The following is a 63,288-nucleotide window of genomic DNA, read 5'->3' on the forward strand; positions in this document are numbered from 1 at the left end:
ATCACCTTTCCAGGGATGGAGGTGAGGCTGACCGGTCTATAGTTACCTGGGTCCTCCTTCTTGCAGAATGGAGTGACATTTGATCTCCTCCAGTCCTCAGGCACCTCTCCTGTTGCCCACAACTTACCAAAGATGATGGAGAATGGCCTAGTAATGACGTCTACCAGTTCCCTCAGCACCCGCGGGTGTTTTCCATGCATACCCATCAATTTATGGATGTCCAGATTGCTTAACTGAACCCTAACCCAATCCTCATCTGCCAAAGCAAACTCCTCCTTCATCCTGACTTCTTCTGGGCCTTTAGGGATCTGGGGCTCCTGGGGAGAGTCTGCAGCAGTAAAGACAGAGGCAAAGAAGGCATTCAGTACCTCTGCCTTCTTTATATCTTCTGTCACCAGGGCAGCCACCCCACTCAGCAGGGGGCCTATATTGCCTCTAGTGTTAGTTCTATCTGCAATGTATTTGAAGAAGCCCTTTCTATTGTCTTTGACCTCACTAGCAAGGTTTAGTTCCAAGGAGGCCTTAATAGCCTCCCTACATTCTCTGACAACAGTCCTATATTCCTCCCAAGTGGCCAGCCCATCCTTCCATGATCCATATTCTCTTTTTCCACTTGATTTTGCCCAGCAGTTCCTTGTTTACCTATGGGGGTCTCCTGGCTCCCTTACTTTATTTCCTACCCATTGGGATGCTCTGATCCTGAGCTTGCAAGAAGTGGTCCTTGAATGTTGACCAACTATCTTGAGCCCCTTTACCATCTAGTACCCTGTCCCAAGGGACTTCTCTTAACAATTGATTGAAGAGGACAAAGTTGGCCCTGTGGAAGTCCAGGGTTCTGGTCCTGCTAGGCATTCTGTTCCTCCCACACAGCATCCTGCACTCCACCATCTGGTGGAAAAAAAAGAAAGGAATATCCCAGCAGGGAAAATCTCCTCCTTGATTATAGCTGTGGTTTTCAGCCCACCACCAGGGAATCCCTGGAGGTCATGGATGCAGACTTAGGTGCTTGTAAGGAATGATTAAGGCAAGCAGCACAGATTTCCCATCCCAGCTTCTGCACATCTGCTGGAGAAGATTCTGCAAACTGAGGAAGACTGAAGGACACTGTTTTCCTATGTTTTACAGCAGCCTCTTTAGGCCTGGAAACCTGAATCTCAGTGTAACACGCTCAGCCTGCCAACATCCTCAACTCAACCTCCCCTTCCCCACTCTCCTTCCAGCCTAGACATGGATGGGAAAGACCACTTGGAAAGGCTCCTGTTCCTGAAGGACATCCCTACAGTTGGTACAGAGCACATGGGAGAACCTCCTGCCCAGGAAGGTCCTTTTGCAGTCAGATGTCCCTGCTGAAGAAACCTCAGAAGTAAATGCATCACTAGCAGCAGCACACAACACTGTTCCCAGGCTTCACAGGTTCCCAGCAGCTGGTTAACACCATTCCAAACAGAAACCTGTTTCTCTAGCTCGGAATGTCAGCTCCAAGACTGATGGTTACACGTGGCAATTGCAGGTGTCTGGAATGAGTCCAGTTAACTCATTTCAGAGTTAGGTCCTATTTTTCCCCTACGTCAATTTTCAAGAGGGCTTTGCAACCATGAAGTCACTACAGCTCTTATCTCCTGACACATGAAAGCTGTAGGCTGAATAACTTAATAGCACCCTCAATAATGAAAAACACTTCAATATTTAGGACTAATGCAGATTTCCTACTGAAAGAAAAAATAATAATCTGTAAACAGCATCTGCAGCCGTGTGCTCAAGGTAATAATTAAGGAGAATTATCTTTGCTGTGTGTATTAAAACAACATAATTGAAGATAAGAAATTATATGTCCATATTAAAGAGAAGCAGATAAGTTTTTGCTTAGGAAATTAACATCAAGTGGAGTAACTGTTCCATACCTAGAATAATCTCAGGCTGAATAAGAAAAATGAGAACAAGATGCCCAAATATTACATACCAGTTTCTCTGCTCCACCCTGAGAGCCCAGCATGGAGCAGCCACCATCCTTGGGCAGGTGGTTTTCTTTCTCCCCTGAAGGCACATGGTGGAGACTGAGTGCAGTGAAGGTCTCAGGTTTCACTGATTTATGGAAAAGATCCTTTTCCCTAAAGCACAGGGAAGCAGGCTGAGCATGGTCTGGGGAGCAAGAAGTAGAAGGTGGTTCTTTTAGTGATTGCCAAGGTGTTTAAAGTGTTGGGTATTTTCTTTAGAAATCCATGCTGTTTTATCATAGAATGGTTTGGGTTGGATGGGACCTTAAAGATCACATAGATCTAAACCCCCTGCATGGGCAGGGACACCTCCCACTAAACCACATTAGTCAGAGCCCCATCTAACCTGCCCTTGAATACTTCCCCAGATGGGGCTTCCACAACTTGCCTGGGGCAACCTGTGCCAGTGTGTCATCACACAGGATTTTAATTAAACCTCTAATTAAACCAAGAAATATTATTAATGCCTAATTTTTGTTCCTTACAAAGGGTATTCACCCTCTGAAGTACATGAAATGCTACCAGGCAAACCCTTTGAGACAGAGAACTTCCAAGACAATGCATTCTTCCTCTCTAAGTGCCTGATCTCATACTGCATCTCCTCTTGAAAAGATCCTCTATCCCTTTCCCAGATGAAAGTGAGTACAAAAGATACCAGGTGAGTTTTCTTCTCCTTGCTGTGAGATAGAGAGGAAAACCTATCTCCAGGCAATCAAGATCTATCACCAAGCTTGCCAGGTCTTTCAGCAGCTCAGTGATGACAAGCAAATGGTTTCTATGAGAGACTAACTGCTATTCCCAGATTCTGGCTGACTTCATTACTTGGTGTGGGTCATTCCCTCCTGGAAAAGGAAGAAAACTGAAATGCAAACCTAGTTCTGGACCTAGATTCCATCTTCTTTTCATCCCCCACGTGCTGAAAAGAGCTGGACTACCTTGTCCCAAGAAGAGATGAGTGCAGCTACATGCAAATAGGAAAACACCAATGGCTTCCATGTGAAATCAAGCATGGATACAACTTTGGAAGGCACGTGGCAGCCACAGGTGAGATCTGACATTTGAGAGGGGAGGTGTCTCACTGGATAAGGCAGAAGTTTTCACCGTATCTTGAAGAAGCAGGGTGAGGAAGTGTCTCCAGTAAGACTCAACATAAGCAATGTTATTCCTGCAGGTTCCACAGGCTCCCCTTGCAGCTTGCCATAGGGCTGGGATTAGAATATTTTTTCCTCTGAGATCTCTCCCTCATCATCTTTGCTACATATTAGCTGATTTCTTTTAGAAAAAAATCCCACAAAGCTCAGCACCTCTTCCCATGTTGAGAGATTTAGATTTTTTTAATGCATCACATTTTCTTGTCATAATAAGGACCCATCCCATAAACTGTTCATTTCAAGGCAGTTCTTAGCGCACTCCAGGCTTGAGCAACCAACCAAGCCTGCTGGCTCTATCAGGGCACTGCCAGGCTCCTGGTACAGCTGCAGGACAAGACCCCCAGACTGAGACCAACACACATCACATGATCAAGAAGAAAACTCCACTCTTCTTGAACAGCTGGGGACAGCTGAAAAGCGGCAGCACTGGGGGATCCAGGGCATCCATGGTGTCTTTGTGCTGCAAGACCAGCAGGCAGGCACTTGGCCAAAATGTCCCAGAGAAGCCCTGGCAAGGGGCTCAGTGCTGCAGGAGAAGGGAAAAAAACAACCCAGGGACCAGTGCCAATCTGTCCAGGGGGGAATGGGGGAGAGATTCCTTCCCAGAGCTGGTGATCAGCTGTTCCCTGAGTGCATGAACAAGACCTGACCTGAACCCCATGGAGTGGTCACACCTACCAGGGATGCCACCACTGCCCAACCCCTTCCCTTCCACAACCCAGAGCCATCTCGGGGGCTCCCAGGAGTGGCAAAAAGCCCCTGACTGGATCAAATTTGTTGGTGAGAATCCCTCCCATGCCCAGCAGGACACTGTGGGTGCTACAGAGCACTGGTGGAAGGGTTTGACACTGATAATCCAGCACATTCCTTAGTGGTGCTGGCTCTGCAGGGGATGAGGACAGGGAGGTCTGCAATGGCCAGCTCTGGTGACCAGCGATAAGACATGAGGAAATGGAATGAAGCTACATCAGGGGAAGTTCAGACTGGACATCAGGAAAAGATTCTTCACTGAGAAGGTGGTCTGTCATGGGAACAGGATCCCCAGGGAAGTGATCACAGCACCAAGCCTGTAAGGGTTCAAGGAAGGTCTGGACAATGCTCTCAGTCATATTGTTTAGTTTTAGGTAGTTCTGAGAGGAGCAGGGAGTTGGACTCAATGATCCTTACAGTTCTCTTTCAACTTGAGATATTCTATGACTCTATCATTCAATCTTTGGCCACTCTCCAGTGACGGATGTGGCTCCTGCAATATTGTGCCTAAAATGACACAAGGCAGTACACCATTCCCACATCAAACATAATAATCTCATTTTTTCCATCCCTCTCTCCTGGAATGACATGTACATTCTTCCTCCCCCAACAGCTTATATCACCTTCCATTCAATGGTCTCTACTGTAACTTCTCCACTCCCACTGCACTGCAGCTCTGCCAGCTCATTCCCCATTTTGTACCTGAACGTCTGATTTCTTCTTCTAACTACAACACTTTGCACTCACCTTTATCAAATTTCTTCTCATTATTTCAGGTCATTTTCCCTGCATATTATGGCCATTTGAAATTCTGATACAGCCCTGGAAAGTGCCTGCCTGTACTCAAGTCACTGACAACTGCAGATTTTTAGATGAGCTATTTATTTCACTGTTCTAAGTCATTAACAAAGTTTTGGAAAAAATACAGGTCCTGCAATAAAATATGTAATGGTTTCACTTAAAATACCCTCTCTGGCTACACACCAATAGCTATTACAAGTGCAATTTTTCCACTACATTGTGATAATTTAGTTCATTTCCTCCTTTTGCTTGTAAAAAGGATATAGTGAGGCAAGGAAAACATTAAATGCATCCGTTTTCTTTGAATCACGTGTTGGTTTTTTCTCCGTTCCCTCATCTTTTCACACTTAAATCATGTGCCTTTCCTTCCAATTTCTGCAGTTTCATTTTGATTGACCCTTACAAATCCTCACTAAACCATGTTTCCTTCACATCAGGAGATGCTGCTGGGCCATTAAAAAAAAATAAAAATCTCTCCTTAGTTATCCCATCCATCATCTCCTAAACAGTCCAGGCATCAATACCCACACTTAGAAAAACTGTCTTTGAGGTCCTTATTCTGCTCCTCTCATCTCCCTTCTTTCTCAAGAGCACCAAATGCCAACTCCACAGCCCCTTCCACCTGAATCACCTCTGAATTTAACTACTTCTAATAAGCCTGACTGTAATCCAGAACAGTCAACTCTAGAATAACCTGCTGTACCTTCTGAAATACAAATTCTGTCCTCTGGGGGGGGGGGGGGGAAAAACCCGGTGTCCTCCTCAAAAAAAAATGTTTTGCCCGGGGGGGGGGGGGGGGGAGGAAATAATTTCAAAATCCATTAACTTGTGTTTTCAAGTCTTCCCATGTTACTTTCCTAACTGATACCCAAGTAGGAAACACCTTCCATTTCCACCAGACTTGGTAATTTTGGGATTCTGGTTCATTCTCTCTCCTGCCTCTTAGAGTCCCAGCTCCTATGAATAACCGATTTCACAGAATGGTTTGGGTTGGAAGGGACCTTAAAGATCATCTAGTGCCAACCCCCCTGCATGGGCAGGGACACCTACCACCAGACCAGGTTGCTCCAAGCCCCATCCAACCTGCCCTTCAACACTGCCAGGGATGGGGCAGCCACAGCTTCCCTGGGCAACCTGTGCCAGTGTCTCACGACCCTCACAGTGAAGAACTTCTTCACTGTAATTTACATCAATGAAGTGCAACAGCCTTGTCAGGACAAAAGCTTAATGGCAGAAGCTAAGACAGAAACCAAAATTCCAAGCCTTTCCACTATCTAGATTTGAGACCTAGAAATAACAAGTATTGTTTGTTTTCTTTCTCTTGGCTAGAAATGCTGTTTAGGAGTCACAAAGCTCTCCTGAAAGTTTATGTGCAACTAGCACACTTCCACATAGAAACGTTCTGGGAAGTGAGAATTTTTGACCAACCAATCTTTTCCTACAACTTGCCAAAACACATGGTTAGAAGAAGTCTGCTGCCATTTAGAGGACCTTAGAGCAGTCAAGATATTGTGTGTACCAAGGGAATACCTCGCTACAGTAAACTGCACACAGATATACAGCAGGTCCCCTTACCCTGCCAAGAAATCCACCCTACTCTTACTGCACTGCTAATATCTTTATTCTTATAAAAACCTATAATCATACATTACTGCTTAAGGACTCCACACGTTTGAGAAAGCTTCAGGTCTGCACAAAATACCCTAGTTATAGCAACAAGTCTTATTTTAATTCTATATAATCTCAGGATGTCCAGAAGTTGGAGACTTTCTCTTTACGGAGGTTATCAAATACAAACAGAAATAAAGTCATTGCTAATTGAACATTCAAGCAAACTTTTAAGATATTTTGAGCCTCCAAATATCAGTATTAGCAAGTATCCATCACAAATCAAAAACACTCTGGTGTTTCTGTATTTCACTTTAAGCCCCACGTTCTCTTAGCGAAAGAGATGTATTTTAGTTCATATTATTTCTTGAAGTGATAGACTTGCTATCCAAGCATGACCTTAACTGGATGCTCTTGGCCTCTAAGGATGAAATTGATTTACCAGCTGCCAAGATGAATTGCCTGTGTATACTCACTGACAGATACCCCGTGGTCTTCTCCAGCTATTTGACACTTCAGATTTGGACAGTGTGTGAAAGCTAAACTCGCTCAGTCACGCACAAAGGTACCAGAAGAATTTTTACACAGGTTTGTGCCACACTGTTACCCATCTCCACGCTACCACTTATCTGTTTTGGAATCCTTTCATCTGCCAATGCTCTCCTGAAAGCCTGAAACCATGACAGTTTAGTCTAGTGGTCTATATTGCTTAAATAGGCATCTGAACTGCATCTCACTGGGTCCTTTTTCCTGGCCAGTGCTGCATCCTGAACATCAGCAGCAGCTGAGTGTGTACAAATGAGATACATGGAATTTCTATGCAGTTGGGATTTTTACAAGCCATACACTGTAACCAGAATCCAAGTGGCATTCATTTTACTGAGACTCAGACCTGGCTGTTATTCTCCTACTTCTAGGCTGTCTTGGTTTTTTGTCAGACTCAAAACCATCTCTCATGAAAAAGAGGAAAGTGGACAGAGGTTTTAAAATTCAGATCAGTATTATCCATGCTGCTGCTTATTATAATCTTAACATTCACCTAAATATTAAATTGGTGAGTCAGGAAACAAGAGGACAACACTGGAAAAAGAAGAGTCAAAGGAGTACAAACAGAATGCACAGTCTGCAGCCCAGAAGTACAGAATTTTTCTAAATCCTGAACTAAGCCACTCCATGTTAATAACTACTACTTACAGGGTTACAGGAATCCTAATCCTCACTATCCATCTGGGAGATTAAATATCACAAGGATTAGCTTTGAAATAATGCATACTTTTCCTTGGCACTCCTGGTAGAGCTGCAGTCCAAAATCAGTCTCCCTGCACTTGAGCCATTAGATACAACCAGGCCTCTGAGGAGTTTGGCAAGCATAGGAACTGTATGGGAGCACTGCATGCTGCCTCCCTCAAAACTTGTCACCTTTGTCATCTAGGTGAGATTACAAGTATCTTTAAATAATGTTTTAGGCATATAACTAGAAATATATAACATATACTTCCTGAGCGAATGGTGATCATATCTCATCGAGCCACCTGAACAAATACCTGAACAACTGGAATTTTTAATTTTGATATTTCTGTATGATGAGTAGAGGCAGAAACTGATTTTATGATTACCTGAAGTAGCACTAGAAGTGCCATACAGTATTAAGTTTAAAATGATCCAACATATTTTTAATGCATGCTTAGCTTCCTCACCTCCCCAAGAGAAATACCTTTGTTAATTATCCTCACAGATCAAAAGGTCATATGGGATGATAATTCTTTTAGGAGAGGAATCTTTAATCTAGCAGACAAAAAAAACCAAACCCAAACATTAACATCCAGTTATCTGAAGTTGGAGAAAGAAGCAAAGTAAATATAAAGTATGTATTTAAAGGATATTATGTAGAACAGATTTTGCTAGTGAGGATTCTTTCTGCATCAGGATCTGAACATGGGACCAGTGTTTTTTTTCTGCTATCTTTTATGGTGCTTCTTTATTACTAAGCCCAGACAGAGGAAGTGGCCTAAGTTCCTGCAACTCTGAAATAGTTACTTATCAGTATTTCATAGCTTGGCTGAACATTCCATTAATTCATATTTGTTATCTGTTAGCAAATCATAGGGGAGAAAAATAAACTCTGAATTCACTTATCACATGACCATGAAGAGAAGTCTTTGAATATGTTAAGCAGCTGTTGAGACTGATGAGGGATGGAGAGTTCAGCTCTGCCAGAGGGCACTGGGGAGGAGAGAGGGGAAGCACAGCATGTTACTATGGTGGTTCTTTAACTAGAGGACCAGCACAGGCTCTCAACAAGCAAAGCCCCTCAGGGAGCCAGGTGCTGGGGCAGTGTTCAATGTTCCATCAATGCACCTTGTAGAACTGGATTCTTAATCTGCATCATCTTTACGTAGAGTAAGTATCCATTCAAAATTGAAGCTAAATAAAGACTAATAATTTAACATCTAAGAACAGATTGTAACGGAGTACCATATCAATTTGACAGCAAAAGCAAGGCAAAGAAACATGAACAGCTTTATATACACAAAGTATCACATAACTGGTTTGAAATAAGAACCAGTTTCCAGGGGCTATAAGCACCTCCAAACGTCCTTATGTTTCAACACAAATTGTGCAGTGTTAAACTACTGATGCCATGCAGACATCAATACCCAAGTTAGCTGGTTCTTTATCTAAAACTGTCCTCCCCCCACCTCCCAAATAACAGCAAACAAGAGCTCGTTTCCCCAAATTTAGCCAAGCTTCCTTTTATACAAAAAAAACATGAAATACAACCAAACAAATACAGAATTTTAAGAGCTGAAAGAGTAATCACTTTCATAAGAAACTCATAGATGTGATAGAAAAGAAACAAGACTGAGTAGGCATATAAAATTACAGGTTGGTGTCTTGTTTAACTATTTATATTAAAGCCACAGATGATATCTAGTATGCAATCATGTTAAAATAAGTTTCAAGACAGCTTTACTAGGAAAATTAAATGAAATTTGTTAACTTCACCAAATTTCACAGCTTTAGCCAATGTGAAAATATTACTTGAAATGCATTCTGAATTGCAAATTCCCAAAATCCTAAATTTTCCAACCTTAAGTAGTCTACTAGAGCTGTGGTTGTTCCCTGAAACAAAGTATTAACCCTCATAACAAAGGGAAAAAAAAAAAATCTTATTTACTTTTTTCTTGTCTTTTTCTACATAAAGAATAAGAAGTGCTCCCAAAACAAAGTCAATTTACAGTTTTAAAAGGTTACTACAGAAATAAACACACATTCCTCTCTTTCCTTGTGACTATCCTGTATTTTAAGCAAGACTGTGCCTAAATTCAGCAAATACTTGATGTTCTAACTGCACACACATTTAATGTTGTCATATTTATCACTGAGCAGTCCAATGGCATCAATCTTCACGTTATGAGGTGGAAAGCAGTCATTCAGTTGCACTTAGATTGTTGCTTGCTTGCACCATGGTATAACTGCATTTAACCTGGAATCCAGTGAGAACTCACTCTGACCTTTCATATTTCCCTGAAAACCTTTTCTACACTTTTATATAAACCAGCAGACACACAAGATGAACAGCTCTTCAGATCTTTCATTGACTATAGAAGCAGGTTTTCTTTAAACAATAGCTTAATAGTGTTGCTATATATAGCTTTTGTCACATTTCTTGCTTGTAATTCAGTGTAATGCTTCTTGATCAGTCATCATCCTGCTGATTTCTTTTCTGCCAATAGAACATGACAGTTTATGATATTAGGACACAGTTATCTGAAATAAGAGCACTAATATATCATGACAAGTGTTGCCAGATACAATGGATATTAGAAAACAACTGCATTTTGAAGCCATTTATTGTATGGTAAGATATAATATTTCCAGTAAATGGAACAGAGCAATATCAACCCTCCCCCCCATTTCAAACTATAGGATCTTATTTCCAGTAAAGAAAAAGTTTTGGCTTATATGGGAACCAACAGAATACAAAAGGACCAGAAACCATAATGGTAGTGGCAGAAGTCAGTGGTCAAGATGAAGGCAACCTGCCCTCCCTTCCCTAGCTTATGAAGATGTCATGTTTTCATGTCACTGTGTAGAGGAACAAAGAAATTGTCCTGAGAAAGGAACAAGTGGTTGTTTTTTTTTCCTAATATACTTATCTTGTAACTTGTGAAGAAGTTCTGAAACACATTAGCTTTAGTCATTAATAAAATATAACCTCAATTTATACTACATTTGCATTTACATTTAAACAAGAAAACAGCTAGGTCCTTCAGTAAGATTTGTCAAACTACATTCATTGCTTCCCATAAAGATTAAATTAATTAACTAAAGCGATATCAGTAATAAAGCTTGCTCTGCATCACTTAAAAATAATAAAATCCAACCCAACAATACCATTTATGACAGCTGAATACAGCACTTCAGTAACTGTGTAACCTATGTTCATTACAAAAACACAATACAAGGCACTTTCATGTTGCCATTTCACAAAGATGGAAGGTCAGAAAGATTTTTGTCCACTACTTCTTACCAGTTTAAGAAAGTCAATTAACTTGTGAACATCCTCTCCTGTAGAAAGATCCACAAAATCTTTTGGCAGCCTGTAGCTCAGGTAGGGACTCGGCTGGACAGTAACTTTACTATTCGTACAACGGAAAACTGGATAATCCTTTGGGAAAGATATTGGATAGGACAAAAACAGTGTATGTGAATAAAGCCAGCAAAGTCTCTTGAACTCCTCCATGAGATTAAGTCACTGCCACCAAGTTTATATAGCATTCAATTAAATCTGCACTTTCTAAAAACTGTAGTTTTCTTCTTAAAAACTCTGCCCATTTAAATGTAAAAATGTTAGTAACTGTCAAATCAAGGCATCCATTCCTTCACTTTGAAGTTTCTACCATCTATCAATTATTAATGCATTTAAGATATGCTTATAACTGCTGTAATAATGGAGCTATAAAGAACTCTGAGCAGCAGTATCTACATAAATATGTGGATAAAGAAAATCTTTACCATAGAACCCCTGAAGTCTTCACAGGTTTCTTGTTCCATGTTCACAAACACAACCTTGCTGAAATTATAATCTAAGCTTTCAAACCAATCTACTCACTGAAGGGAAAGGTATCTCTATAAAATTAAAAATAAAAATAAAAATCTCTGAACAGTCAATTGTAGCAACAGGGTTTGGGTAAGGATGTAATTTTCAGTTCAACACCCCCTGACATGCAACATAACTGCCCACTGGATGGCAATAAGCAGCTTCACTGTAAGTTCAGTAACTTCAGACCAGATCCTGCGATGGGTTTTAAGCTGAAGCATGAAGACAAGTCTTACTTTTCATCCATGCTTACACCAGAGAAAACTGTGTCAATTGTCTGGCACTGAGAAAAATAAATCTTCAACCCAAAATGTAGTTGCCCCATGGACATCTCAAGAATTGGGAGTGTGTTTTAACAAAGGACACACAGCTTTTAGCAGGAAGATTCACTGAATGGGTTTTCAAACAGCAACAGCCACATGGTGAAACCAAGAGAACATGGCACACAGAGTGGTGTGTTTCCCTTTCAATATACTACGAAAATGGTGACAGAACTAAAGCAAAGCTCAAATGTTTACAATCAGCTCAATAAAATAAGTAATTTCAGTTATATCTAATGCAGTTTAACAGCTAGAAAATAAAGGAAAGCCCATATTATCTGACTACCTATCTCTTCTCAGACAACTACCAAGTGCTTCCCAAGATCAAGTAACCTGCTACTCTGTATCTTCTACTCAGCTGTCCAAGGACTCATTAAGATGTGAGGACTCTGTCTTAGGCATGCAGCGAGAAAAAAAAGCTTGAACACAAATAAATGAAGACTATTCCTCCCTCTATTAGTGGAAAGTTATTTGTTTTTATGGAGACAATGCAGCTTGGAAGAAAGACAGAAAAGAGATACTGCTCAGTAAAGCCCAGGAAGTTCAACCAGAGGACAAGGCGTCCCTGAAGGTTTTCGATACGACGAAGAGACAAAAGTTAAGCTTCTTTTTGGTTGCCCCCAGACATAAATCTGGATTTCTTGAAGATTGTCTGACAGGCACCAGGAACAAAGCAGAACTTTAAGTAACTAAATAGAAAAGTAACAGAATTTAAGAGAAATTGAAAGGAATGCATAAAAACTGCATAAAAGCAAGTTTCAGAGCATCTTCTTCACATTGTAGTCAAAGCTGCAATTTGGGCTTGTACTGTTTGAACAAAAAAGTCCCTTGAATGCATATAAAACTAGCATGCAATGCTTATTGAGATTACTGTCCACCAGGGTGGATTTTACATACAAAGAGTTTACATTTCATCAGCTAACAACATCCATTTACTTCAATGGAGTTTGCATCATGATTTGATTATAACAGAGAAAGCAGAAAAGGCCATAACACCCGTTGGATTTGTTGTCCAGCCTCCCTCATCACAGGGATGTACCTGTTCTGCTGCTTCCCCTTCACTCTGGTCTCCTTTCAAGTTTTTCCCAGAGGTCAGTTCTTCCCATGTGAACAGCAGAGAGTCTGTTACTTCACCAAATGGGTTAAAATCTATTAACCAAATCTTACCCTGCAATGGAACAACCAAAGAATTAAAACAAGACACAGAATTTAGAAAAAAAAATAAAAACAATCAGAAAACACATATTATATTACAGTAGTATGCTTGGCCTTTAGATAAAAAGATGTCAAAACTGGTCACCTGGCTTTAAATACTTTAAATATTCTAACATCCTTTATATTAGACAGTTTTAAAATACAGCAAGCTATGGCTTACTAATTTATTATATATTTTTTAAAAAAACAAAACAAACAGAAAATCAGAGCTCAAATAAACTGAATTCAGTTCTATGTAAGCTACTTTCAGGTGAGACCACAGAATTTCTGTCTAATCCCCATGGTCCTCTCCAAGATCCTCAGACAGCATGAACAAGAAATGGGGGGAAAAAAACCCAACAAAACACCAACAAAACAAACCACCCCACCCAAACAGAGATTTTGCTTTCCATCAAAAGCTGCTTCAGCACTGCTGTATGTTCAGCAGTCTCCAAGAATTGCTGTTGGTCTTAGGACTCTATAAATACAGAGGAGGGTCTGCAAAATGTTAGTGGAGATCATGAAAGCTAAAAGGTGCACAGATGTAGAGAAAAAGAATAACTTAAAGGCATTTTTCATATAACCATTACTAGTAGTCCAGGCTAGTTCCTCCTGCCTCACCTTTACTGTATTTGTGATTCCAGCAGTTCTGGCAGTATGCACAACAGAATACCTGTTTTACAGGTGAAAAATGAAAGCAAAGAGACTAATATGACCTATTAAAGATAACAGAGACGTCTGCAGAGGAGCAAGAAATAGCTTTTGTTCCTTGAGTCATTTCAAGATACAACACCCAGCACAGGGCTATCTTTTCTTACCCAAAAAAGTGTTGTATATTCTAATAACACAGATAATAATAATAAACTATAATGAAGTATGAATGCAACTGGTAGTAAGAACTTGGCAAACAAGTATTAAATCTGGAAGCAAAGAGACCTATCAAATATGGAAATATAAATTCTGCTGTAACATAAGCAGGACTTTTATTGTGTTTATTAAAGATCTACTGGAATTGGAAACCAAACCTGATGACTGTTTAGCTACTAAAAACTTATTTCACTTTTTCTTTCCCTCATTCTTGAAGGATCTTTTTTCTTTAAAGGATCCTTCCTGCTTTGATACAAACAACAAGCATCTTCAATGATGCCACCTGGTTTCTAACTTACAAAGATGCTTTTCAAGCCTTCAGTCAGACTAACATGGAGGCTTCCTCTCCCACCCCCACTGGCTGGTCTGTTATCATCCATAGCAAGTTGCTCATGCAGGTGAGGGGAGTCCCAACACAGATAAAACCAGGGACTGAGCCACCCTGACTGCTGAGCATGTGGTTGCACACAAGACTTTCACAGATATCTCTCTCTCAGAGCAGATGTGGGGGATCAAAGCAGATTTTAAGAGGCCAACGTACTGAAACCAGATGGCAACAAAAGAAACTGCTAATTGCAGGGACCCAGACCTGAGTGGTTTCTCACTTTTTTTGGAAGGGTGAAAAAGCATAAATCTGCATGGCCAAGTTGCAACACCTCTGCACCAGTCCTGACAGCATTGGTGCAGGGAGCAACCAGGGGCGAGCTCTGCTATCATTCTCCATCTCTGCTCTTCTTCACAAACTCTCATTATGTTTTACTTTTGCTAATGGGGACATCTTGTTAGCTCCCAGGCAGGAGGAGAAGGAATCTGTAATTTTAGATTCATTCTATCACACTAGAAAAACAAGCTAATGAACCAATTTAATCACAGAGAGAGGCAGTGGCTGGCAAAGTTCATTCAGCACTTCAGAGAATCTTTCCCTGCATCAGAGATGTTTATACTTAATAAACAATGTCCCTGTTGAAAGGCTTTTATGGACACTCCTCCTCACCCTAAATACACGAAATGCAGCTTTTTCATAGGAACACAACATGATTTCTTTAGAGAAGATATGTATCCTGGAAAACTGAAAATTTGTTTTGAGACTGCTAAAAGCAACACCTGGCTTTTGTGAGCACCCAGCAGTATTTTTCCCTCCCTGCAGACAGCAGCACACCACCTACACCACCAACTCTTTCCCCAAAATGTTCTTAAATCAGTATTGAGCTTTGGTAGCTGTAAATCGATGAGAAATGGCAAAAAACCCTAAACCCTAAAAACAGTGAACTCTTTTCAGGGTTCACTAAAGGGTGTGTATATAACTCTTGGTTAGTAACCATATCACTTCAGCTTCACACTTTGTTTTACTAAAGCATTAAGCAACATGCTACTGAAAGGAAGTGCCTGTGACAAAGACAGCTTAAAGGAAGTTAAATGATAGATAAAATGCAAACTGAACTGTTATATCTCCCTAACTCCAGCTGCACCTTCATGCACAGTGACAATGCTCACAAGGAAGAGACGAAGGCACTAGTTTGCATGTTATTAAAAGCAGCTGAGGGCCAACGTTGGTCTGGAGCCACTCAACTGCATTTCTTAATCTTACCACAGTGACCTGTCTTGGACATGGTTACAAGCTGTTAACACCTGGGAGATACACTAGGAGAAACAGCAGAGGTGATCCTCAGGCTTGAGAAAAAAGAAAGAAAAAAAAGTGGATCGAAATGAAAACAGGCTACCAGCTCTGCAGCATAACCTCTTTGGGGCCAGGAGTCCAGATCATCCAACTTGGAAGATATTTCTTCCTTAAAAAATTACTTATCTACAGGTCAGGTACTAACTCAGATGAGCTTGGTAAAGAGAACGTAAAAGGAAAGGCAGACACACAAAAGCTTGTTCTCAACCAGGCCCCTGCTGTTCCTATGCCACCCTCCAACTGAAGGAGCAGGATCTGTGGCAGCCTCCTCCATAGTCTCTCAAGTAACTAAAGCAAGCACGGAGAAGGGGCTGCCCTCATTCATAACTGTATTAAAGTGAGAGCTTCTCCAAGCTGAAAGTTGAAAGACTTTAAAATAAGCAGACACTGGACATTTCTCTCATTCTGTAGGTGAGGTTGCTGTGCAACAAGCCTGATGAGGAGCACAGGCTCTAGAAATTAATCACACTCAGCAACACTCAATATTCTTTTGCTGCCTATAACTCACATATAAAGGGAGAGATGAATAGTACAACTGCAAACCACAAAAGTATGTGTGAAAGAAGAAGAATCTGACACACAAAGGGCTATCTGGCAGTCTGCAAGACCTGAGGGTAGAATGCACTGAGAGATATCTATCAGCAGATAAATTTTATCTTGGCAGATGAAGAAATGCTGCTCATTTGAGATCATACAGGCTGAAACCCTTTACATATATAATCTGTCTTCATGTCTCAGCTGTGAGGCAAAGTACCCAATGGCAGAACCTGGTTCAGTGCTGAAGTGTTGCTCCTCATTTTCCCTGACAGCATCCTTTACTCTGGCCATCTGAGTCTGGGATGGTCTGCACATGTTCTTACGTGATCTGGTCTAGATGTTCCTTCTGTGGCAGGCGGGTGGACTTGATGATCTTCAGAGGACCCTTCCAACACCTATGGTTCTATGATCCTGCATTTTTGGTTGTGCTTGCTTTTAAAACAATACATGTGTGCCTTCTGAGTACAGCTTATCTGGCCTATTTCTCTCAACTGATACTTGGAGCAGTTATGGTGACTAACTCAGATATTGGCACCTGAAGTTCAGATGAGACATTTCTCCCACTCCATCACTATCTGGATATTCAGAGCACTGATCTGTTGAGTACTCAGAACCACAAGTGGAACAGTTTGAAATGAAAAAACTAAGCCTCCATCAGTCTCAAACACACTCATATATTCTCTTGACAATTATCCTGTTGTACCACAGACTTCCATTTATGAACTACATGTTATCATTTTCCAGCCTCACAAGGATGGCCTGAAGAAATACTAATGATTAGTTTTGATGAGTTCAGATGCTACAGGGGTGATGCCCAAGGAGTGATTTTTGAAAGAAGAGGTAAGAAACTCCCCATTTTTTTTAGTGTGCAAAACACCATCCCACATATTATTTTTTAATGTCCCAACCACTCTGAATGTTCAGATGCGTTTCTGTCAAAGGCAGAGTGGAGGGAAACTTAGCAAAAAGGTCGTGCTTTGCTAAAACTGTTTAGTGATGTTGCATCATATCAATAAAGTATCTATTTTAGAAGAAAACTAAATTCCCTCAGCAGACTAACAGAACCAGCAGAATTGCAGCTCAAGCCAAAGTTATGTGCTTTTATGTGCATATTTTACTCAGGAAGATATTTACTAAATAATTACATCACTGATACAGACATCTTTACACCCCTAATGTTATTATTCTCCCACTGTGGACAGTGTCTAACATAGAAAAAGACACAGGGAACAGAATGATAACATCAAATAGGTTTTTGTTTGATTAGTTGTTTTTTTGTTGTTTTGTTTTGTCCCAGGACCACTTCTAGGAAGATGAAGCGTCATCTCTGTAGCATTTCACAGATTATATATATATTCCACAGAATATATTATTATATACAAGTTGTTATTCACTTACCCTGCTGTCTCTGTACACATCAAAAACAACTGAAAAGAAGAAAAAAAATTAATCTTTAAAATATATATATCATTTCAGATGTCTAAATTTTAATAGATACTTATGTACAAAGCACTATCTGCAAAGTAAGTGTGTCTGCAGAACTGGAAGCCAGAATTAGGTTCATTTCCAAGACGGAGCTGAAACATTTCAAGAACTACTACTACATTAACTACTGTTAATGCACTGAGAGATCAGCTGCCAGGTTTTTCCATTTGATTCTGGTTTCTGCTTTCCATTTTTTCCTCCCCCAACAAAAAACATTTGATAAACTCTTAGCCCAGAGAGAAGCTTATCTCTGACATTACTGCTGTTTGGTTTACAGCAGAATGGAGAAATTTAAACGAGGGATCAAGACTCCACCATGCTAGACACTGCACAAACATTTAATATGAGAAAGTTCCTGCCTAAAGGAGATTAGGACTTCAGCAGATAACAAGACAAACAGGTTGTGGAAACAAAGCAGTGAGTGGGTGTGCTGAGGAGGTGGCAGTGAAATGGCCATGTTTAATGTAACCCAAAGCAGCTACAGCTCACTCACTGATTATCAACAGCTCTTTCAAACAGACCCTTGGTGACTGACACCAAGCTGCCTTGCTAGTGACACTATTGTCCCTCCCCTAGACTTAATTAAGCATGAATCTTTGTACATGCATCTTTCTATAAGGTTCTGTTTTGTATGGTTAAACAAATCTTTGATTTGCCATTCTATTCAGCTAGGGAAATGGACAGATAAGCAATAAAGCATGACTACATGCAGAAGTTGAACCTATTTAGCAGAAAGAAAAAATTAAAAAAAGATGGATTTAGAAAACCCTCAGACAAATGCTGTTTTGTCACTTCCGTCACTAATAAGGAAGGGAGTATTTCAGCCAAGAGATTTCCCAATACATGTGGGATAAACTAAACTCAGGATATGACTGAAGAACACTTGAGCCTCTGCAGCTACTCAGGAAGCTGCCCATCAATAACAGGGATTTTGATTGATCACATTCATGCATGTAAAGCTACTCAGCAGCTTAATCTAACCTTTCATATGAAACTGGCTGGACTAAAGGCAAACCACAACTCAACAGCACCAGAGCCAGTGACATAGCTGGGTTTGACCATACTGCCTAAAAATCCATGCAGCTTTTTGCACAAGCTCAGTTACGTCAATTTAAAATGTCATTCTGGAACCAAGTGCTGTATTTTCTCAAGAAGACAAGCTAAGCCAGTCATCAATGCAAAGAGAAGCACAGCAACCCTCGACTTCTCTCCTCCAGCTGTTCCAACTCGACTTGTCACCCGTACCATGTATGCTCATTAGTCACAGTTCATTAGTGGAAAATGTACAGTTGAGCTTTAGTACAAAACGATGCCTGTCAGCCTAACACAAGTCTGCTGCAGTCATCCAGGTTGCTGGCACTCAGTAGGGTTTACATCCCCGTTAAGACTGCACATTGCTGACTAGCTCAGGACACTCACAAACACTAAGCAGAGAAGAAAACCTGAATGGTTTTCTCTTCTTAGGGAGCACCTCAGAGCAGGAGTGTTGTGTGCCAGTGAGACTGTAGTGAAACTTCACCAGCAATCACTCAAAGTGGAGGGGAAGCCATGGCTCAGTTCTCCAGATACTTCCAGAACACTGTTCTTACTGGGCTCTTATGAAAGGCATTTTGAAAGTTTTAATATCAAAAGTATTTATAAAGCATTCACCCATCTGTTATCCTACTGCTCTAACTCTGCAATGCTTCAGCTGCTCTGACTCAACTCTTCCATCTGGAGATGCTACCAGACCAACTGGAAAAAGCAGAGCAAACAGCATGAAAATAGTCAACAAAACAAGAAGTCAGGAAAAACCTGTAATACCTTTCCTTTTAAAAGCAAATAGGCAAACAAACCCACATTTCTATTGTTAACAACACATATGCTTCCAGACAGCAGGTCAAGGGATGTGATGGTGGATGAATGAAAGGTGGTAAAAAAACGCAGCAAAACAAAACAGAAAACATTTTCTGCATGGCATTTCTCTGCAGATTAACAAATCCCCAGCATTTAGTGCCTAGAAACAAAAGGTTAACAAACCATCCCAGAAGGTCACCCTGAAACCTCCTTTTCACAGAAGGTAACTTGAATGGCACAGTTTCACATCCTTTATGCAAGCTGATGCTTCAGATCTTTCAGTTCACCACCCAGCAGTTTCAGAGCCTAAATCTAGGCATCGATTTAAAAAAACCAGTGCCCTAAATTCTTATCTATCAGTTGATTACATAGCAGCTAAAATGATGTTGGAACACAGAGGAAAATTAAAATACAGTAATCAGAATGTCAGATCTATATGCCTGATCTTACTTCAAAACATTAATGCTACAGATCTCTTTAGTTATTATGGTGATTTTGAGACTACTAGTCTTCTCCAAGCAAGAGTCCTTGAGAACTTCTCTGGACCTTGCAGAGGAACCTTGCAGAGTCAAATTATTAAGAATTTTAATGTAAACCAGACTGGCATTAGAAAGTATCTTTTTCAGAAAATCAGACGTGACAGATCTATTTGACTCCTCTGGTGGCTCAGCAAAGTAATTAACCATGTTCAAAACTTACCTCAAGGTTGAGTATTCAAAGCTTTATAGAAGACAACACAACTGACAGACAATTACTATGTTTATGTATTTTACTAAACTGAGGTTCAGTCCACACCAAACCCAATTTAAATCCCTCCACCATATTTTTCACCACTCCTGATCGCCCATCACAACAGAACACTATTCAATTCTCACTAAACCGTATCAGGAAACCATTTCCAGTAAGATTTGCAAAGGACTCCACATTTAAAAAATAAGACAATTTACTTGGGCTTCTTAGGTATATCAAGCACCGTGGCCTTTATTCAAAAGTTTCATCAGCTAAACTGCTGTGCATCAATAGTCTAGGAGAAGTTACTATAACTTCTTGAAAATAAACATAAAAATCATTTCTTCAAGGAATACATCAATAATTTAGCAGCAAGTTTACAGACAAATATTATTCTTATTACTGAATGCCTTTTGTTAAGCATTTCCTACCTCACTTCTCAGGTTTAGAATTGTTCTTAATTAAAAACAAGTATTAGGGGAAAAAGCCTTCATAGAAAAAGTCATTATGCTTCTGGAGGGAATCTTTCCTCCTTCATTGTGTTTTCCTGAAAAGCTCCAGCCTATTCCTTCAGTTTTTATGTTCCAAATTTTATAGTAATTCAAAAACTACATTGCTATCCATGTTCTAGCCACAAGAGCTTTAAAACTCTCCCAAGTTAAAAAAAAGAGGCTCTGTGAAAAGCCTCTGTGAAAAGCTCTGTGAAAGCAATAACTGTGAAGACAGAAATGTATATCCACAGACTTAAATATTGGGGATGCCATTATCTATTGACAAGTTCCCATTTTCTCACTGATCTCCAGCAGTAAACTGGGATTTAGCACATTGCAACATAATGTATTGTGGAGGAGCCAAGCTCAACAACAGCAAGGGGACAGGAGGACAGGTCTCACTTCTATGGAGCTTGCCCTGCAAGCCCTTTAAACTTCAAACCTCCTATGGAAGAACTTCAAAGACGTATATTCATTTCTATTTTTAAGTCTGTGTAACTGTGTGCAGTAAGTATTGAAAAACCTTCAGACCTCCTTTTTCCCTTCCCCATGCTCCCCTTGCTAAATGAAGCCTCAAGATACTTACAGTCTTCATCCAAGAATTTATACTGTATGTGTTTCTTGAAGAACTCCTGTATTGATCTACAGATCTCCTCATGTTGCTTAGAGATATGATCGTAGTATTGAGTGTAGTCCCTCTGTGATACACCTGTCAACAATTTCAGTTTATTATAAAGAGCTTTAGGCATGCAAAACAAGCCAACCAGATAAAATACAGCTTTCAGAGACCATTCAGCCATTAAGAATTACTTACTGTTTGGCTCTATTCTCCAAGACTTATGAACTTCCATTAGGAATTTTTTCCTTGAACAGTCTACCCTACATTTTATAAACCTCATTTTATATGTACACACTTTGACCATTTTAAAGTGAATTTCAGTAAGAACTTTAGCTTGCAGTTTTAGTTTCCAGTTCCTGCCTTTTCCTTTTAGTTATATTTCCTCTGGTTACTCTGGTCAAAAACCTTTTTTCTTCTGCATATCAGATGTAGGGACCATGAAATGAAAGGAGTAGAGGCTAAGCCTGCAGATTAGCAAAGATGATAGGTCCTAGCATACCATAAAGATTCTCGTTTAACCCATTTTTAAAGCTTGGAGTAAGGTGTACCAGTTTGATAAGGCACTACAACTGAAACATGAAATACTAAAACAAATGAAATGGCATTTCTCCCATTTGCCCCCTTGAGGGCTTTCTCGCACATCTGACATTAGATAAACTCTCCCAGCAACGTCACAAGCTCTTCATTTCAGACATTTCTTGTCTACAAGAAGTTGACATCAATAGGATTATATTCTTGCATGCATCCTAAGTGACAGAAGTTCTCATGCAGGATCTGTCAGCATAAGCCACTGCTGCTGGACAACTATCAATCAAGACCTGCCCCATCAGCACAGAGTGAATAACTCATGCCATATAAGGGGGGGGGGGAAAGGCAAGAATTCCCCCAGGAAGATGTATCATTTATGGAAGTCTGCTATTTTAGCCATATATAAAACACAGATATTAAGTTTTACTGTAAAACAATGCTGACTACCTCCAAAGATGTGCTCCTTAATAAACATGTATAAAGTTTATGTCAGTGGAACTTTGAATTATTAATGGCACTGCAAAGCTTAACTCGGGTCTAAAAACAAAAACCAAGAGATGGTGGCATTTTGGGAGAAACTAATATGTAACTGGAAATTCATTCATTACACTGTGCAAGTATCACTCCTGAGTTTGACTGACAGACATTACTTTTAAGAGTATGAGAACATACTGTGAAAAATCTTGGAACTGTCTTCAGAAATACAGCTGGAGTGCTGGCTAAAAAAAAAAACCCCATATTGGTAGATCTATGAGGCTTCTTACTAGGTTTCTTACTGAGTTTCCAATCTAGTAATGAAACACAGTGCATTTAATTAGCCAGTGTAAAAATGTTTTGAAGTGTTTGAAAGTATTAGATATAGATTCTATAATAAATCTACATTCAAATGTTTTAGAGGTTATTAAAGGAACGCACATCTCTGGCAGTTGTGCTGTTCCAGCATCACATAACAGCACAGAATTCAGCTCTTCCCCCTTCATAAAGCTATGTCAGTAGCCATTAAGTAACAGCAGCTTAATGGAGAATCTCTGCTCTTAGCAAGATAAACTGTGCTACAAAGACCTGTAATAAAATCTGCAATTGGAATTGAGAGAGGCTGGAAGATGAGTGTGGAAGCACCAGATGGAACAGCCAAATAAAAGGACTAGGAGAATGGTATGTATTGACAGCACCTAGATTAGCACATCTCAAACCTTCTGTGTGCAACTCCATAGGACATCCAGATCAGGAAACAAAAAACAGGGAGTATGTTCCTAATGATTCACAGAGATGGGACAGGATGGAGACAAATTGCTGACAGCTCCTAACAGGTACAAAAAGGCACATCCAAAACAAACAGGTAGTCACCATGCTGAGAAGAAGCCAGGAAAAACAATGAGGACTAGATAGGTAATATCTTTTCCCTTTGATATCATCACAAGGAACAGACCACTTGAATATATGCATCTTGGTCCTTGTGAATAAGTAGGCATGAGACAGACAAAAATGAGCAAACTTTTTTTTGCTTCAAAACAAAACGATCACCTTCCTTCCTATAAAGTCTGAATTGGAGCTTTGCTACATCACTGCTGTAACATTTCCTTGTCAGAAGAGTTTACACAGAATTATTTAATTTTGTTAACAACAAATGAACAACAGTCCTGTGCTATTTATATTTCTGTTCATCTCCGAGGGTACCATGGTAGACCCCACCAAAAATTAATTCAAACTCCAGAATAGTATTTATCCTGAAATTAAACCCCTCAAGTCAAGCACTCGTATGTGCACTAAATGTCTATGCTCCTGTTATAGACAGCAGAGAATAGTCAGTAATACATCTAGAGGAATATAATTCAGCTATATTTACCCTTGAGCTGCCTGCAGTACATCCTGTAGTATAATCTGTTTGGCCTCCAGCTGTCACAGGTTTCCCAATGCACACACCAGTTCTCTGCATGCTGTGGATAACCTAGCTGTTTGGTGCCACTGGAAATGTTTTACAAGTAGGTTTTTGAACCAGAGTAACAGATTGACAGGTTTTGTGACTAAGCTACATTGAATACAATATGAGCTCAGACAACCTAGTACACCTACGGGACACGTTCTGACCTCCCCAACTTTCTGCATCCAATTTTCACATGTGGTCACATCATACCAGACCAATACCCAACTGCCTCTGGATTTATTCTGCAAGCTGGCTATGCTGCCATTTGCTCCTGAATAGAAGAGAGACACAAAACAGCCTTTGGGTGAAGTTTCTGAATTAGCAATTAGAGTTAAGAATATCTCCACTGTAATATTGAGCATGCTGTGTTGTCAAGCTTTCAAATAAAGTGGAAAGTAACTGAAAGAAGAAAACATTAATCCCAGAAATTAGGTGTGATAGGTAAGAAAGAACTGTCTTCAGATTTAGTTCTGATTCAAGGAATTGGAGAAACTCCTCAGAACTTCACCCAGTAATTGCATCTTTTAGAAAATTCTTACCTATGAGCTTGTTTTCCTTGACAAAGCATCTGAATTCTGCACCAGGGATTAGTTCACACCATTTGCGAAGAACAAGCTATTACAGAGGAAAAACAAATTGTTTCAGAAATATTGTTTCAGAAAGGTAAATGTTGTCAATGGGTATAGCTTCTAGACCTACAGTTTTGCTGAAATTATAAGGTGACCTCTGAAGTTATTCCTGATACAAGAAAACCAAAACAATCTTAACACACAGTTCATATAATCATCTTAGCAAATACATTAAGTTCAATTGCTTTGAAGTATTAATAGAATCACAGAATTCTTTTGGTTGGAAGGCATCATGAAGTCCATCTCATCCAAACGAGTTTACAGTGGAAAGGCTCAGAATGGACACAAGAAGAAATTTTTTCACCATGAGGACTGCCATGCAGTGGGACAGCTCCCTCTTGGATGCTGGGCAGCCTTCATCCACTGAAGTTTTCCAACCAGGTTTAATAAAATGCCAAGCAACCCACTTTGATCACATTGTTTACCCAGCTTTGAGCATGAGCATGGGCTAGAGAGCTCTTGAGAGGCTCCTTCCCACCTTAACTATCTCATGCTCATCTACTCTGTATTACATTTATAACTGTGAAATCATTTACAAAACAACTTCAAAGTTACATTCATGATAAAGCATGGAAAAAAAACAAACATCAACCCTGCTGTACAACACAACAAATCTATAATGGAATTGGCAGAAAGTTCCTCCCTAGTCAAAAGAGCTGATGAGCAGAATTAAATTTAACCAAATCAACCTCTATTCTGATACACACCCAAGCAGAATTCTGACGCCTTTGAAGGCGCAAACCAGTTAAAATTAGGACACAGAATAGAAATAGTAACTAAACTATTATAGTCAACAGGACAGACTGCCTGGTAATTGAAGCATCTCTCTAGCATTTTCTCAAGTTTCTGCATTTCCTAGCTGAAATATTCAGATAGATCCATTATTTTGAAGGCCTCAGTTACAGCCACTGGATAGCGGAAACTCCCAACGCCTGTCAAATACAGTAGAGAAACCCCAGTAATCAAGATGACATTCCTAACTATGGTGTAAACATGAAACTCTGTTCCAACTTTTAGATTCCCTTTGAAGATACCTTCAGAGTACATTAGATAGTGCTTTGAAAAAAACACAAAAACAAACCATAAAAAATGCCAACAAACCACCAAAATTCATTCACTTCTCAAAAGACTTTTAAGCCCACAGGATGATGACAAATGCTGTGTTTACATAAAAGTTATGATTAGAGAAATGACTAGATGCTGTCATAAAAGCAACAGCACCACATAAACCATTTAAAGCACTGCTAATATCTACATGGCTAGCTTCACATTTTAATCTGGTAATGAGCATATGAAACAAGATACAACAGACCACTTCAGTTAAGGATGTCCCCAGCCACTACAGCTACCTCCTCTTAGTAACCTCAGTTGTGGTACTCACAAGCAGCACACTGTTAAGAACACCTGACTTTCAGCTACTGAACTTGTACTTCCTGGCAAAACCTGACAGACATGAGAAGAAATTGCAAAGAAGTTGCAGAAGTTTAGCTCATCTGATCTGTAATTCAGTTAACTCCTCATGACCTGCAGTGCTTAACCAGACTTCCCCACACTGCCCAAGCAAGAAAGTAAAAAAAACCCAAACAAACAAATTTTATGGGCTCATACTCAGGCACCCAGCATGTGGGCAATTTGTTTAAATTACCTAGAAATCACGCAAAGAGTCCTACCTCATAGTCCAAGGAAGGATCAGGGGAATCATCTGTACAGTGAATAAATCTGGAAAAGTAAAGCACAAGCATAAAAAACTGCTTTTACATGTAAGATTTTAGCCATTGTGAAAAAAGTAACCCAAAACTATGAATCACAAAAACTACTGTTAAATTATCTCCAAGACATACAAACCAAGTAACTTCAATACATTGATAACAAACTGTTTTTTGACACTGATCAGGGAGAAAAAAAAAAGGAAAAAATAAAAATCAACTCTTTCCACCTCTTTTAAGTGGAAGCACTTAAATTTGGACAGGGATGTGGCTAAAATGTGTCTATACACTGCAGCGATTTTTCTGTTTCAGTTAACAGTCTGCTCCTTTCTTCTTTATTGTCATGTTGGCATAAATGGAGTCTCAAAGAAGCAGGTAAACTTGAGTAGTCCAATCTAGTTTCATTGCAGCATGACTTCCCTAGTACTTTTAACTTCTCAAACCACACAACAGAGAGACATCACCATGCCTTACAGCAATTCATTTCCATGAATAAGGGATGCAAAACAGCGCCACTCGGCACTTCTGATCCACAGCACAGCGTCTTGCTAAATTAAGAGCCTTAAGAAACACTCTTACAAATCTCTTGAGAGTGGAAATAAACTATTTCCATAACTGCAAGCAGATGTCAAGTTTTGTCACTTGTGAGTAGCTGACACTGTGCTTCACCTTTCAGGAACTCTCAAGAATGGAGACAGTCGTACCCAAATCAACCTCTCTACACCTTTTTGTCATTTTACAGCAAAACTTTTGATAAACCTTTTAACTTTCACAGGGAATCAGCAAAAGAACATGCATTTTCTTTCCAGTTGTACTCCTTGACCTTATTGGCAACAAACTACTATGATGTACAGAGCTGTGCAGAGAGGGTCACTGCTGAGCAATAGTCTTAAATGGTAACATTTATGCTCTCTTTGGCGTTAAAGTTAGTAAAGCAAACCAAGAGTCTAACATCTTTAATATAAGCATTGCATTAGTGAGACTTGGCTGCCCAGCCTTCGGTGTGAAGCAAAGAGCTAGCAAGAGAGTTCACTCAGTATGCTGCCAGCAGACATACATTTCACACGTTGTAGTTTAGACTTCAATATCCACTACACACAGAAAAGCAGGGCAATAGCAGACATGCTTTTCCAAAGTACTGTAATCAAACAGATCATATACATCTGTAAGCCTATGTAAACAGATAACATCCTTCAACTACAGTTTATATTACCCACAATTGAAGATCTGTCAAGGCAATAGAAACAAACTCGTAAGAGCTTGCACTTTTGGCTAGACTCAAAATTCCTCCCTTATAAGCATGTACGCCTACCATGCCCAAGAAAGTACTCTTCCCCCCAAAAGCAATCATGAACTATGCAGAAAAAGGCAGCTGAAGTTCTGCACATGGAGTTTTACAGTCCCTCCACACTTGGACTTCACTGACTTCCATATCTGAGATTGGGATTACCCGTGATCTGCCCCCTTCCTACAAGATGCAGTCTCTTCCAGCAGTCAAAAACAGCCTCACAAGCAATCAGAACTACCCCCTGCTCAACCCTCAAATATTTTGGGCGAGAGCTTTGTGGGGAAAGATACTTCCTCTTTCCTTGCAAGTCAGAAAATTAAACCCTTGGGTGTCATCCTAAGTCACAAAGACTGCTCAGGTATTGCTGTCAAATCAAGCAAACAGACAAATTATGAATATAGACAAAAACACTGCAAGACACAGTAATGTTTTTCTTAAGCCTTAATGATGTAGGACTGAGTACAAATCAAGAAAAAAATGAAATCCAGTGAAAAATGAATCCAGTGAAACACAAGAATAAGGTAAGGTTTTTGTAGTCTCATAAAAATGACTCATGAAAGACTACACTTCTAAATATTACAATGAGGTTTTGTCTACAAAAAGATGCTGCTAGCACTCCTTTCTGGGTGTAGATATCAGGCAATTTGAGGTAGTTGCAATTGTATATTTTTTACTAACTTATTGTAGCATTAATTGTTCAGACCCAGCTGAACCGATCCACTGCATACGGCATTTTGACTGTAAGAGCCAGAAGGCTAAGCAGGGTTTCTCTAATCTGCATCCTATTCAGGTTTGGGGGTGCTTGAAAGAACATTCAGAAAGATTTCAGGAACCCGACATGGAGTGATATCTGGACTCCCTTTTTTGAAGCCTTTGAAAATTGTAATTTTGATTACTGCTAAGGGTGAAGGAATTAAACTCTACTGCTTATAGGCCTTGTGCTGTGGTCAACAGCTTGTTTACAGATTTATACTTAGATGTCAAGAACAGAAAGCTCAAGGTCTCTTTATAGGTAGCAGCTGTATGTTAATCTGCAAATGCAAACACTTGACAACACTATCTGAAGCCATTATGCTGTTGAGTTTTCAACACTAAGAACAGCAATTTAAGAAGGTTTGTAAGACCTCCTGTACAAATCCTGCTAGGAGAGCCAAAAATTTATTTGCAAAACACTGAGATTATTTTGTGGATAATAAACTACTATGAATATAATGAGGATTATAAGTTATTCTGTACCTGACAGTTCCCCTCAGTTTATTTTAAAACCTTAACAATAAAAAAAGAATCAAGGAGAAACCTTAACAGCCTTTGAACTTCATTTTTATTTCTTGAATTTTGAACTTTAAGGGCTAAGAGAAATAGGGAATTCATGCACCATTCAAAAGAGGATCTTGTACTAGAGTGTAAATTGCTAAGAAAAACAGGGATATGAGTAAAACGTCAAGGGAAAAAAAAATAATATCAAAGGCCTCATCTTCCCCATCCTCTCATGTGGAACTTTTTATCTTAAAATAGGTTACATTAAACTCTAAACCTGTTCTTGCAAAAATGTATCCTGAGCGCAAAGTCCCATCCCATCTCTGTGACAACACTGCCTCCTATGTTCTGTCAGGAGAACACAGGCTGTTATTCCCCCACATCTCAGAAAAAACTTTATGATTAATTTGTAATAAAACACATAGAAGCACTAGGTCTGGTAACAAAACCATAATCAGAATGCTATCTTAAAAACAAAAAAAAACTGAAACATCTGCTGGGTTCTAAAGCTGAGCCACATGCTTAGCAACCTGGTGGGCTAAACATCACTTAAGGAGCAGACTTTCTCAATTGTCCTGAGAAACAGGCAATCAGATTTTAACCAAGCACTCTTGTGCTTTAACCAAGCACCTAAATAAATAAAAAATTTGTATCTCACCTCATGTTCCTTTGTATCTTGCACATTAACACATTTGAAAACCTTCCCTTGGCTCAGTGGGAGCTGTGTCACCTACTCCGTTAACCCTAAAATACATGGCACAGGTGGTCCCTTCATTCTGTTTCCCGGGCAGGGTTGACTAGCTGTTTTTAGACTCTTTACTTCACCTGTCTAACCAGCTTCTTGAAAAGCTTTCAGAAATGAACTCGTGGAATTAACACGTCCACAGCACCAGCTGGGCCAATAAAATAGTGAGAGTCAATTAGTAACATTGAAGTGCACATCAGAAAAGTCATTCTCCCACATGCCCCTTATAATAAGTCAAAGGGCAATAGGTTGTTTTTTAACAAGGTTGAACCTAAAGGACTTCTTATCTCTCCTCTGTGGTTGTGATTACTAAACAACTGGGAGAATAAGACCAACTTAGCATTCAAAATCTCCATAGTGGCATCTGCAGATTTAAAACACCCACTACTGTCCTGTAGAACAGGAACAATCTCTGAAGGTAGATGACATATCAAGGGTTTATTAATGAGCCTGAGGTAACAACAAGCTTATCTTATAATTGAAAGGGCATTATCATATCATTAGAACTATTGATAATATTTATACCAGTCTCAGGGAGGGTAATCATGTCTTAAGGCAACAAGAAGAAAACTGTTCTAAACCAATACACTCAACAGGGCTTTAGAAGGATTTTTGTTCAAAAGAGAAGTTTTAATCACCTAACAGGAATACCAATTAGAAAGGAATTTTATTTTTTTAAAATCACATATCCACAACACTGTTTTTGAAAGTCTGCAATAAACCTGTAAAGATAAGGATCACACCACCCACAAGTTTTTTATGAACTCAGCTAAGTAAAATGCAATGCTTATTTTGATGCAGAAACATTGACTACCTTAATGAGCGCATCATTCTGTAGTCTTTGTTAGTTTATACACAAATAACAAGGATTAAAGTTAACTCATTATTCTGAACTTTTCAACCAAAGTGTCAACATCATGAGAAAATCCAAACATTTAAAACAGCCAAAATTTATCCAGTCATGCTCAGTGTATTTGCATTAAGGCCAAATGGTTTGTACTGAAGTATTGGACAGCTGAAGTTTTCTTGGTACTTGAGACAGTTGAGAATGCCAGCAAGGGCAGCTCCCTGACCTGAGCAATGTATAGGTACATAACAGATAAATAGATAGGAAATGGAAGGGGCAAAGGAAGTGGTTTGCCTTAAGTCCCCCATCACTGGCAAAGCTGAATAAAGAAACAGATCTTCAAATTGCCATTGTGAAGTCTTTTCCATATTATGACCCATAAAGTGGATTTTTAAGTCAATACAGTTGAACAGAAAACAACAAAAAAAGGGTATACAACATTTCAGCTGTTAATTATGCAGGGCAAGAAAATTTTAGACCATACTGAATATTAATGAGAGCAGTAGAAATATAATGCAGTTATCCATTCTCCTCCCTCTGACTAGTCCTTCCAAGGGATTTGGATGTATTATGTATGTATCAAATATTCATTTGTTCAGTACTTCAGATTCTTTTGCCAGCTTTATTTTTAATTTCTGCTTGCTAAGGACTAGGGAACAGGCAGCTAATCAATAGTATAATTAAGGAAGACCATCTTTCTGATTCAGCAGTAATCCTTTCACTATTGGGTGGGGACTTTTTGTACAAATCACTTGGCAATTTAGAAATACCATGCACAGACTGGACAATAATATGTGCTTTATCAAGTACAAGATACTCATAAAATACAAGATACATAAAGAACAAAGTGATTTTATACATCACTCACACTCCCCTAGTCCTAAGTACAACTTCCATTCAAATTCATGGAAGTTGCAAGATGGCATTGCTCACAGTAACTCTATCTTATCAAAACAACAAAGCCTGTTCTGGCAAAAAAACCCCAACAAACAAACATAACCCAGACTTACAACAAAATTAGATCAGACTTTATGGGATGGGAAATACATACAACATTTTCTTAAATGAAACGTCACCCTAACCTTTAGGCTAGGTGATAATCCCACAATCATGTCACAAGGTTGGCTTATTTACCACCCACCAGCTGAGCTGCACTATCTGGCAGCGTGTGCAGTCTTGTCACACTGGAAAAGGAGTCTAAATGGATTGGATTGCTGCAATTTGAGGTGCTGTCTTCCTGCTAGGGGTTATTTTCCCACAGCAGGATCAGTAGATGAGACTGTGCCTGCTACAGGCTGCTCAGCCACTACTGTTCTTAGTCTGGTGTGAACTTAAGGTGAAATTACCCGTGGTTCAAGGTAACACCCATACTGTGAAATCTCACAACACAGGAGCTCAAATGCATTCACTGCCTCTACCACTAAGTCAGGTCTGTCTGCAGACAACAAGGTAAATAGCAGAGGCACTGACTTTACCTGATATGAGACAAAAATCACAGAAAATTCACCCCTTTCAGTACCAGTGAAGGTGGTCAAACCAACTCATTCTACCACACAAATGTCATAAACTAAGACCACAAACACACACAAAGAGTTGCCACATTTTTTAAACCAAATTATGCTCACTCATCTTTTGTGTCCCAAGTTCATTAGAAAGTGGTTAAACCAACAGGAATTTTCCAAGGAGCTCAGGTTATTTTTTCTGAACCTCTTTATACATGAGAACAGTAGAATACCAAAAAAAAAAAAGTGCTATTTAATATTCACAAAGGGATTGATACAAAGTGTACAGTTCTTTTCAGACCCACAAGGCTCAGCCCTGAAAGCAGTTAGAACAAAGGACAAGCACTAAATTGTAGTGCTTAACCCTCTGAGAAAACCAACCTCAAGACACTTGTCATCTAGCCAGACACAAGTCACCTAGCCTCTCATTGGTGGAAACCAGGAAAAAAGATCCTTGGAAAGGCATTGAAGTCTCCCAAGAATTACTACTCACTCACCTCTGAAATGTAAACTAGAGATTTCTCATTTCTCCCATCTCTTTCATTCTCTATGATCCTAGAATCATCAATTCTCAAGGCTTACAATTGTTTCCCTGTATTTTTCTCCCCCCAACATTTTCTCCCCTCTTTCTCTGTCTCTTCCCCTGCACCTCACAACACTGTAGGTTACACATAATGTAAAACCCAGCATCTGAATCGGACTGACAGTGTTGCTAGCACTCCATATATGCAGAGATAAGTGTGAAGATGTTGCTACCCATGATTTCTTTAATGTACCAACAAATCTGGGAAACAGAGTGTTATTAAGAGTTGCAGGAATTAAAAAAAGAAGGCAGTTGCAAAGCATGAATGTAACTTATTTCACATTTCAGACAAGACAATTCTTACCAGGTCATAAGCCACTCAACACAGGACCATTTGGCTTGGTAACCCTCTATAGAGCACCTAGAACAAGGGCCCTCCATTTCATTGAGTCTCCTAAATATTGCAGTGATATAAATAAGCACTGAGTAAGTACTGGAAAACAATCTCTCAGGTTCCAAGCCCTGGACTGCCCTTTTTCTTTGATTTTTAGCAATAACAGTAACAAGAACATGAAATTCCAATAATTTTATTTTATTTCAGGAAACGGATATATTTTTAAAATGAGTTACATTAATCAGATGCAGGTACTACAGGAGGAATCTGCTCCTAAAAAATTAAGTACTCTCTTCCTGTAAGCAGACAAAATAAACCCCAGGCACACCATATTTGTCATTTTATCTGTAACTATTATCCCTAGTCACAGTTTCTGGAGTGCATTTGTTCAACAGCTACAAGAACTTAAGTGGAGAAGGAGCTCTAGGAATACATTAGCAGAGGTCTCAGTCATCTTCCAGGCAGCCACACAAACAGCAGTAGCTTTCAAATTTGAAAGGGACACAGTAAAGTCATGCTGTATTACCATAAAAAGTGGCAACAACAATGTAGGTAGCAACAAGTAAATATCAAGAAGGATAGGGAGGTAAAAAAGCCCCAAGCTTAAAACATCACGGCTCTGGAAAGCAACTCAAAAAAAGATCTTAGCCCATACTGTCATTTTGCACATACCACTTCAATATGTCTATCTTGCTTTTTTCTCATTTGCATGTTAAAATCAAGATCACTAATAATACAAGAACAAAAATGGAGGCCGCTCCTCTCTTGTTGACTGACACTAGGTGAACAATTCTGGTTTACTAGGAAAGACTCACTCATGCTAAGTAACAGCAAAGACAACTTATCTTGCAACACTCGGCACCAAACTGGACCTGGCATTTATTTTTGCACCACGGAAGGAGGTCAAGAAGGAGGAGGGAAGGGGTGGGACAAGCTTCCAAGAACAAGTAATTATTACTGTACCTGAAATTTGTATTACTCTAAATTTTTAAACATGAATATGCATTTTCATATCAGATATTTATAATTACTTTACAGTAAAGAGTAATATCTTCACAAGAACAGAAAAGTTACCCTCAGAGGGGTGGGGAGTTTTATGACTGGATGTAAATAAGATTATGTCCTAAAAATCTACTTACGGCTGCGTGAGGTCACGAGTAATGAAGTCTGAACTCTTGAAGAGGAGGAAAATGTCACTGAGAGCTTTACATTTCAGAGAGCTGTTCATTGCTATCCAGTAGGCATCCTAAAGAAAAAAGGAGATCACCCAAAAAATGCACCTGAACTAGCAGGAAGGAATGGAAGATGCAGAGCCAACAGCACTAAGTATCATGCAACATTTGAAATATATAATTTTTTCTTTTTTTTTTTTTTTCTTTTGAGGAAAGCTTCATTAGCTGTTACAAATATATGATAGTTATTGCTTGTCTTATGATTACTTTGTTGAAAGCATAGGAAATCCACTTAAAAACTAATGTATTTTAGTGCTTCCAGGCACTTGCTTGGAATGCTTGCCTGAACACAAGTTTCCCTTGAGAATATGGTACAAAAACATTTGGGTGCACTCATCCTTAAAGTATAGTTAGAGTATGTAGAAAAAAAAATACAGGGAAGTTTATTGCTTTAAAAAAAAAAAAAAAGTGAGGTTTTTTATCTTTTTACTGGGCAACATTTTCAATGAGTAAATGAGAAGGGTCTGACCACCATGCTGACAAGGATACAGGGTTTTGTGTAAGACTGATAGGGCTGCCTGGCATCAGCCTCCCCAAACAGTGCACCATCTAGCTCTAATCCACCAGAACAATTTGCAGTACCACACTTCGCTTGTATCTTGACTATCACTCCTCCCTTTTTCAGAACCATTTGTCTCTTCTGCTTTCCAATGCATTAAGATAAAACAAAACCCACAAAAATCCTTATGTTAATAACTGTTACAGGTTGCGGGGAGAGGGGAGGGTCAGCATTTCTTACCCTTGGAGCACTCCAGTTAAGTTTAGGAAAAACACTACCACCCAAAGAACTTATTGCTTCTTGAACTTTCGCTGTAAACTCAGGAAATTCTGGTGCCTGAACAAAGAACAACAAAAATACCAGTTTCAACACATTTAGTAGTAAAGTGTAGCCATCTGCTAAATACCGTAAGAAATACACGTCATAGAAGGAATAAACTTGTCCAAAAATCAGCAACAAAGAACCCCACAAAAATAATTTATTTGTAGAAATAATTCACTTCAGAATAAAATCTGATATTCTTTCAATCTGAGAAAATAGAAAACGTTTCCAGCTCTCACTATTGTTACTAGCAAGATTCCATGAACTTCATGGGGAAAACCCAAAAATCCTAACTTTCTAACATTCATCCTGAAAGTTGCAACAGCTGCCAAACATGCAAGTCACATAAACAGACCTTGAATACATACCTGTGGTTTTCTACCTAATGGCAGGTATTTTGTATACAAGTAAGATTCAAGAAGACTTGAAAACAAACACACTTTCAAAAATAGTTAGAATTAAGCATGTCTTTTAAAAGTCTGAAATACAAATATTGTAGCACTCTGTGAAAGTATTAAATAGCAAAAAAAAAAAAAGTGTTTTGTAGTAGTTCTCTATTTATATCTAGGAATACAGTAAGAGACCAAAAGTAAATAAATATTCACAGCTATTTGAATGACACCTCCTTATTTAAGCTTTAGTTTTATGAAATACTGCTAGTAATACTTAAACTAACCAGTTCTAAAGTAGCTCCTTAACAATATATTGCATCAAAATAGAGGACACACTACAAAGGTATGGGTTCGGCTAGAAAACCTTGTCTTGTAAAGAACATTGTCAATATTGTAAACATAAGATAGGGAGGAGAAAAACTCTTCAGGATACTATAAACTCCACTTTGAACAAACAATGGGGCTACAGAAAAAAAAAACTGATTGCTGACCTTTAAAATAATACAAAAGGATTTCAGGCATATCAGGCATATAAGGATTTCACACGTCAAAGATTTTTCATGTAATGACATTTGTAGCAAATAGTATCCAAGAACACTATTTCTGCACGAATATTTGGAAATTCAACTCAAAAATACCATCTAAAAAAAGTTAATTGGTGTCTCTAAAATAACAAAGCCCTGACAGCCACACAAGTGATCAGAGAAAATTTGTATCTTTTAGTATCTCCTTTCTGCAGCCCCTTAAATGCAGACACTTAAAATTTCTCTCACATTTTAGTGCAGTGACCTAAACTGATCTTCAAACATTCTAAGTCTTGCCTCATCTATGTGGGAAACTGTCCTGGTTTGAGCCAGGATTAAGCCAATTTTTCATTTTACTGATTTTTTTTCCTTCAGTAAGCTTTCTTGTAACTAGCAACAGTGTGTTCTGCTAGGCTGATAAGACAGTGGAATGTTTTTCTAACTACTGAGGCTTCAAGGCTGCACCTGCACTCTGCCGGCTCAGACACTATGGGGAGATCTGTGACCCCCCCGTAGGAGGCTGAGTTAGATGGACAGCTAAATTGGCCAAAGATATTCCATTCCATATATCTACGTAAGCTCAAAGGAAGGTCAGAGAACACAGAAGACAACTTCCTTCCTTCTTCTTCTCCCTTCTCTTCCATCCATGGCCGGCGTCCAGGGAGGACTCTGTTCATCCATCACCGTCGATCCTCAGGCTTGATCTCTCGTGACCCCCATAACTCTCTGCTTTCTCCAGCAGCAGCTCCGGGATTCCTCGGGACTCTTCCCAGTTCAGGGAAGTGCTGTGGGAGTTGCTGGGGTGGGGGGAGGCGAGAGGTTTTTGCCCACACCTGAATATATCTGTATATAATTGTATATATTTTCTTGTATCATTCATTAGTGTTTTAATTAAAGCTGTGTAGTTTAGTTTTCAATCCAGCCAAGTCTCTCTCTTTTTCTCTCTCTCCTTCCCTACCTGGGTGGGAGGGGGAGGGGATCGAGAGCATTGTTGTCGGACCTGAGTCAAACTGTGACAGAAACTACACTTAAAACACTGTAAAAAGCACTTTTCTGATTTTACTTTGCTTTTAGAGCTTCAGTCAATTTCAGAAATCATTCCTGAAAAAAAGTAAAACTCCTCATGCCCTGCATTCTGATCCAATCTCCTCTTGATTTGACAGAAGTCAGGAGACATACCATATATGTAACAGCAGCACATTGCTAAGCCTCTCTGGGGAAATCTCACCATCATGTCATTTTATTAATACAAGTGAAGGAATATACACAAGAGGACAGCTCTAAGGCTGCATAAACAAGCTACATCCTAACATTTCCTACATTGTGAATGCCTGACTTTGCAACCATCAACATTTATTCCTGTTTTTTTAACTACAGAATTTTCCATAATCCTATAGTCAAATTCTTATTTGGAATATAGAAGGGGCAAGGGAAACAAGTCCTACCTGATGAGTAAGACAAGTCATTGAATCAGAATAATCACAATCACAGCCTGTCTTACTGATCCCAGAGCCAAGAAACCAATAGAAAATTAGAACCTGGGATTTAGTGTTTGTAAAATATGAACATGCTAGGCTGCCAGCAAATGCAGAACAGCAATCTTCAGCCTGTCCCACTATTCTTTACACACTATGTTCCCTAGTGTTTCCCTGTTCAGCTTCCACATCCCTACTTGATCCATTCTCATCTCTTGCAGGAGGTCCAGATGCAACTCCCCACCCTTCTGCAACCTACATACTGGCTGTTTCTTCACTCTCTTCATCACTGTCAAAGTAGAAACAGGCAACACTTACAAGCACAGAAGATTATTTCCATTCACTCACTGGCCTCAGAGCAGCCCATAGCTCTCAGATAGAGAAAGAATATTTGCCATAGATGGAGTCTTCAGAGCAGTCATCTACCAAATTTATGAGACAGCAAAGAGCACACTGTGAAATTCTACTTTTAGGGCCCCTTCCTTTGGCCAAATATAAGTGTATTTTGTAGGAACTAGCCACAGGCAGAAAACATGTTCATCTTTAATAATTTTCAAAGTTCAAGATTTGGCAAAAGACAAAGTCCTGCCAGTCTCTGAACATGAACCGCTTTGAAAGCCAAAATATCCCTCTTCTTCCTCTCCCTCTGCTTTTATCACCGAGTATGTGATATGGTATGGAATATCCCTGAAGAGAGCTCAAGTCATCTGCCCTAGCTCTGTCCCTTCTCCTTCTCTTGCCTCCCCGTAGCCCAGCTGGGGATGGGCACAGGGCAGGCTGGAAAAGAGAAAGCCTTGGTGCTGAACAGCAGGCACTCTTCAGCAAAGGCTGAAAGGTAACGCCACCCCTGCCAGCCCCAGCACGAGGTCAGCTGAAACACTGTCACCCATGCACAGTCCTCACCTAGTTTTAAACTGAATCCCTTGGCCTGTGCCCTTCTGGTGGGAATCATACCTCTTAATTATATATTTCCTTGTTGCGTTGTTCACTATAACGAATCCTGATTCAAAAGTCGGATACCATTTCATTAGCACCATTACCATGAGGGTCACAAAAGATAAGATGATACCAAAATCCTTGTTCAGAATAATTTACAATCTCAGGCATCTACTTTGTCAAAGATATTTGAACTGAAGCTATTAGTGCATGCAAATTTGGTTAATATTAAAGTCTGGGCTATAAATTCTGTGCTAGCATACACAAAGCTCAAAGCAGGGGCTGTGTTTACATTGCACCTAATCCAGTGTGAGCAATTCCACACAATGTTGAATTAGGGAACTAACAGGATTGAAGGAACAGTATCAACAGCAGGCAAGTCGTGCAAGTCTATTAAAACTGACAGTGACAGGGCAACAGCAAGTTTCAAGAGCTTCAAAAAAGATGTAAGCAAAAGATCAAGGAAGCCTGGTTCTTATCCATAGTGATCCTGATTCTAAGCCAGGCACAGTGCAATGAGAGCACAGAGACAGGGAAAATAGAAGAACAAAAAAAGATAATAGAAGGAAATTAACTAAGTAGGAAATAATGGAAAAAAGTGCAAAAGAAGAGCTGTGAAAACTGAGCTGCAGGGGCTTAATTTCTTCTGCATCCAGTCTGATTAAGTAATTGGGAGATGTTCAAAGTGGTGAAAATGAAAGACAGCTATATTTAGAGCCATACTTCAGTTCATTTCCTATAGTCTAACAAGTGTGTGATTGTTGGGAGATGAAGAAAAGTGTTTTATTTTTAGTTAAATAAAATTAAGCCAGCAAAACTTTTTTAAAGTTACAGACTTCTACATCACCATCCATCTAGAATGGTCTGAGAAGTGTTAAATACAGCAACAGACATCTCAACTAGCAACAGATTTCTACCACAAGGTTGCAGAAAGGATACTGCTGACAAACCCACATCTCAGGCTTTTACAGGGCCTTACCTTCAGAGTTGTAGTATTCTCATCATCTGACCACTGTTGGAAATAAGAACAAATCAAAGGTTACTGGTTTCCTGAGACACCCGTTAAAATTTTTAAGAACATCAAAATCCGTATGGCTTCCTACAACACTGTACATCAAATCATTGCCCTGGAGCTCCCATAGCATCACCATCCTCCAATTATTACAGCTGTAAATTAAGAGAGGAAAAATACTGCATATTCAGCAGAAGTATTACTCTAAAGTATGGATAAAAGAACACACCTATTTTAATTGTGAATTTTATCACTGCATTCAGTCTTCCCTGTCTAACACTTGTCTCCAGCTCCAGCACTTCCACCCTTAGACACTCATTGATTTAACTTGCATTTCTTTTTCATCTCCTTTTTGTACCTTCTTTCAACGTGCACTTAGATTTTTCAGCCTGTTGCTTCTAGAACACCCTTCTGAGCTATTCAGAAACTTCCATTGTTTCTTGAAAGAACTCCTCCAAATATAAACCTCCTCCTAATTTTTTTTTAGGGCATGAAACAGCATTAAGTTTAGTCCCAACACCCCCTACTCATTATTACAAATACAATTACCAAGAAATAAAAAGGTTTTCTGTGGAAGAGCATAGAAACATTTTAAACCTTCCCTGACATCATGGTATAAATAATTATGTTTTTAAGTTTTCCAAGGCAACTACCACATGAATATTACTTTTGTTAAGTACTCTCTTCACCTATAAGTTATGCAGAAAATGCTACACATTCATACTTTTCTCAAGAGACTTGACATTAAGTTTCATTTTAAACTGACCTGTATTTCCTCTGCATCATCAGTCCCCTCCTGAGCTTGACTTGGTGGATCTTCTCTAAACCAAAAAAATTAGCAGGAAAAAAAAAGTAAGCCCTAGAATTTTACTTGACCATATATATTACATTTTCACAGCATCTACCAGCTGTTGATCTCAAAATGCTTTCATAGAAGATGAAGTCTCAAAATCCCTGGCAGAGAACAATCAGAGCAAGTCAGTATAGAAAACTGAAGCTTGAACTCCCTGGCATTAGACTTGGGCCCTACCTAAAACACTTTGCTTCTTCCAAATTAGCAGATCACTTTCTGCTCTGAAAACATGGTAATTGAAGCTTTTCAACATTGTATTAATCATTCTTTTCTAACTTTACTGTTCCTCTTCCAGAAGCACAAATGAAACAACTTGCCTCCATATTCCTTTTCTAAGTAAAAATTTAAAAACCTTGAGCTTCAGGTGTTGACCTGTGAATTCCTCACACTCTGCACACAGAAAAAAGGATCCTGTTGGAAGTGGATTCAGTCATTAGACTTTTCCTGAAAAGCTCCTTTTTCTACACAGGTGATATCTGCTGTTGTAAACATTTGCCTATCTGGGAGAAAGCACTTGACGGCAAATATTCCCTTGAAGTTTTGGGGGACTTCTGAAGTTCTTTAGCCAATGTAACAGAGTGAAAAGATCTTAAAGGAGAAGACCAAACCCTTGAAGAAGACTTATTCACAGCAAGTCAGTGCAGCAAACAGTTTAAGTTGAAATGCATGTCCCTGCTAAAAGTCAACTCCTTCCACAAGCAAAGTCTCTGCAGTCCCTTAACCCACATCCATAGGGGTTAAACCACCAATTTAGGTTTTGAGATCTGATTTCTGAGTCTGATCATTAACAAGATATATGCAGGCAACAATCATTTCACCAAGGAAGTCATGCAGTGAGATTCTCAGCTGAAAACAAAGAGCAAGGCCTGGGTTCTTACCAACTGCTTCTCCTATATATCCACCTCATTTTTCTCCATCCAAAATCTTGGCACAGGTGCACAGACAGGACATGCAAACTTGGCATATGCATGGATTATACATATGCAAATGATTATACAAAGTCAATAATGACTAAGATTTTATAGATAGCTTATCACTTATCACTTCTACCCTGGACAAGGCTGCAGGCATGGGAATGGGGTGGCACAAACCACAGCCCAAGCCTTTAAACTGGAGCAAAACACCTCAAAACAACTGAACACAAAGAAGGAGGCTGAGCAGCTAAGAGGTTGGTCGGGTCCACAAGGAAAGGCAGAGGAAAAATCTAAAAAAAACCCCCTCACTTGGTCTAGAATCAAGTGTATTAAATGGATTTTAGGATCTGCATCACACAGATGCTCATATAGTATGAGGTTTACTGCAGGCAATCTGGTCATATTTTAAAAACTCAATAAATATAGTACATGTATACAAAATAGCACTGTGAATATAAAATAGTATTAAGTACTTGGAGAGTGGGGAAGAAAACACTTTACCTTCCAGAAACCACAAGAGTTCCATCATCCAGCAAATATTCTTTCACATTATCTGGTAGGGGAAGTATAACACTGGAAGAAACATGTTAATAATAAATTATTAAAGAAATTATCATTACTTGTTAAAATAATAATAAGACCTGACTAAAATAATTTAGTTTTTAATCCAGCATACCTCAATAACATCATAACATTATGGAAAAAAAGTCCCTTTCTCCCCTCTCATCCCTTCTCAAAAAGCAATGCTCATTTTCTCTTCAAGGTATTAGAGATAGAGGCAAAACTTTTAGATGAAATGCACAGAAACTCTCCACTCCTTCAAAGCACCAAGAAATTCAAAGAAAGAATGTGTGTGGCTGTGAGAAAGAGATAACATGCTGCACAAACAAAATTTTTCCCTTCTGTGATCCAAACCAAGATATGTCTATACACACTAATGTTCCAAAAACACGGGGCTGCCAATAAACTTACCAAAAATATTCGTGTGTTAAATACTATCACCATAAAAGGTTAAATGCTCTGATTACTAAAAGCCTGGTGTCAGTGCTTTGTGATCCAACAGGGTAAATATCTTGAGCTTGACTTTCCTGAGTTACTGGTAAGCTCTCCTAGCCACCTCACCACCTCTGGCAGCACCTTAGAAACTACAGAATTTGGTGCAGCTTCCAGGAACACACAGAAAGACAAAGTCAGACCCCGGGTTTGGGTGCTTTCTTTGAGCAACCAAGTGGGAACAGCAGTGATTTGGACACCTCAGCACGGGGCCCCATCAGGAGAGCAGGGAGCACTGGGCTGCCTGGCCTGTCCAAAACACCCCTCCAGGCTGCAGAGACCGGACCCCGGCTCCTGGGGCTCCAGCTGAGGGCTCGGATCAAGCTTTCTCCACCTCCATCCCAGCTCTGCCCCCGCATAGCTGTCCTGTTTCCAGCCCAGTCCCACACACCTCCTCACCCCCCTCACGGCCCCTCAAGGCCTCACACACCTCCTCAAGGCCTCACACACCTCCTCAAGGCCTCACACACCTCCTCAAGGCCTCACACACCTCCTCAAGGCCTCACACACCTCCTCAAGGCCTCACACACCTCCTCAAGGCCTCACACACCTCCTCAAGGCCTCACACACCTCCTCAAGGCCTCACACACCTCCTCAAGGCCTCACACACCTCCTCAAGGCCTCACACACCTCCTCAAGGCCTCACACACCTCCTCAAGGCCTCACACACCTCCTCAAGGCCTCACACACCTCCTCAAGGCCTCACACACCTCCTCAAGGCCTCACACACCTCCTCAAGGCCTCACACACCTCCTCAAGGCCTCACACACCTCCTCAAGGCCTCACACACCTCCTCAAGGCCTCACACACCTCCTCAAGGCCTCACACACCTCCTCAAGGCCTCACACACCTCCTCAAGGCCTCACACACCTCCTCAAGGCCTCACACACCTCCTCAAGGCCTCACACACCTCCTCAAGGCCTCACACACCTCCTCAAGGCCTCACACACCTCCTCAAGGCCTCACACACCTCCTCAAGGCCTCACACACCTCCTCAAGGCCTCACACACCTCCTCAAGGCCTCACACACCTCCTCAAGGCCTCACACACCTCCTCAAGGCCTCACACACCTCCTCAAGGCCTCACACACCTCCTCAAGGCCTCACACACCTCCTCAAGGCCTCACACACCTCCTCAAGGCCTCACACACCTCCTCAAGGCCTCACACACCTCCTCAAGGCCTCACACACCTCCTCAAGGCCTCACACACCTCCTCAAGGCCTCACACACCTCCTCAAGGCCTCACACACCTCCTCAAGGCCTCACACACCTCCTCAAGGCCTCACACACCTCCTCAAGGCCTCACACACCTCCTCAAGGCCTCACACACCTCCTCAAGGCCTCACACACCTCCTCAAGGCCTCACACACCTCCTCAAGGCCTCACACACCTCCTCAAGGCCTCACACACCTCCTCAAGCCCGGCCCCCCCCCCGCGGCTCCCGGAGCCACCCGGCCCCGCATCGGCAGCGCACCCGGCCCCGCCCCCGCCGGGACGCGGCCTCTTCAGCTTCACCTCAGCCCAGCTCCCCCTCAGGCATCTCCAGGTAGCGGTTCCCCTCAGGTGCCGGGCCGCTCTCCGGGCCTCGCCCATGTCCCCAGCCGGGAGGTTTCCAGGCCCTCAGGTTGAGGAGCCGCGGGTGAGGCTGGTTCCTCCCGCCCGGCAAGCTTTGCTTCCTGGCTTCGCATGCGCTTGTGGAAGGGTTCGTCTCTGCGGCCTCGTAACAGCGACAGAGCTCCCTTTCTTGCCTCCAGCAGGGCTCTGTTTCGTTGTCTTGGGGGAGAAGCGAGTTCTTCTTCCCGAGCCCGTGAGTTCTTCCCGAGCCCCGCGGACCTGCGGCCGGCGCTGTCCCTGTGTGTGCCCTGCCTGCAGGGCCAGGTCCTTTCCACCTGCTGCTTTCCCTCAGGGCTCTGACCTCAGCCGCTTCAATCTCTGTCTTCCCAAGCTCCCAGTCGCCTGGACGGTTGGTGACAGCCCGGAGATGCTTCTGACCCTCTTCTGCTTACCTAAGATAACATTTGTTGTTCCTCTCCGTTCTGTAGAGTGAGAACCAGTTGTTTTTCCACATTTTGTTTGGTGCTGAGTGGGTCATCCATGGCAAAACCCAAACGTTTCCCCCACGTTCTCCATCTCTCCCATCAGCTTCTGCTAATTGATTGGTTTTGTTGCTAGAATCGTGTTGCTGAAATGCAAGTGCACTGGCTGATGTTAACGAGTCTGAAGTGACTTGGGAGCTGTTAGTGATGTTGATCTTCAGCACACGTGTCTGTTGGTTAAATCATGGGTAAAACACTCCAGTGTCCCTTTTCCACATGCTTTATAAGAAATGTATTTCTTTTTATCTTGAGCTTGCTCTAGGACACGATTGCTGAGCTTCCGTGGTTGCTGTCAGCTGGGATATGTAGTTTGCATCAGAGATTGCCTTCTGAAAAGTGATTTAGAAAAGCTAATCCATCTGTCATGGTTTGGATGGGTTAATGTGAAGCCCGGGTAGCTTGGCTGCTCTCTCAGCTGATTCACAGGCCTCACTTGGCTTATGACTTTTAACTCCTGGGAAGGATAATTTGGAAACTAGAATGGCTGGATATTGCCTTGAAGGGAAGCCACTCAATAAGGGAATAAGCAAAGGGAATGAAGTTATGCCTTTTCTAAATGGTACACCTTTTTCAGGTCTGAGTTTGATGCCCACATGAAATAAATGGAACAAGGAGCACAATTTGCCAGCAAGTAGCCAGTAATACCAGCCACAACAATCATCAGAGAAGGTAGAAGCTGGCCAAACGTTTTTCTTCCATAATTTGTATCTAAAATGCTGTTGGTTGGTGCTAAGAAGGCAATACATTTGGATGCTTTGACATATTCTTAAAATTGCACTGATGACTATTAAAAATTTATGCATTTTTAGAGTTCATGTAGTCTGAAGTCAGGTAGTCAGGTTCCCAGGCTGCTGTGCCAGCTGTGTTGTATTTTTAACTCAAATGATGCAGTGGTAATTCTAGGAGATGGAAGAACCTTCCTGTCTGAGGACTGTGAGACAAGGTCTATTCTGAAACCAAATACAGGGCTTCAGAAACATAATGCTGTAGTGGGAAGTTTAATTTTCAGTTGTAGCTGATCTTTTTGATGAAAAAGTGTTTCCATCCTTGGCAGTATGACTAATGTGAGATATCAAAATTGCAGCCTTCAGTTAACCAGGTGGTATTTCAGCTTTCTAACAGGAGAAGTTCCCACTTCTCTATAAAAGTGAGCTGAATGCAGAAAAAAATCACTTTTTGGTGGAACTTTTAAAAATGTCACTCATATGTAGAGTTATTGCACCCACTTGTGGAGAAGCAGCAAAACTACAGAAGCTGAGATTGATGGGCCTTTCTCTCATTTTCACTTCTTTTAGATTGTAGTGATAATTCCGGCCAATGAAGCTTTATCATTTTTTTATCAAGTCACAAGCCACCCTTGAATCTCTCTGCTGCAGAAGAGAGCTAGTAGGGCTGAAAGAGCTTCTGCCATGAGATGAGGTTTTTGTAACTGATACAGTTAGGTAGTAATACTCTTGTACAAGTTGCTTGTGGGATTTAGGATACAGCTGTGGTAACCCATGTTTGAGAAAAATACACTGATACTTGCAAGCTTGTGTGGAAGAATTAGCATGATGAATGGAACAGGGATTCCTGTGAGAGGTGACTCAAAAAGACTTCCTAAAAGAGGAGGAGTTATTCAGCCCAATGAAAAAAAGTTTAACAAGGAGATGGTTCATTATCTACTCTCTTGGTGTATTGTAAATCTAAAAAAGGCTGCAACACTTTCCAAACATAGGAGGTGAATTTATTGGAGTAGGTATGTGAGGTTTTTATGTTTATAAAGCAGGATACTTTGGACATGACACTTTCTTTGGCTGTTTGCTCTGAATGACCAGGAACCTCTTGGAACTGTTGGGCTGCTCTCCTTTTGCTTGTTTAGTGGAAAGCCTGATCTAGTATTTTAGAGTCACTGCAAGAGACCACAGTCATTGTCCAGCTACAGCTCTTAAACTCTAAAAGAGTTCTAGACATTGGTGGCTCAAGAGCAAATGGGTAACAACAGCCAACTGAGCTAACCTGGGATAGAAATTGGAACATAAGCAAGTGAGTGAACAGTTTTGCATCCAATAGTGGTAACATAGATAGTAAATCTAGATAGTTTTAAGGTGGAGCTTCATTGCTTTGAGAAAGGATTATATGACATGTTTTTGAAGGAACAGAATTGGATTTAATAAGCCAGGGTTCCTTCTTCAGGGTTTGTGTTACATAAAAACAATTTTAATGATTGACCACAATGACCTATTTCATCCAACAAGACTTTGTGAAATTAAATGCAAATCTTGCATATGAGGCAGGTGATGTTGCTGCATGTTTCACAAATGTGCAGTAGGTGTTATCATAAAAGGTTAAAGATGAGGTGAGTGCTAAAACTGGGTATGACAAAGGAGGTGATCACTCACTTCTGGTAACTTTCATTGCCAGAGACCCACAGAGCCTTGTTAAACTCTAGATGAAGTCAACTGAAAGATTCCTGTTGACTTTATGGTATGTTTATGACCATCAGTGTTAAGAATGATAGAGATCTTTAAGATTATCTCATTTCTCCTGGTGTTTAAACTGGTTTGCTTCTTTGCACTGTCTTTTTGCTTATGATTCATGCTGATTTCCAGAACTTCAGTATCACAATTTAATAGCAGAGATGAGCTTCCTTGAAATAAGAGTTTCTGTGCTGAAAGTGCCACAAGGGACTCATGGTGAATCTCTAATGCATCATATTTTTCTGCTGCCTGGCGTGCCTTTCAGCTGGAAATGGATTGGGAATGTGATTGGACAGTCTTATTTTCCTAGGGAGCATCAGGATGCAAGCCCTAAGCCTGGCTTTAAGCATAGATTGAGCTGCCTTTTGCACACCCACAGTATTCCCAGTAAGAGAGGGTGATATGACACTAACTCCACGAGGCACCTAGACTTGAAACACACAGGTGACACTGTGACCTTGTTTTTTGGGGGAAGGATTGAGTAATTTACCTGCTTATTTTCGATGTGTGTAAGGTGGAGGAAGGTTGTCGTTCTTTCTCAAGAGCAGATAATTTTTACCCCTGAATTCCTCTTGGTACAGGATTTTTTTCCACTTCAACAATGGAATGTGTAGTCCTGTTGTGGTAATGTGGTGTTGACAAAGCACCTCACCCAGATGAGAATGAAACAATTTGACTAAAATGGATCAATTTTATCTCTGTATGTGTCTTACCTTTGAATATGTCTTCACAGCATAGTTACTTGGCAGCTGCTAGGACTATTACAACTATGTAAGTCAGGGATTTGACCCAAATTTCTGCTTCTCCTTTGAATTATTTGACTCTGAAACCAGCAGGTGGAGCTGAAAATCTGAATCGCACTTGTCTTCACATGTCTGTAACTTTCTCCAGCAACTTGTATTTGTTCATTTAGAAGGCAGAAACGAACCTTTTAACTTTACTCTGAAAGCAAATATTGACTTTGTTTCATAGTAACCTGGACTTTGCCTAGGAGGGGAAAAGCCTTGCATTCCTGAAAATGGCAGCTGAGACATCCACAGACGTTCCAAAAACTGCTAGACAGTTCGTCCTTAAAGAAGAGGTATAACATGCTTGGTTTTGACACATTTTGTTGTTAAATAACCATTATTTGAGACTGATCAGAATGTTTGTGAGTGCAGAGTAAGAATTGCTTATAGCTGCTGTATGTTTGTAAAATCTATTCAATAGAGAAAACACTTTTTCCTGGTGATCAGAGTGTTGAAACAAGGTGGCATTTCTCTTTGTTGAAATAATCATGCTAATCATTAATGGGAACAGAGAAATCTACAGTGTTGCACTATTTTAAGCTTCTTTTTTGGATTTTGCAGCTGTTTCTTGGATTATCTTTTCAGGCTGTTTTCAGTGTTCAGGAATGAGAGACCTTGGAGAGACTGGGGAAATGGGTGGATTGTGAAACTCAGCCTTGTTTCATTCCTTTAGGATGAGTCACAAAGTGTTGCTTTAAGGATTGTACCACCTTTCTCTGACAGGGTTTGAATTTAGAAGTTGCTGTTCTAAGGACATTAGAAAGGAGGTAGTAAGATTTTTTCAAAAGTCGAAGAAAATTTCAAGTCCTTAGGAAGGAATTTGGAGGTACTTCTGGGTGCTTATTAGGAGCACTTCCACCCTCATTTAAACTGTTGTTTCTGTTCTTTTTAAAGTGGATTCTTAGAAGTCAATCTTTGGTGTTAAAGGAAGGTTTGGTAACAGCATCACACTGTTGTAACACAAATGATGTTTATTTTATCCAGCATTCCTTGGAATGAACACAGTGTTGTAATTTCTTTAGGTTTCAAGGTACAACGTTTTTCAGGAAAGAAGAGACCCACATTGTTGAGGTGTATTTATGGCTTCTTGCCTTGGATGGTGTTTTAAAATGTCTATTTCTCAAGCATAAAGGGTTTTTCTCCTTAGCAAACGATAACATGTTGAAAGTGGTAACAATCAGCTGGTTCTGCTGAGTGCTGCAGCAATACGGGACATGATCTAGCTCTTTTTGTTCTCTGCAATGTTTAAAAAAAGTCATTAACACAAAACATTTATCTATGTTTACTTCGAATCAGAGAATTGTTTTGGTTGGAAAGACCTTTAAGATCATGAACTCTAACCCAGCACTGCCAAGACCATCACCAAACCATGTCCCTCAGCACCACATCTACTTTAAGTACCTCCAGGGATGGTGACTCAATCACTGCCCTGGTCAGCCTGTTGCAGTGCCTGGCAAACTTTTGGAGGAAGAAATTTATCCTGTTATCTAGTCTAAACCTCCTCTGGCACAACTTGAGGCCATTTCTAGGCCTACTTAACTGAAGAATATATTTGGACAACCAATGGAACATGATTTTGATCTATTTCTCTTTCGGACCTTCCTATACTCTAGTTCTGCAGTGATATAGGAGTGAATACAAAGCTATTTAAAATATACCTGAATGCTTCCAATTCCTTATTGTACCTGTAATGACCATAATACCCGTCATCTTCTCCTCCCTTGCTGTTTTTGTCACCACAAAGCCCTTTGAAAGCTCTTTTGAGAACACATAGTTCTTCTTTTCCAATTCCTATTAGGTGGAAATAATATACTTTCCAAAATAAATGCCAAAACTTCTACATGTAAAATACGTGTAGCTGCATTTACAACCATAGGAGTGCTAGATTGTTATTTCAGTTGCATATCCAAAGAATTGTTCTGAAGAACACATGAAGAATTACGTGAGTTCTTGCAGCCCTGTTCTAACTTAGTGGACACCTGAATCACTTCTGATTTGCCTTCTGCCTCCAGCTGATGTACTGTGCTTCTGTACTCCAGTTATAGCTGCACCATATACTACATTTAATTTCTCTATATTTTTTTTAAGTTGGTGAATCTCTCAGTTCAAGTTCAAGACCTACATGGCCATACAGGCCTTGTGCTGCCTAGAGAATTGTAGTGCACCAGCCACATCGGTGGCCTCTTGGATTTCATCCCTTGCTACAGTTTAATGCTGTCCCAGATCTTCTTTTCCCCTTGCTTCTGCTTGCTCTGTTGCTGTCAGCAGTGGGTCTCATTAGACAATATGAAACGATTTATTCATCTGACTGATTACTTCTGATTTCTGTGGTCAGACCTATGGCCAACTTGAAACAAAATTCTGGAGGCAAGCTTCTTGTCTGCTACACCTTTAACAAAGCTTAAAATACAAGTTACATTAAAATAAATGAACTGCTGAGCTAACACCTACAGATTTTTTCCCTTTTAAAGGGCAGGTATGTATCACTGCTCGAAGTTAAAGAAAACAGAGGTTACACAAAGACTGAGATCAAAGCAAAAAAAAACAGGTTTCAAAATAGTTTGGATTTCAGTCTTCTGTGCTTCGCTCTTAGGCCCCCTCTCTGATAAGTGGGCACTCATAGTGACCAGTGACCCTTTCCCAGCTGAAACGTGACTTTTGCAAAATCCTTCTAAAAAGATGAGGACTTGCCAGTAAATAAAATCCCACCAAATTTATTGAAACATGGTTATAAAAGTTGTGTTAAGAAAAGTTACTGGGCTTATTTTCTCTTCCTAGTCAAGAACTTGCAGTAAATGGTTTTTTTCCATCGTAGCTACAGGAATGTTGTTACATGTTCCTGCACATACTCTTATGCTGAGATTTTGTCTTCAAAAGAATCCAAAAATAGTTGTGCTGTTTCTCCCCTTAGCCCCCAGATATCTCGGATTAATAATATAATGTACTTAACAACGAATTTTCTGTTTCAGGTTATTGTAGAAAGAAAATGGTTGAAACTTGAAGAAACAACTTACACTGATCCCTTTGGTAAAACCAGGTAATTGCCCCTCTGGCATTTAAAATTCCTATAATGTTCCCAATTGTAAGGACTAGCTCCAGGCTAGGAAATAAGAGCATTACAAATCTATTACTCAGCACAAGGTAAGATCTATTCAATTCCTTTAGTTTGTACTGTTCAGAGAAAAAAAAAATTAAAAATTAGACTTGCAGATGAGTTTGTACTGTTCAGAGAAAAAAAAAAATTAAAAATTAGACTTGCAGATGTTCTAGTATGTGGAATCAAATTTGGCTCTGGAATTCTTGTGTGCACATTGGAGCCTGGTAAAGGCTTTTCTGCCTCATAAAGATGTTATATAGAAACAAGTTCCTGACTGTGATAATCAGAGATTCTGTCCAATGGTTTTTCTGGTTCCTCATTAAGGGCTTATTTTTCCCTGTGAATGGTGCTGGATCTGGACACTGTCAACAAGTTAATGCCCTCTCATATATGATCACACCTGTCCAGTTCTTTTCTGTGCTTTAGTTGTGCTGTATTTATCTAGATGTGATAACACAGTTTTACTTCCCTCCACTTAATGTATTGGGTTCTGCACTGATTGCTTTTTCAGTGCCTCCCAGTTCATCAGCAAAGTGCGCTCCTTAAAAATAGCAAAGATTGGAGCTTTTATGAAAGGACTTTTATTGTGGTGGGTTTTTATTTATCCCATTGCTCATTTTGAGACAGGAGCTTTGGTCTTCCTTGCCTTTGTGCTCCTCATGTGCTCACCTGAGCTGAGAGTTCACAATAACTTACACCATAAACCTTAGGCAAAAGCAAGATAGAAGAAGACATATGGTTTTGTTACAAAACTGTCTTTCAAAATTTGATGTGTTTAATGTATAAATTCCTTTATTTTGCATTTTTCTAGGATTGCTTTTATATTCTTGCCTCTCCTGTGACAATTATTTCTGTCTTTGTCTTTCCCTCCTTTAAGGAAGCAAAACAAAATTGTACTACAGACATTTTGTAGTGCCAGTACATGACAGAGCTTTTCTAAACCCAGCTGTTTTCTTATGGGGCCTCACTGTGTGATGGTGTATTTTGCTATTAAATGACAGTAGCATGGGCAGAAGGTGACTTACAAATAAAATTAATATTGTTAATTTTAATGTATTTATTTGTTCTCTGTGCTAAACAGGACTTGGGAAACTGTAAAGCGTACTGGCAACAAAAAGGGTGTTTCAGCTGATGGTAAGACACTGGTGACTTCCGTTGTTTGCATTTTCCCTGTGAAAGTTCTGATAAACTCACAGTGCAGAGTTAGAGCTGCTTTGTTTCTGAATTAGTGACTATGTGAGACAAATTGCTCAGCAGAGCTTGCTGTACCCCAGAGCTAATGAATTGCTAACTTCAGTGCTGAAAAATCCTTACTGGTGGGAGTGTTTTCCCAATATTGTTTTATACACTTTAGAACAATGGAGCCATTTCAAGGACAAGAGAGGTGCCCTGTTAGAGGGTAGCTCATGGACTGGTGAATTTGGTCTGCTGTTAGGAGCTAGGAATACAGTCCTCTTTGGGCAGAGAGATGATTTAGCCATGAGAGGGTGTTTATATCCTGGCTTCCAGCCTCTATGGACAAGAGGGGTCTTTTCTCAATGTTCATAGAATCATAGAATGGTTTGGGTTGGAAGGGACCTTAGAAATCGCCTAGTTCCAACCCCCCTGCCATGGGCAGGGACACCTTCTCCTAGACCAGATTGCTTAGAGCCCCTTCCAACCTGGCCTAGAAGTGTTCCCTAGAACACTAGAAGGGATGGGGCAGCCACAGCTTGCCTGGGCAACCTGTTCCAGTGTCTCACCACCCTCACAGTGAGGAATTTCCTCCTAATGTCTAACCTTCATCTCTCCTCTTCCAGTTTTAATCCTCCCCTCTTCCAGTTTTGTCCTTTTGCTACAAGCCCCTGTTGGTGTGCTAAGGCTTGGTCTTGCTTGGTACATGTGCCTCCTCTTTGCTGGGTTACTTGGAATATCCTGTTTTTTGCTTTTGTTCTTCACCACGTGTGATATAAGGAGTTTATTACATACATAGTTCAGGATTCTGGAGCAGGCATCTAAATACTTAATGCTCAGAGCAACAGTATCTGGTTTCCTTTCCAGATGTAACACTAAATACTCCCTTTCTGCTCTGCTCAGACACTATGTACTTGTGTCTTCTTCCCTGGCTGTGCAGGTGTAGCAGTGATCGCAGTGCTACAGAGAACTCTCCACTATGACTGTATTGTCCTGGTGAAACAGTTCAGGCCTCCAATTAATGGCTATTGCCTGGAATTTCCTGCAGGTAAGTGACTGAAACATTAAAATGAGTTGGATAAAACTGACAGTTAAGTGTGTTTAGATGTGCTCAGGGTGTTGATATTCATTAAGTAGCTCTAACCAGAAAACCATGGTGATCTCTGTAGCTCAGCGACAATGAAGAATACAAACTAAGTGCATTTCAGCACATTGGAGACATTTTGTGCAGCAGTCTGATAGTACAATATTGCATTTCCTTTACTCTCCCCCGTCTCTAAGAGTCAAAGCATTTGGCTTCTTTCCCTCATGAGAATATGCATGCCCTTTCCTGGGAAGGTAGCATGCTCCTGTAGGTAACCAGTTGAAGACCTGGGCAGCAGCATGATGAATCATGGGACTGGAATCCTTCCTAATCCTCAGTTTATCCCTTTGTAAAACTCAGGTAGTGCCAACACTTCACCTCACTTCTGAAGCTGGATTAGATTTCTGGATGAATGTTTGGGTTAAGTGCTAACTTTTTGATTGTCTCTGTGTGTTATTTCTCTCCTAGGCCTCATTGAGGAGAACGAGACTGCAGAGAGCGCTGCACTGCGAGAGCTGGAAGAGGAAACTGGGTACAAGGGGGAAGTCGTTGAATGTACTCCAGGTCTTTGTGGTTTTTTGTTGGTTTTTTTCCTTCCCACCCAAAGCTAATTATGTGTCTCATTGATACAAAATGCTCTAAACCAAAGGAAAAAAAGCAGAGAGCGCTGCACTGCGAGAGCTGGAAGAGGAAACTGGGTACAAGGGGGAAGTCGTTGAATGTACTCCCAGGTCTTTGGGTTTTTTGTTTGTTTTTTTCCTTCCCACCCAAAGCTAATTTTGGTGTCCATTGATACAAAATGCTCTAAACCAAAGGAAAAAAAATCAGTGCAGAAAAGCCTACGCAGATTAGCAGGGAGTAGCATCCCATGGCTGTACCAATGACACTTTGGTCCTTCAGGAGTCCAGTGCTGAACTCCTGTTAAACATACAGGAGTGAAGGAACAGTTTGATGTCTATAGGGCAAAACTTTGCTGTTAATTAAGATCCTTTACACAAAATCTAATTATTCAAGCTGTGATTTGGCATTATAGTATAAAGGCCTGAACTGCTGGACTTAACGTGAACAATATCTGTGAACTTAGGTAAAATAAATAGCTGCATGATGCACTCTGAGTGGAGGTCACCCTCATGTCAGCAGTGGGGAGGTGACAGTACTCAGGTTCTCCAACTGGAAAGAAGAAAAGCGAGACTAACTGGAGTAGATCCAGAGATCCTCTGGAATGTGACTGTTGCCAATCCAATGCTTCCTACATAAAGCAAAATGGAGACAAAACAAGGATTATAAATAAAACTTGAGGAGGTAGGTAGAAAGGTGAGGCAACTTACATGCAATTTCAAGTAAATGTCATTGCAGTTGAGACCTGACTCTTGATTATCTGGGTAGAATTACATGCCAGGGGCTGAGAGAGATAGTGATGGGTGATGGCAAAATTAGTCAGCTGAGGAAATCTGTAAGTGAATGATAGTTTAGAGTTTAATCTTCAGTCTATGGAATGGAAAGTAAACCTGGCTGCTGAGAGCAAGTCTTACATGGACTCTGTAAAAGAGCCAAGTTACAGAAACATTACTTTTAAGATAATATGAAAACACATTTTTCTCAAGTCTTCCAGCATGAACATATACCAAATATATGTTCTCCTCTTGTATCAGATATGTTTCTGTGAAAGTTCTTAACACATCAAGGTGACTGGCTTCTGCTTTTGACAAATCATCCTCTACGTGTGCTTGTTGGCAGCTCTCTGCTTGGATCCAGGTTTATCAAACAGCACAACACACATTGTGAGTGTCACCATTAATGGAGATGAAGCTGAGAATACAAGACCTAAGCAAAAACTTGGTGAGATTTTGTACTGTTTGTTTGAAAATTTTGTGAAGATAACAAAACAACAGGTTTAAAAGAACTATCCTTACCCCCCTGCATCCCTTCAGTCCCAGCTGATTTAGATACTGTACATCCTTCAAGGAATTTCCTGCAGTCTAGATTAGCAGAGCTGTATTTTTTTGGTAAATTCATTGGGGAGGCCTAGATGTTACGTGCCAGGTGTTGGCACACCCAGAATGAGAGATTTAGGTGCCAAACTGAAGTGTCAGTGACGATCAGTCAGCCATCAAAATGCTTTTCAGGTGTAAATTCAAGTGTGTTTCAAAATCCTTCACTGTTTTTTTTTCTTACTTGCAGATGATGGAGGTACGTGATGTAGTTGTGCTTACAGGGACAGAAAAGTCATGTGTGATCTTCGTATGGCAAGTTTTACATAGAAAATGTCAGTTAAAACTGTGAGGCTTTTTGGTCTGGTTAATCTCCTGAGTGTAATCAAACATGCATGAGATTGGCTTTTGTCTAGACATGAAACCTCCTGTGGGGCATTATTGCAGTAATTGTCTTCAAGTAGGGCACCAGCATCTCAGGAAACACAAATTACTGAATCCACAGCAGCTGTAGATCAAGCCCCAAAGACAATTAATTCAGATGGATAGGGCAAGTGTCAGTCAACACAAATTCATCCCATTCAGACCTTTTGTCTTTGTGCTGTTTTGGTCTTCAAATGCATCAACAATCCATTACTGTACCAGTATAAGTCCACTTCACCAGTGTTACTTTCCTTTTTTAGAAGGGAGATGGTTTCCTTTTAGGATTCTTATCCTCTACAGCTGTCAGCTACACTTTTTCCCAGTCCTTTCCCAGTTTCTTTCTACCAAACCTGATTTTTTATGACCCCAGTCACTGCCTTTCCCCCCTGTATCAGCCTTTTTGTGATATATGAACGCTCACAGATTTGGGATGGGGACTAATATTAAGCCAGTGTGTGTCCCCTTGTAAGGAACACAACAGGGATATGCTCTACTCTTTGCTAAATTAAAGATGCTTTTTTTTTTTTTTTTTTTTTTTTTTTTTTTTTTTTTTTTTTTTTTTTTTTTTTTTTTTTTTTTTTTTTCCCTTCTCTCCTAGAATTTGTGGAAGTTATTTCACTTCCAAAGACTGACCTACTGCAAAGAATTGATGGTAAGAGCTCTCTGCCACATTCAGTTCACTAAAGTGAGCTTCAGGAAACCCTTAGCTTCTCTTCTCATAGCTCCTCATGGCATTGCTCATCCTATAATGTTGTATCTTAAACAAAAGGCTCTGTGAAACTTGGCCAGGTAACGGAGTTAGTGATAGTATTAGATGTTAGCATTAAGAATTGATGTCTGGAACGTTACACATCTTCATTTTAGTAAAGGACTTAAGTTTCTGTGGAGAAGTTTTAATAGCATCTCATAGTTTTTTGTTTTCCTTTGTTGCAGAACTTGTTGCAGAAGAACATATTGCAGTGGATGCCAGGGTTTATACTTACGCCTTGGCCCTGAAACGTGCAGCAGAAATACCAGTCCAAGTTCCTTTCATGAAGTTCTAAAACTAAACAATGAGAAGTTTAGTTGAAAACTGCCCCATTTAGATGGCTTAGAAGTATAACTCTTCTTGTAAGAAATGTCCTTTGGTTTACTAGTAGAGAAAAAAAAAAAAAAGTATTTGTAGAAATGACTGATATTTGTCTGGAATTCTGTAACTGACAAAAATAATATTTTTCTAACTGCTCTATCAAGCCTTGACAGAATAATCATAATAAAAATACTGTTTAATTTTCAGAATGTCTTGTTTCTCACTGTATACCTCACTGTGCTCATGTTTCAGTACAAGGAAGATGATTAAGTAGCTGCAGTTGGAGATGTACCACCACCTGTTCAAAACAGGGAGACAGCAGAAGAGTGGTTGCACCTCTCTTGTCCAGAAGCAGAACCAGTTCAACAATGAGAGGTGATGATCTGCAGTAGCAGCAGCAGCACAGGGACACAGACATGCTTGAACCTTGTATGATTTAGACCTGAATGTATTGCTTCCTTCTCCTAGCCCAAACTAACCAAAAAGAGAAAACTCTTTTGTTTGATCTAAGAAGATGCAATCTGACAAGGGTGACAAGAACAACAAAGCATCCACAGGTGCAAACCAGAAAAGCGTAGGAACCAGCTTACTTAACATGCCCTGAGACAGCACAGCCTTGCACTTCTCCCTCCCCTAGGACACATCCAGGTACCCCCACAGCACCTTAGTTCAGTCTCATCACTCCCAGGTGCATCTTGTGCTAAACAAACCTTCAGTGTATCTGCACACTGGTTCAGTAAACAACCAGCACTGCTTGAAGGCTGGGATCTCGGAGTTGGTATCAGCATATGCTGATATCAGAGTCTTGCCTCTGAAATAAATCTGCATGAACATCCGTAACAAGGAAGACTTTCCTAGCTTGGAAATGAAGCAGAAAACATGCTTATCATTTTCTTACCTTCACAAACAACACAAAGTTACTTTCAAGTTAAGTATGAGAGAAGACAGAAAGAGATCAAAATGTGAAATCAAAGGGAGGAAAGTCAAAAGCTGCTAAAAACAGATAAGAATTATATTTTAGAAAGGACACAGATAAAAAAGGATCCTTCCCAACCTACATCACTAACAAAGCACGTTATAAATGATCAAAACCTGCATGTAAATGACATCTTGTGCAGATACGACACGGAAGAGAGCTTAATTAAATAATTTTATTGTCTAATGTTTATGGTTGTTACATGGCCGCTGTAAAGTGCGACGACATAAATAAATTTTCAGCAGGGACTACTCGTTCCCCCCCCTCCCCTTTTCCCTTCTATGAACACTGCTTTATGACCAGGCCTTGTTCTTTAGACTCACAAAAGCAAAGTGGACATGACATTTCAGTGGCACAGTTTTCACAAGTACATGTTTAAACAATACTGGGCTGACTTGCTGGCATGACAGCAGCTACCACGCTGTCTCACAGGAGGCCCGGGGCAAAAAACCAAAGCGCCCCAGGCCCAGCAAATCCACCACAGAACCAGTTCACAGGTGAGATGAGTATCAGTCTCTGGTTAAGTATTTGCTTGTCCACCCTTAGAGCTAAAGGAAAGGTGCCTGGGTGGAGGCACCACAAAGGAATAAAGTGCCAGATTTCAGCACTGATGGGGAAATGCAAGTTAAAAAAGTATAAAAAAATGAATGTAAAATACAGGCTACAAATAAATTCTGTCAAGAATACTGGCACATTGCAATCTGAACTCAGATTTATTTTTTTTCTTCCTATTAAGATCAGGGAAATAAATTTAAATTTTAATACTGTGTGCAAAAATCTTGACTGATATCAAACTGATACATGTTACCATCTCACTGTAGTGTTTGAACAGCAAGGTAGATGAATTGCTTTCCAGCATTACAGGCAACACTAGATAATACTTAAACAAGATCATGTAAACTTTATTCTTAAGGCAGCTGGTACTAACGCTGCTCACAGGCATTGCTCAATGCCCATTACAGTAATGGGACACCTAGCACTTTAAAACAAGTCTAAAGAAAATAGCATTATTGGACTAAATGATGCATGTTGTCAAAATACTTTCCCTTTCACAACAAACCATGAACCATTTGGACATCTAGAAAAATAATGCACCGACTCCTCCAACTTCAGCCTGTTCTTTTACAAATATTTCAAAATACTGATAAATAATAGTGACTGCAAGCAGAATGCCAGTGCCAGACCCAATGGCTCCTAGAAAGTCAGCCAATACTGAAAGTGCACCAATGCACAAACCACCAAATGCAGCTGCTGTAGGGATATACCTGTACCAAAGAAAAAAAAAATAATATTCATAATCATCGTCTTCAAGGTCCTTTCCAACCCAAATCATTCCATGATAATTGTGGATTTTCATCCAAGGATTCTAACAATACATTTACTGCTGAAACAACCAACTGGAATATTGAGCAACAAATTGAACATTGCCCTGGCAGTGGCTCTTACTATCTTCCATATTTGCACAAAGTAGAAACTGAAATAAACATTCACTGACAGGAAAGCTGTGTGAGTAACTGGACACAGGCAAAGCTCTTCAATTTAAAGTACAACAGTGTTACATATGTGTGCTATGTAACCTCCACAGGACCAAGAATAACTGCTTTGACTTCCATATGTAGGGATAACTGCCTTTCAATATAGATCTGCAGGCTTTTCATGCTGCATAAAACACCACTTCTGTAGTGTCATCTTAGATGACTACTGGTAAATGAAACACCAGTAAAAATCAAGGCATTGTCCTTCTACAAACATGGAAGAGACTCAACCCAAATTCCCTCATTATGCCACTTAAACAAAAGACCCTACAGGTTAATCTCTCACCGACCACTATAAACATCTGCATTACCAGGAAAGGCAACAGCTGCATGGAAAGAATCTTGATAGTGGCAATGAAAACATGTCTGGGATTCTTCCCAAGAGTATCTACTCTAGTTGATGCCTCCCCAGCACTCTTATCCACCCAGGACAGCAGCAGTGTTGAAGTCAGCCTTTCCTTACCTGTTAAGCTCATGAACCATCGAAGTATCCCTGTGGCCTCTCATCACCATTTGCTGTTCTTTGAGTTGCTTGGCAACCTGCAGAAACCATCATTATACAAAATTGCTGCAGTATTACACAGTCACCTGACACTTAGTCAGTCATAACTGATCAGTTAGAAACTAGTCAGTTCTAAATTACAGGCAGGGTTTGCAAACATTTAGGCACATTTATCAGAACACTTACGTCTTTGGCTGATGAGCCAGACACCTCAATCCAAGTCTTTGAGAAGAATGCACAGGATCCCAACATAAATATTATATAAACTATGACATGAACAGGATCCTCAAATATTGCACCCATGGATTCTGGAGGGGACAAGTAGTAGCACAGGCCACCAACAGGGTAAGAGCGGGCAGGGCCACCACCACTGACATCCTATGAGAGGGGAAGAAAAAGGCAATCAGCTACTTCTCACAGATCTCTCCCATTCCTATCCTGCATTTATTGAGGAATTCCTCTTCAATGTTTTAAACAGTTAACATTAAAAAGTAAGCATTCCAGTTTTCTGCTATGGTTAAATACCAAAGCTTCACAATAAAGTAATATATTCAAATGATTTTATGCAGTTAAAAAAGTAGGAAGATACTTACTGCCCACTGTCCTAATAAGTTCACCAAGAAGTTGCCACTAAAGCGAACAGACAACATCTGGGATATAACATAGAGGTTTGAAACTAAGGCAGACTGCAGAATGATGGGAATGTTGGAGGTGTAGAAGAGCTTGATAGGATAGCTACTGTACTGCCCACGGTATCGTGCAGACTTGATAGGTAAATCAACACGAAATCCCTACGGGAAAGAACAGAAATGCACCAAGTTTATTCCTGAGATAGCAGGTATTCCTACTATGTCTAAAAGCTATTCCTGATCAGGGAGTTCTTCCTAGATAAAAAAGGAGTGCAAGGTCTGAGACAGTAAAACTCAAAGGCTTTCTGCTACAGTCTGGATTACAAATGTTAAGGATTTACAAGTGTTCCTGCTTGGTTGTGCTACATGTTTTTTACATAACCATTATTTCTCATAAGAAGGACATAGAGCTGCTGGAGTGAGTCCAGAGGCCATGAGGATGATGAGAGGGCTGGAGCACCTCTGCTATGGAGACAGGCTCATAAGAGTTGGGGCTATTGAGCCTGGAAAAGAGAAGTCTCTGGGCAGACCTCATAGCAGCCTTCCAGTACCTGAAGGAGCTACAGGAAAGCTGGGGAGGGACTTTTGACAAGGGCTTGTAGTGAGATGACAAGGGGAAATAGATTAAAACTGGAAGAGGAGAGATTCAGGTTAGATATTAGGAGGAAATTCTTTAGTGTGAGGGTGGTGAGATGGTGGAACAGGTTGCCCAAGGAAGTTACGAAGTCCCATCCCCAGAAGTGTTCAAGGCCAGGTTGGATGGGGCTCTGAGCTGCCTGATTTAGTGGGAGTTGTTCCTGCCCATGCAGGGGGGTTGGAACTAGATGATCTAGGAAGATTACCTAGGAAGTACTTCATCACAGAGAGAGTGACTAGACATTGAAATGGACTTCCCAGGGAAGTGGTGGAGGCACTGTCCCTGGATGTGTTCAAGGAAAGGCTGGATGTGGCACTTAATGCCAATACGACCTGGCCAATGTGGTGATGTTAGTCATAGGCTGGACTTGATATCTTAAAGGTCTTTTCCAGCCTTGATGATTCTGTGTGATCGTTGAACCCAGACCATTCTATGATTCTATTATTTGCTAAATTATATTCCCCTAAGATACACTTCATAGAATAGCGTTTAATAAAAATCTTTACTGGCTTTTAACTTAACTAGCCAGTCAATAGCAGACTTTTGGATAGTGAGCCCAGCCTTCTGTTTCCTGGGGCAGGCTGCCATCTGAGTAGATGCAAGAAAAGCGACATGGACTTGAAAACCAGATAATTCATTTTTTTGCCAGCACTCTGACTCAACAGCTTAAAAAAATAAACTAAAAAAATCCACATTTTAACCATATACACAAAAAAGATTTAAAAAATCACCACATGGATCTGCCTTAGTATCCATCTTGGTGAATGTTTACATTTTGAAAGAAATAATAGCAAAGTATTTAAAGAAAACTAAGGAAATAGCACTAAGTTCTGCACTAATTGCATGGCTTTTTTCAAGAACAAATCTCTGTTGTGCACACCCCAAAGAAGCAAGGTCCTTTAGCTCTGTCCAAAGGTCTTTTAAGTAAACTATGAGTATCAAGCATTTGTCTGATACAAACACTGCAGTTCCAGAATCCATTTTTAGTAAAAATACTCTCACAATGTGTTTGGCATTCAATGGAAGGTGAGCTTCCATCACTGAGGCTAAAGTACATCTGGCTATAAAATTTCACAGCTGTACTGTCACAGAGGCATGTTACTGAAATAACAGTATTTAAATAAAAAAGTGTTTCTTACTCAGAGCTCAGATACTTCAGTGACACTAGTTTAACTTCTGCATTTTTTTCCCCCAGTGACTGCAGTGTCTAGAGTCCATGCCCTTCTACCTATGCAGCTGCAGACCTACCCTGAGGGGCTTCTCATTTTACCTGAAAATATATGACCACAGCAAACACAAACACTGTAGCAATCAGATTCATCAGGTTGGGCAGATTCTGTCTGTAAAAAGCCTCCCGCAAAGCCCGGACTTTGTCAGTTCGTGTAGCCAAAAGATGAAATAATGCAATCACAGCACCCTCAAACTCTGTACCTGCACCAAGCAAAGAAGTAAAATAAATCTTAATCTGTACATTTAAAATGTTTGGTTTTATTTTTAAATGGCATCTTCCTCTTTTAAATTTTAAAAATTACACATATTAAATCAGATACAATTGGATGTGAATTCTACTACAACAAATATGTAACAATACAGGTTTCTCTTTTAGCTAATAGAAAGTGAAATAATCAACCAAAACATTACTCCTACTTAAAAAAACAACAAAACAAAAGCAAGTGGCACACATGAAATAATACTCTCTTTTTTGGGGGCAGAAGGATGACTGAAAGGAAGAAATAACAAACAAGGAGAAAAACAGCTTTAGAAAAAGTAATAAAATGCAACTACTAAAAATCAGGTGAAAATGAAAGCAAACTAAATACATGGCTCAGGATTTCAAATGTACACATTAAACCAATTAACTTCTTGATGCAAACAGGTTGTATCTTAACTTGGTATTTCCAGGGTCTCAGGACAAGCAGATGTTGTCCAAGACTGGCTGAGGAATAAAAAGATTATAATCTCTGAAGAATCAAACTAGCTTAAAGTAATTTGAAGGCACCAACTATAAAAGTATCCTGTAGCCACCAGCAACAGTTGGATCATAAACAACTTCTCTGAACATGCAGAATTTCTTATCTTCTCTATTTCTATGGAGTAAATGATGCTAAACCAAGAATATTTCAGTTTGGAAATCCCAAAATCTTCAGTCAAGGGGCTTCAAGTCCCATTTTTAACCACTGCAAACCAGCAAAGGCAAACTTTAAGTTGTCCATCTTTACATAAGTCAGGCAACATTTGCATCTTCAACATTATTGACTTTAGAAGCTAATCATCACACACTGAAACATTTTTTGTAATACCCAGCTGATAGTTCATGTATAGTACACATCCACTGGAACAAGTTATAACAAATCGTAATGGCACACCTACCTCTGCCAGTGTTGATGGTAGTGGGACTAAAAGCCTTCCAGACAATGGTTTCACAGATGTTGGTAGCAATAAACAGGGAAATACCAGACCCCAAACCATAACCTTTCTGTAGCAACTCATCTAACAGCAAGACAATCAAACCAGCAACAAACAGCTGTGGGAGAAGAAACAAAACTGAGCAGAAAAACCAACTCAAGAATTATGTACTAATTCCTTGCTTCAGTATTTGCACCATGTTAGAGAGTGATCACTAAGTTTTTCATCTAAATACCATTCATGCAGTAGATGTGCCCTCCCATGTACAAACTCCTGTGCCTCTCACCTGACAATGATCTCTGTAACTTTTCAACTCTGATGCTAGCAAACAGATTACACCACAAGTACTTTTCAAAAAAAGTGTTTAAGTTTGTGCATTTACTGCTTTGCTCTACAGGATAATGTCTCAAAGCTGCATCTATGTAGTTTAGTGAGAAGTCCTCCATGGTACGGAACAGCAGCTACTGCTTTCAGAGTCTACTATTCCCGTGTTTAGAATCAAACTGCCAATCCTGTCTGAAACATCTTTGATATTAACAATCCCAACTTGCTCTTCCTTTAAGGAATTTTTAGAATTTCTCATGAATAGAGAGACAGATATAAAAGATGATGTTTTATAGCATTAAAAAAATAAATGGAAACCAGACACAGGAAGATTTGTCCTTCTTGCTACACTGCATCTGACCAGTCTCAGTTACGCAAAAAATAGCTCATTACAAACCTGAATTATTTTAAGAAGACAAATTCCAGCACCCATTTCAGCAG

The 63,288-nt window shown here is 40.1% G+C and overlaps 3 protein-coding genes across 3 annotated transcripts in view; 1 reads left to right on the forward strand and 2 right to left on the reverse strand.

The window, feature by feature from the left end:
- Nucleotides 1-10,004: 10,004 nt before the first annotated feature.
- CDC123 (cell division cycle 123) lies at nucleotides 10,005-43,311 on the reverse strand. The gene is made up of 13 exons (XM_010001291.1): nucleotides 43,109-43,311; nucleotides 41,167-41,238; nucleotides 39,665-39,719; nucleotides 38,866-38,898; nucleotides 34,479-34,574; nucleotides 33,647-33,753; nucleotides 25,916-25,964; nucleotides 24,156-24,231; nucleotides 21,132-21,254; nucleotides 17,403-17,431; nucleotides 12,768-12,896; nucleotides 10,839-10,976; nucleotides 10,005-10,031 (listed from the first exon to the last, which is right to left on the reverse strand). The coding sequence occupies exons 1-13, from the start codon at nucleotides 43,309-43,311 to the stop codon at nucleotides 10,005-10,007; spliced, it is 1,137 nt and encodes a 378-aa protein (XP_009999593.1).
- Nucleotides 43,312-47,244: 3,933 nt separating this feature from the next.
- On the forward strand, nucleotides 47,245-56,044 carry NUDT5 (nudix (nucleoside diphosphate linked moiety X)-type motif 5). Its single transcript, XM_010001267.1, has 9 exons — nucleotides 47,245-47,354; nucleotides 50,031-50,098; nucleotides 51,240-51,292; nucleotides 52,272-52,379; nucleotides 52,884-52,979; nucleotides 54,153-54,254; nucleotides 54,597-54,605; nucleotides 55,368-55,421; nucleotides 55,703-56,044. Exons 1-9 carry the CDS (start codon nucleotides 47,292-47,294, stop codon nucleotides 55,810-55,812), a joined length of 663 nt encoding a protein of 220 aa, XP_009999569.1. The 5' UTR covers nucleotides 47,245-47,291; the 3' UTR covers nucleotides 55,813-56,044.
- A 1,652-nt stretch (nucleotides 56,045-57,696) lies between these two features.
- SEC61A2 (Sec61 alpha 2 subunit (S. cerevisiae)) overlaps nucleotides 57,697-63,288 on the reverse strand; it is a gene marked incomplete at its 5' end in the record, with an annotated part of 14,842 nt that continues 9,250 nt past the window's right edge. Inside the window, 7 exons of the mRNA XM_010001292.1 lie at nucleotides 57,697-58,079; nucleotides 58,813-58,889; nucleotides 59,038-59,229; nucleotides 59,445-59,642; nucleotides 61,388-61,548; nucleotides 62,488-62,641; nucleotides 63,245-63,286. Of these exons, the coding sequence (XP_009999594.1) occupies nucleotides 57,893-58,079; nucleotides 58,813-58,889; nucleotides 59,038-59,229; nucleotides 59,445-59,642; nucleotides 61,388-61,548; nucleotides 62,488-62,641; nucleotides 63,245-63,286 (1,011 nt within the window). The remainder of the gene's footprint in view (nucleotides 58,080-58,812; nucleotides 58,890-59,037; nucleotides 59,230-59,444; nucleotides 59,643-61,387; nucleotides 61,549-62,487; nucleotides 62,642-63,244; nucleotides 63,287-63,288) is intronic.

The sequence above is a fragment of the Chaetura pelagica genome, unplaced genomic scaffold, assembly GCF_000747805.2.
Source record: "Chaetura pelagica isolate M959 unplaced genomic scaffold, ChaPel_1.0 scaffold66, whole genome shotgun sequence".
NCBI classification, from domain to species: domain Eukaryota; kingdom Metazoa; phylum Chordata; class Aves; order Apodiformes; family Apodidae; genus Chaetura; species Chaetura pelagica.

Excerpts from the sequence above, each read along its gene's own strand:
- CDC123 (XM_010001291.1), bottom strand. The coding sequence starts at position 43,311 with ATGGGCGAGGCCCGGAGAGCGGCCCGGCACCTGAGGGGAACCGCTACC. Across the intron at positions 24,232-25,915 it reads ATCCTTCCTTGGACTATGAG|CTTGTTCTTCGCAAATGGTG; the intron begins GTAGGACTCTTT and ends CCTCTGTAATAG. Across the intron at positions 17,432-21,131 it reads TAAATTCTTGGATGAAGACT|TTGTTTTTGATGTGTACAGA; the intron begins GTAAGTATCTTG and ends TCTTCTTTTCAG.
- NUDT5 (XM_010001267.1), top strand. The coding sequence starts at position 47,292 with ATGGCAGCTGAGACATCCACAGACGTTCCAAAAACTGCTAGACAGTTC. Across the intron at positions 51,293-52,271 it reads AAAGGGTGTTTCAGCTGATG|GTGTAGCAGTGATCGCAGTG; the intron begins GTAAGACACTGG and ends CTGGCTGTGCAG. Across the intron at positions 52,380-52,883 it reads TTGCCTGGAATTTCCTGCAG|GCCTCATTGAGGAGAACGAG; the intron begins GTAAGTGACTGA and ends TTTCTCTCCTAG.